Source organism: Micropterus salmoides, unplaced genomic scaffold, assembly GCF_014851395.1.
Source record: "Micropterus salmoides isolate LMB-PRFRI ecotype aquatic unplaced genomic scaffold, ASM1485139v1 Ms_hic_scaffold_3655, whole genome shotgun sequence".
NCBI classification, from domain to species: Eukaryota; Metazoa; Chordata; class Actinopteri; order Centrarchiformes; family Centrarchidae; genus Micropterus; species Micropterus salmoides.
The window spans coordinates 1-59,595 of record NW_024042990.1 but is presented as its reverse complement, the minus strand read 5'-3'; the positions used below and the strand labels follow the sequence as shown (position 1 = coordinate 59,595).

The window sequence follows — 59,595 nt, the reverse complement described above, 5'->3', positions numbered from 1 at the left end:
GCGTTGAGTGAGTTTCCAAACTTTTATATGTTTATGTGTGTTTTTTGTCTCTTTATATCGTTAGTTGAAAGTTTTGTCTGTTGTGGTTGTGTTTGTTGGTGGCGGGCAGCATGCCCGTTGTAGATGTGGAAGTGGATTTTGTGAAGCTGACACGCCGACATGCAGTGAAGTTGGTGCCGGCTGTCAGCTGCTCGGTGGAGGAGGCGAGTTTAGCGGTGGGAGAGGTGGTGGGTTATGGCAGCATTAAGTCTGCCTCCCGCATGAACGGAGCCATTGTGGTGTTTTTAGATCATACTGACAAAGAAACGATGTGGTAGAAAAAGGGGTAATTATTAAAGATACTTTTACCCCGGTTCTCCCTCTGGTTAACCCTGCCAGGAAAGTTACCATCTCCAACGCTCCCCCGTTCTTAAAAAATGAGTTATTGTTAAAAGAGCTATCCAGGTATGGACAGGTGGTGTCCCCCATCAAGATGGTGTCCCTGGGCTGTAAGTCTCCATTGTTAAAACACGTTGTTTGTCACAGAAGACAGGTTTTCATGGTGCTAAGAACAACTCGGCAGAAATTAATTTATCTTTTAATTTCAATGTGGACGGATTTAATTACATGGTTTTTGCAACTTCGGAAACCATGAAATGTTTTGGCTGTGGTGCAGAGGGCCATCTAATTCGCTCATGCCCGAAAAACTTTTTAAAAGAGCAGGGAATGTTGCGGCGGCGTCGGCCGCTGCCGCGGTGCCTGGCGGGGCTCCCACTACTGGCGGTGCGGCCTTTTCTCCCGATACCGGTGGCAAAGCCCCCGGTACCGATGGGACTGCGGCACCTGACGCGGTGCCTGGCGGGCTCAATACTGGCGGTGCGGCCTTTTCTCCCGATACCGGTGGCGAGGCCCCCGGTACCTGACCGGTGCCCGGCGTAGCTGCGGCTGATGCGGCCGTGTTGGAGGGTCCCGGTAGATGTTCCTTGGCCAAGGAAGTCGCTGAGAGATTGTCTGATAATAAAATCATGTCCAGTGTGTCTAATGCTGAACTGCAAGAAAGAGAAAGCGGACAGGGAGACACAGAAACAGAACTGAACATTGACCAGGGAGAAAATGAGAACAACAGTGAACAGGTGTATAACAGTCAGTTGAATGAATGTTCTCAGAGCAGCAATATTTCAGTGTGTTCTGACTTTATTGAGGATGAGGATATATCTGATGAGGATCTAATGAAAATCGCACAGAAGAGAAAGAGCACAGAAAGTGTTCAGAGCAGAGCTAAAGTTGCCAAAGGAAAGAAAGACAGAAAAACACGCTCATTAGAAAACAGTGATTTCACAAGAGGAGGGGAGCAGCAGCTACACTTTAGCTCAAATACAAAAGTTCCTTCAGGACACTAAGGGTCTCAGGCTGTTGAAGGTTGAGAACTTTTTCCCAGACCTGAAACTGTTTGTCAGTTCAGCTCAACCTCTTACCAGAGCTTCAGGAGGTTTTGGTGATGAAGGCCTCACAGAGCAGGAGATATATCGCCTCAGAAAGCTGATCATTAAGGTGAAAGCTCAAATTATTGGTGATGATGTTTAAACAGCCTCTTCTCTTCTTTTTCTTCCTGACATGTTTGTTTTGTGTTTCTTTATTATTTTTCTCTCTCTCCATGGGTCACTTTAAAATTGGCACTTTAAATCTAAATGGAGCGAGGGACGACACAAAGAGAGCTGCCCTTTTTAAACTCGTGGAGTTTAAGCAGCTAGACGTACTGATGGTTCAGGAAACACACAGTAACTCTGAAAATGAGAGTCAGTGGAAGAAAGAGTGGCCAGGGCAGGTTGTTCTGAGCCATCAGTCCAGCTGCAGTGGAGGGGTTGGGCTTTTTTTCTCCAGAGGTTTCCTGCCTGCATCTTGTGAGGTGGAGGAAGTCATTGAAGGCCGTCTACTGAAGGTTAAAGTTCAGTATGAGAATATAAGATGAATCTGATAAATGTCTATGTCCCATGTAATGCTGCGGAAAGGCTGCATGTGCTGAGTGTTTTAAGCAATACTGTCAGAAAATGCAGTAGTGATGAGTTTTTATTCTTGGGAGGTGATTTTAACTGTACAGAGAATCCACAGCTGGACAGGAATCACCAGGAGCCTCACAGAGCCTCCTCACAGAGCCTACAACAGCTCATAGAAACACACGAGCTGCTAGATTAGATCGGTTTTACTGTTTCAAGCATCACATCAATGTCTTTAAAGGTTGTTTTATTAACCCTGTGGGTTTTACTGATCACTGTCTTGTTTATTGTTCTGTTTTTATTAAAAACGTCAGATTGAGCAGTGCTTATTGGCATTTTAATATTGCACTGTTGCATGACAAAGCCTTTAAGTCTGCTTTTGAGTTTTTCTGGCTCACTCACAGAGAAACTAAGGCTGATTTCAAATGTATTCAGCAGTGGTGGGACTTTGGAAAAAGCCAGATTAAACAGCTGTGTCAGCAGTACACTGCAATGTCACCAGGGACATCATCAGATCTTTGAAGGATCTGGAGATTGAAGTGGTAGAACTACAGGGTCTAGTAGGGGCCACAGGAAATCAGGGACACTTAGATTCCCTAAAATCTAAAAAGTTGGCTTTGGCCAGCCTGCTGGGTGTGACAGCTCAGGGGGTTCTGGTGAGGTCTCGGTTCCTGGACGCCACACAGATGGACGCCCCGTCACACTTCTTTGGTTTGGAGAAGAAAAACGGGCAGAGAAAGATCTTTCACTCCATTAATTCGAGAGAAGGAGTTTGCGTCTCTGATTCCTCTGAGATCAGAAAGCACGCAGCCAGTTTCTATAAAGAACTGTACAGGAGCGAGCTGACAGACCATCCAGAGGTAGAAGAGCTCTTCTATGCTGATCTTCCTCAGGTCAGTGATGAGCACAATGTAGAGCTGGAAGCTCAGCTGTCTCTACCTGAACTGTATCGTGCTGCGATGAGTCTGCAGAGTGGTGAGCTCCGGGGATTGACGGCCTTCCTGTGGAGTTTTACAAGTCTTTCTGGTGTGTGCTGGGACAGGATCTGCTGGAAGTGCTTGGAGACAGTTTGGAGACGGGTCGTCTGCCTCTGAGCTGCAGGAGGGCAGTGATCACTCTGCTGCCAAAGAAGGGTGATTTGCAGGAGCTGAAAAACTGGAGGCCTGTGTCGCTACTCTGCTCGGACTACAAAATCCTGTCTAAAGTCCTGGCTTCCAGACTCAGACAGGTGATGGGGTCTGTCATTCACGTTGACCAGACCTACTGTGTACCCAGCAGGTTTATCAGTGACATATCACTCTGATTCGAGATGTTTTGGAAGTCTCTAGTTCATTGGCTGTAGATACTGGTCTGATTTCAATAGACCAGGAAAAGGCTTTTGATCGGGTTGAACACCAGTATCTGTGGCGGACTCTGACTGCCTTTGGTTTCAACCCACGTTTCATAGCCAAGATCCAGGTTTTGTACTGTGACATTGCGAGTGTTCTGAAGATAAATGGAGGCCTGAGCGCTCCCTTTAGTGTACAGAGGGGGGTGAGGCAGGGCTGCTCTCTGTCTGGCATGTTATATTCTCTGGCCATTGAACCTCTGCTTCACAGACTAAGGTCTGCTCTCTGGTGTCTGTTTTCCTAAATGTGACATTCTTTTCAAACTGTCTGCATATGCAGATGATATCATCGTTCTGGTGAATAAGCAGAGAGATATTGTGTGTTGGGAGAAACCTTGAATCTGTATGGCCTGATATCATCTGCTAAAGTGAACTGGGTGAAGAGTGAGGCTGTGATGGTGGGAGAGAGGCTGAGGAGTCAGCTCAGTCTGCCTGGAGGCCTTTTCTGGAAAACAGGAGGGCTGAAATATTTAGGGGTGTTTCTGGGAAACGAAGCATTTTTGAAAAAAACTGGGATGGAGTTTTGGAGAAGGTCAAAGGTCGCCTGAACAAGTGGAAATGGCTGCTGCCTAAAATGTCTTTTAAAGGTCGGGTTTTGGTTGCAAATAATGTGGTTTCTTGGCTCTGTGGCACCGTTTGGCCTGTGTTGACCCTCCACCCTCTCTCCTGCCAAACATACAAAGAATATTAGTGGATTTTTTCTGGGACAAGTTACACTGGATTCCTCAGAGCTGCTTTTCCTTACAAAAGAGGAAGGAGGGCAGGGCCTGGTCCACTTGGCCAGCAGGGGGGCTACTCTCCGCTTGCAGTTTGTCCAGAGACTCCTCACTGGGCCTGCAGACCAGGTGTGGAGGCCGCTGTCCTGCTGTATTCTGCAGCAGTTTGGTGGACTGGGACTGAGCTTGTCTCTGTTTTTAATGAACTTAAAAGGTGTGTGCATGTCCTCTCTGCCTGGGTTTTACCAAAGTGTTTTTAAAGTATGGATGTTGATGAACAAACAGAGACAGGGACACACTGACTCTTTGTTTTGGCTGCTTAAGGAGCCTGTTCTGTTTGGAGGACATTTGGACTGTCTTGGGGTGGTTTCACCCACTCTGTTTGACAAGCTCCGCACTGCCAGGATCTCCACGCTGGGGCAGGTGGAGGAGCTGACCGGACCTCGGTTGGACCGTCCTGCTGGTCTGGCGGTTCGTCTGGGGCTGAGGTCGAGCCGCTATGTCAGTCTGTTACTGAGACACTGGAGACATCAGCTGACGGGACACGAGGTCTCTCTCCTGATGGACTATAGAGACGGCTCTGCTGCCGGACGACACTGACCCAAATCCTTTTACCACTCTGTCTGACTTGACCGATTTTCGGGACCTTTACTGGTCAACTCTGCTGGGGTGTCTCTGAGTGATGCCACAGGAAAGACACTGTACAGACTGTTGGTAAAAACGCTCAATAAAAAGACACTTAATGGACGTAGCGACACCCCTGGAGGACTCATTTGGGTTTAAGCCCTGATTTTGACCTGCCTGGAGGTCTCTGTATAAACCCCCCCTGACAAAGAGACATGCAGACCTACAGTGGAGAATCCTTCATGGAATACTGGCTGTAAACTCTTTTGTGTCTGTGCTGAATGGGAATGTACAGGACCAGTGTCCTTTCTGTCTGCAGAGGGAGACCGTGTTTCACTGTTTTTTAGAGTGCACACGTCTCATGTCTCTGTTTGTTTTGCTGGAAAACATCTTTAGGGGTTTTAAAGAGTTTTTTACTAAACAGGTTTTTATTTGTGGTTTTAAATACACTCAACATCAGAAGAACAAATGTCAGCTGCTAAACTTTGTCCTGGGTCAGGCTAAGATGGCCGTTTATGTGAGCAGGAGAAAAAAGGTGGAGACAGATCAAGCCGTCAATGTGAAGATGTTGTTTGTGAAAATGATGAAGTCCAGGTTATTGTTAGATTTCAGTTTTTACAGAGCAAATTAAAACTTTTTTGTCAGTGTGGGCTCATGGCAGGGTGCTGTGTTCTGTCCAGGCTGATCGGCTGGTGTATGCTGATGTGTTGATGATATAAATGTATCGTGTGTGAGCGAGTACTGACTAATAAAAGTGTGTTTTGAAAAATCAAAATCTCTCTCTCTCTCTTTCTCCTCTTCTGGAGTCTAAAGTCTGAATGTCAGAGCGACACTCGGCTGTGGGTGGAGATATTCTCTTATTCAGTCAGTCTCACTCAGTTGTTGTTGCTCAATCCACAAGATCCACTGCTGCTCACAAATCAGACGACTACATTCACAGTTAGCAAAGACATGCGGGAAAACTGTGAGCTGATGAAAGTCTGTGATTCGTTGCTACTTTAGCTGCAGGATTTCAAACAGAACTGAACTGTGCAGTCAAAATGTTTCTAATGTTTTCAGAATCGTTCTGGAGGTTCATCATTGTGTCTGTGGGTTTAGCAGCACTCATAATAATTGTTGTGGCAGTCAACATCTGGACAAGAACTAAAGGTGAGAACATTCACAGATGAAACTCAGAAACAGGAAGTTTTGATAAAGCTGGATTTTCACTGTGGAAACTAAAGTCGACTCTTTCTCTTTTCTTTTCAGGGACAAAAACACAGATGGATGAAAACACAGTGAGTTTATAATGTTTTACAGTTGGTACTTTACACAGCAAACCAGTGTTTGTGACATCTGTTCTTCCTTCTGAAGTGTAGATATAGATAGAAGAAGACAAACAGAAACAGGAATCACTCTAGTGACTTTAAACAATGCAGATAGATTAGTTTTATTTCAAAGAACAAGTTACAAGTTAGTCCACGTTACTGTACTACTATAAAATCTAGTTCCAATGCAAACTGTCCAGCAGCCAGTCAGATAAAGATCAGATCTGACAGTAACTAATGGTGCGTTCAGGGTCTGCTGACTGTGAACTGTGTTCAGTTTCAAAACATCAGCAGTAAACTGGGAGGAACATTTTGGATTTGGGGTACCACATAAACACTCCCTCTCTGGTCAGTCAGCTGCAGGAACATGTAACAGTTTGGGGTAGCCTACTTTGGTTTAATATTTATTTATTAATAAGTTAATTTCCTTCTGCGTGTCCTTCGTTACCACAAAACCACTTCCTCTCTCAGTGGCAGAAACGCAACAGTAACTGATGGTGCGTTCAGGTGCTGTCAGATTATTTCTTATCTCCTTGTGTTAAAGCGGCTATATGTAAGTTTTTGATTTTAATAAATCAAATTTTCATTGCCTTATTGTCAGTGGGCTCAAAACTCACTCAGAAATGAAGCACACGCTTGTTTTGCTTGTTTTGCTTGCATCGGCCACTATTGTGCTTTTAATGTGAGGACTCCGGGTCGGATTCAGCCCTGTGCGCGCTCCCGAGCCTCTCTCGTACTACAGCGACAACACGGCAGCTAACGACATGCAGTCCACTAACACCAAAAGCAACCGGCGCACAGCAAAACACAGGCTCCACGTAAGGATACAAAACAACAATAAAGGTTTATGTGCTGAAGCCCATCAGACCAAACAGGTTCAGATGATGTCGAGTAAGAACAAAGTGAGCATTAGTAAAGCTGGAGAAACACAGAGAAAGTCACGTTAGCTCGCCGGTGTTGTAGCCCTACTGGTGTTCAAACTAACTGGTTGGCGTACGCGTGCTCGTGTTGTGTGCAGCAGCTGCAGACTGACTCCATCCCCAGATTCATCACACATTCACAAACATGTTCCTGGCGAGTTTCAAGTCCCATATTTAATCTACTGCGGCGATCATGATTGTATAAGTGAGCACTACATTACAGCGACATACGAAAAAAGAAATGAAATAAAAGAGACTTTTTACAAAATCTCGTCAAGCTGGATTCGAACTCACCTGAGCAAAAGGTAACATCTACTTCAAGCTCCCCACGTTACCTGTAAACTAACCGAGCAATCATAGATTACTGTCGTCCAGTCACGTCATCATCCAGGTAACACTTTGTTTGGGCTGATCTAAAACAACTGGTTACCTTGAGCGATCTTAAAAACACCAGAACATGTTTATCAAGGTTTTTTTCTCGATTGACACTTTGACTCCCTAGACACTATGACACGGGAATACTTTTAAACAGTGACGATCTAACTCCGACAATACTGTGAAAACATGAGTTTATTGTCGGCCGAGCCGCAGGAAGAGTAGAAGTGGAAATATTCTGCCCACAACACAGCAGGCCTAAGGCATGGACTTCATTCACATCCATCCTTCCTATATTGTAGGCTGTAGTAAAATACGAGGCACCCACTCTCCTCTGCTATCCTCTTTATCAGTAAATGCTCATCAGTTGTGCGTTTTAATACCGAGCTTTGGCTGCTCCAAATCAGAGAGACAGCTAGCTCAAATAGTGGCATCGGCAGCTACCAGTGGCATTTCCAGTGGCAGCTTGAGATGCCACAGATTTTTCCTGATATGCCACGGCACCTTTCGCTGTTTGTGTATTTCTGGTGAAACCGACATGCCACAGATTCACTCAGGCACCTGCCGTTGTTTGTGTGGGATTTCTGGTTGCAATGTAACGTTACCATGCTACGGCATCTGCCGCTGATTGTGTACGTTAGGTCGCCACTGATTTACTGTGAGATCTGCCGCTGATTCAAATCAATCAATCAATAAACCTGGACCGAGAGAAATATGTTAGCAACAGTAGTTTATTATGCAATATATAATATTGTGCATTTCTTCATGTAAACAGCAAGAGTCACGTTTAATGAACGCATTGTTTGGTGCAATACAGCTGGTAGTTTAACCTAGGTATTTATTGTGTGTGCAGAGTTGTTACTGTTAGCACTATATTTAATATTAAATTCATATTTAATGTGGTTTTCATAGTAATAGATATGTTTCGCCTTTCTACCAGCAGGTGGCAGTATTTAAATGAAAGTCCAGTTTGTGTCTCTGTTAACCGTTTTAAATCCAGGTTACCGATACAGATGCATTTATTGTTCTTCATTTCATTTGTTTTTTCATTATTAAGGATTAATTTGTAACCTAGTTACCATCTTCATTCACCCACAGCCCAGCGTTAAACCTGCATCCCCTTCTGTTCTAACCTGGTTCTGCTGTCAGCTTCTTAGCAGCTCAGGCAACAGACACATCAGAAATGTCCTAATATAGATCATCTGGCCAAAATAATGATTATATACAGTCTATGGTGGCGACCTAACGTACACAATCAGCGGCAGATGCCGCGGCATCTCAAGCTGCCACCTGAAATGCCACTGGTAGCTGCCGATGCCACTATTTGAGCGGGCCCCTGCTGCCAAATCCTGATCTCAGCGTGGTGCGCCATTGAAATAGGATAATAACTTATGATATATTATGATATATAATAATAATAAATGACCCAAACATTTCAATCCGTGAATCATTTGTTCATATACTGTTCGCCGAATTAACCGAAGACAGTTAATTTGTGCTATGTACCATTGGATGTACTGACCACTGTGAGTGAATTACTTTGATACAGAAAAAATCTTAAACATTCTCAGGCAAGTTCGGAGGCGTTCCCATTCCTGTCCCCACACACGCATTCAGTGAGTTACACTGTGTAGCCTACTGCAAGTCGAGCCTCGTTTTTTATTTCCCAAAACACTAACGTAAAACCCATTTAACTTGTTAGTTGTTGTTCAAGCTCATCTTCATAAGCCTACATTAGCCTAAATCAGGTACCGCCGTCGCCTACCCGTTGCTGCTTGTTTATCAAGTGTAAAACACAAAATAACTTCCTTACAAATTCCAGTTTTTCGTTTCCTATTTGTGACTTGAGCGTGCTTTCTGACGACTCAAACCTAGAGACCAACAGTTGCTATGAGTCGTGAACTGATCAGTTCTGTTTCCTGTGCAGCTGCCGTGTGACGAGTGAACCGAAGAGTCCGAGATCCTTCACGCATGCGTGAAAATGAACGAATCACTCACTGAGACATACACACGATTAGGTCTTATGAACGAAACGTTCTTTGAACGACACAACACTACTACCGCCGAGCAGTTGCTAATGTTATCCGGTGCAAAGTTATATAACGTTACTTTCCACATTACTTCACCAACTAACGCCACACATGTTAATTCTATCCTGTTGATTTAGCCTGCAAGAAAGGATGTAACGGCAAAAAGCTAATGTGGAGCGATTTGTTTACTAAAGGTAGCCTATAGTGATGCAGCCAGGAGCAGCCAGCTAACGCTACAGTAGCTCGGACTTGCCGCTGTTTGTTTCGTAACATTCAGTTTATGTTTATTTTGGTTTTACCAATACTCAGGTACACAGCTTCTCCACCTCTCAGTCGCTGTAACTAACGTGACCCACATAACATAAAACACTGCAACAAACCGGTCACAACAACCCAGAGGAAGGAAGAGCCGTCCACTAACACTAGTTACAGTAAAGTTACTGACTGCGGTCTGACTGTTATAAAGTGTGACACAGTCTCGTTATAACATTCAGTCCAGCTCACTAACCGTTTCATTATTATCCAGTACATGTAGCTGTGCTGACACTGCTGAGCCTCCGGTGACAGATTCACAGATAGTAAAGATAGTTACTGAAAGCAGCAGACGAGCTAACGATGTAGCACGTTGGCTAAATGCAGTAAATGTACCGTGATCATGTAACGAGCACGGATTAGTTCAACCTGCAGCTGATAAAACTGTGATGTGATGTGAAAGCTGTCAGTTAAAGTGTGTCAGAGTGAGGGTTTGTTTGTGTTTCACAGGTGAATAATGATGAAGATGAAGATGATGGTGTGGTGAACTATGAAAACGATGGAGACCCTTCTGCCTCTGTCAGACTCCACTGATCAACAACTTCCATATCAACATCAGCTCATCAGAGAAAAGACTCCACTGCAGTTAAATAACAGCACATTTACACGAGTAGTTGAAGCCTTTAGAGAACTGTTGAGAAGATTTCTTAAGGTGCTTTGTTTATGTAACAAGGAAAGGTCAGACAGGTCTAGCTTAGAGTAAAGCCTAGTTCACACCACACAGTTTTAAGCCCGATTTGCCGCTCGGCGACCGTCAGGCTGTGATCAGGGGTAAATCAGGGATCGATCGGCGGTCGCCAGTCGTCATGTGTGAACTACTCAAGGACGCTTCAAAACGGCTTCCCGACACATTTCTGACACATCGCAGACGCCAGCCAGATATCTAGTGTGAGAGGCAGGCTTTTGGCCTAGTAATGCCACATTCAGTTGCAACCTCTCAGTGAAGCTCCGCCCCCTGTCTCTCCAGAAGCAGTCTCACAGCTGCGTCGCTTTAAGAGTTGATTTATAGGGAACACTCAGGATCTCTCGGTAGGCGTCGTGTTCCAGTGTGGTTAGAAGTTATGCGTCAAGGCTGACAATGTTTTAACTTTTGTGAACAGGTTTTAATTTGTTTTCATCACAGGCATTTTAAGCCACCTGTCGTCCAGACCTCGTCGGCTGAATAGCCTGTTATGCTGAAGTTCACCGCAGAGAAGGCATCGGTGGTAAATGAGGTGGAGTCAGAGCTGGGTTGGCTATTTACTGCATTGTTTGAGGATTGTATAGCCACTGCTGTCTTGTCTGCCTGATCAACTCCTGCTGTCTGTGCTTCTATTTTTATGTGGAATCTTATATTATTAGATTGTTACAGATGGGCCCTGTGAATGTTTCTGTCAACTGCTAAGGTCTGCTACGGGTGTGGCCATTCCCCCTTTTTTTGGCTACGTGATTTCCCCCAGCTTATTAGCCATTTTTCCCCTCTTTTTAGTGTTCTGCCAGACGGGCAGGGTGGTGGATTTTCCGAACCCCTTCCCCCTTCACTGCATGTGGTGGTAACTTAGTTTCATCGTGTTGTTTATGTGTGTTTGATTTGCTGTGTTTAGGTGGCTGCGCACCGTTGAGAGTATAGTGGTGTCAAGGCACTCTGGTAGCCCACAGGTAACCGCCTGCATGTCTGGCATCGGTAGATGTGGAGGTGTCTGTCTGTGGCAACTGTTAATTAGATATTTGGGGGTTGGAGCCCCTCACTATTTGCCTTGGTTACACTAGCATCCAAATATCTGGAGGATTCGGCCGACTCGACATCCACATCCAGCCAATGACAGCAGGCAGCTACTTTTCACCTCAAAACACTTTTTACTCCCCTCCAGCTCTCTGTAGCTCAGACGCTGAAAGTCGTGTCGTCTGCGTGAGCCTTAATTTAGCTGACCCCATAAGTGTTTTCTGACCTTCTAGCTCGAGGTGTTTCTCACACGTCCTTGTCAGCGAGACAACAACAGACTGATTAGGTAGAGTCAGTAGCTCATGCGTCAGGCTAGCAGATATCGGTGTTCTCCGGTAATCATACAAGGTTGAGTCCTACAAGAATGTTTCCAAGAACCTACTGGCTCCACAGGTTAGAGCACAACTCATGGGTAGTGACAGATTCCAACATGATGAAGCACTGGAGTCTAAACATCAGATAGATGAGTTGTTCTGGGTTAAGGCCAGTTAAAGATGAGCTAATAGGGAAACCTACAGGCACTAGGGGGAAGACAGAAACATAAAAGGGACCAAAAGATGTCATCCTTCAGATTTGGTGTTGGCATTTGATGTGTTCACATGTTGTATGCTGGCACTGTGTCTCCTCGGCCGGGCTCAATAAACCATGCTATGTTAAGTCTTCATCAGTCTCTGAAACTTCTTCACACCTGAACCTGGCTCACAGTATTTCTTCAACAATAACAAAAATCTCATCAGATCATTTTTAGGTTTTTATTACTGATTGTTTTTGTTTTTATTTATCAGTGTGAGAAATGTTTGTCTGTTTTGTGCTCAGCTGTTTCTGTTTCAGTCTGACTTTGAACAACAATATTCAAGTCTTGATTTCATCTCATATCAGGAAGCCCACTGTGAGTTTTATAAAATGTCTTTTCCTGCATCAGTTGTGAAAATCTTTATTTTCTGCAGCCAGTTCAGAACACAGCAGCTGGATTTCAGCTTCATTTAACAGGAACGAGCATTTAACTCTAGTAACAGTCTCCTCTTTATTATATCTGATAACAATATAAACTGCAAGTAAAGAAATGTTCACCACTTTAGTCTACATTGTGTTTTGTGATTCCTTCATGTACTAACGGTGTCATAATGGAAAGTGAATATTCTTTACTGTTAGGAATGTGGTTTTTGTGCTCATGTCTTTCCTGTTTAAGTCTGTTTTTGGTTCTGTGTTTCTCTGTGTAGTCTTGTTTAGTTAGTTCTTAGTCCTGCACATTAGTTAATGTCTTTTGTGTTTACTCCTGGTCTTGTGTTCCCTGTTTAGTCTTGTGTGTTCCCTTGTTCATTTACTGGTTCTGTTTAGCTCTGCATCTCAGCCCTGTGTCGTACTTGTGTATTCTGGGTTAACTGTCTCTCTCTGCCGGCCTGGTTCTGTCATGATCCCGTCTGTGTGTCTTGTTTGGGAGTCTGGGTTTAGTTCCATGTCCTTAGTTCATGTTTTGGTGTTCATTCCTGGTCCTTGTTTGCATTATTGTGGTTTGGTCTCCTCTGTACTCGGTGTTCTAGTTCTGTGTTCTCGTTTAGGTTCTGGTTCTTTGTAACTTGTGTGTGTTTCTGTCTTCTTGGTTATTCACTCTGCCCCATGTCTGCTTGTCTAAGTGTTCTCTCTGTTTCCCCCTGCTGTCTCTCTGCCTGCCTGCTTGTCTCTCTGTCTCTGCCTCGTTAGTCCTGATCCCGCTCACCTGTGTTGCTCCCGCCCCGCTCGTTAGTCCCTGTGTATATTTATGCCTGCTTGTCTCTCCAGTCTTTGTCACGTCCTTGCGTCTAATGTTGAGTGTTCCTTTGTTTTCCTTGTTCTTGATTATTCCCTGTGTTTTTGGATCGCCTTGTGTTCTGGATTACCTTTGTTTGGACTTTGCCTCGAGCTCCTTGTAAGCCTGTTTCAGTTAGTCTTTTGAATTAATAAATGTTTTTGAACTGCAACCTCCTCGCCTTGCCATTGTCTGCATTTGGGTCCTCACCTCAGTCTGCACTGAGCTCCCCGACCCGTGACACTTTACTATGAATGTTCTGCCTCTACTAGTAGAACCACCTCCCTCCTCTTGTCCCCTTCTAGTAGTAAACCTTCCCTCTGGAGGACCTCTAACCTTCCAGTGTCATGTTACGTCAGGCAGGGAGCAGATAAAGCAAGGATTCAGACAGAGTGCGAATTATACAGTGACAATCGAGGGGTCAACTTTTTTTCCAGGTCGTAAAGGAAACAGCAGGCGCTTGCCTCAGTGAACTGAGCGCGAATAACCACAACTCACCATTACTACAGCTGTATGAAACCAAAGTAAACATTTTGCTGGGATTTAATTGCAATAAACGGATCAAACTGATTCAGAAATAACAACAATATGATGGAGATTTGTTAAACATATGAATTCATGCTTTGTCAGGTCTTTCAGCAAGTCAGCAGGACAACAACTTCTAAAAGGTTTGTTTTCTGAATGGAGTTTGGATCGATCAGGGCTATGCTACGCTAACTTGTTCACAGTAAAGTACAACGATAGCTGGAATAAAGTTACAGACACATATTTTCTGAACTCACCAGGTAGTTCAACTTCCTCGCTTTCTTTTCTCCAAGTAAAGTTCAGTTTTTTATATAAATATGAAGTATTAGTCCAACAGAGCTCTGGGTGCCAACCGACGCTAACAACATTTACATTTATTCATTTATTTTAGCTTTTATCCAAAGCGACATACAATTGCTGTATATGTCAGAGGTCGCACACCTCTGGAGCAACGAGAAGTGTCTTGCTCAGGGACACAATGGTGGATGGGTCACAGTGGGGGATTGAACCAAAGGCAAGTGTCTTAGCCACTGCGCCATCACCCCTTCTAACAACAACAGTGAAACCGGATGTGCATGGAAGCTAGCTGCTGAGAAGCTCCAGTGAAGATAAATCAACGTTGTCATCCGCAAAACTAAAGTGAAAAGCTAATTTAATAAAAGCAGTTTACTCCGAGCTCCTCCCACGGGTAAATAGCGTAGTTGTCAGAGTGTAATCCAAACCGACGCGGGTGTTTATTTGTCCAAAAGCTGCAGCGCTGCTCTCTGCTCTGTCCTCGACTTCTCCAAGTGTAGCAGCTCTCCGCCGGCCAGCGGCATTTCAATCCCCCGCTCTGCCCGGCCCTCTCCACACAACGCTCTGAAGCCATCGGTGATGTCAGGATGATCTCAACGCTGATAGGCTACAGCGACTTAGCGTCATCCGACTTTCTCGCTCGAGTTGAAAATGTTCAACTCACGCAAAGGCCTTCTCGTTACCGGCAGCACCCTCTTCACACCGCTCGTGGCGCTTTGTGTCTTTGCATTGACTTTGTATGTAAACGCAGCGCCCACAACGCTCACTTCGCTTTTGGTCTGTAAGCACCTTTACAAAGTTACAATCTCCTTGTTTCTTTAACGTAATGTCTGCAGTCTGTAGATGAGGATGAATCAAGTTCACCAGTTCATGGGTGCCACAAACAGGAGTCACCAAGTATTGTAGAAAGTCAGACCCACACAATGCTGAACCAGAACCAAAGACACTATCATAAAATACAGTCTGCATTATCATCTCTAATTCATAATTCTTATCATTTCAAGTTTTAACTTTCAACTTACTCTTTTCTTAGCAAACATCTCATTTCCTCTAGCTCATGTTAACTGTGAATGAAATGTAATCTGCGTTCAATAAAGTAGTAGTCATACATGTGAAACAACAAACCTGGATTTGAACATTTTTCAGTTACCTAGCCAGGTAAAACTCCCAAATTCCAGAGTGAAAACAAATGGCGTGCTTATTGTAAAACACAGGCGAGCCAACACTAGACAAAAAGGAATACACACACTTAAATACCCAAGAGAGGTGGAGGAAACGAGACACAGGTGGAAACAAAAATCAAGAAAAGAAAACAGGAAATCACCAAACTCACAACCAAAACCAGGACATCCAGGGGTTAAAGTAGTTTTCATCAGAATTTGATAAACGCCTGTTTGTCTCATGTCCACATTCTCACCAAAACACTTCCTATTCAGCTCAGTCAGGAGAGACTTAAATGAAAAAGAGGCTTAAAGAGGAATTAAAAGGAAAAGGAACAGGAGAGTTTAAGAAATGTGAGAGGGATGTATGGCCTACCTGGTGGAGGGGCTGTGACCACAGAGGCCAGAACCAGAATGGATGTGAAGGGCTCAGTGGGATCACTGAAGACTGCTTGATCCACCAGCTGCTGGAGCGAGAGAGGGAGGGAGGCCTGGAGCTGGAGTGATGCTGCAGTCTTTTATCTGGTCGGGGTCCTCCAGGAGAGAAAAGACAGTTTGAAAGTTGACAGCAACAATATGATTGGCTCACAGAGGTTGTGGCAAATTCTGATTGGTTTAACTGAAAGAATGAACGCCCTCAATCTAATGACGGAGTTGGAAGCAGAAAAAAGGAAGAGAGGGGGCGGGGGAGAAATAGAGTCAGCATGAACGATGTCTTCCTGATTCAACTTCTGCTGAGTTTCCTTAATCTTAAAAAAAATATCTGCAAAGATAAAATGAGGAACCAGCAGATCTCAGAGCAGTAAAATCATCTTATCTGTGTTCTTCAGCAGCTGCTACAGTATCACCATATTGCACCATGGACATCAGGAGTCAGATTCTGGTGGGAGAGGAGTTTGACTCTTCACCTGTCTGTTCATGTGTGCTGTCAAACATCACCATGGATCCTGTCTGTTTTCTAATAAACACTATCTGAAGAAAACAAGTTGCATCATTGCAAACATTTATCTTAACTAACAATCTTCACACCTTCAGCTTCCTCTTCTTCTTTTCGCTTGGTGAAACACGTCATTGTCACAAATAGACCTGAATGAACAAAGTGTGAACTCTGATGGCTGCATCTCATGTTGCTGATCAAGAATTTGGGGTCTCTGTCAGTCACTGTGGATGAGAGAAAACTACATTTCAAAATATAAAAGTGAAAATTGTACAGAGTTTTTGGCTGTTTGGACATCGACAAGAAATTCAGAGAGACTGAAATCTAAAACAGACTAAAAGTCACTATGAGGAAGTGACATCATCCTAACCACAGGAAGTAGCTGCAGCGTCTCTCTACTAAAGCACTAGTTTAGAAACTCAGACAGTTCTGAGCACGAGAACAAGAGACAGAAGAAGGAGAGACTCAGAGAATCATGATGGTTGAGTTCAAATGGATTTCTTTATTTCTTCCAGCGGTGCTTCAGTTTACAGGTAAGAATACATATATCACATATATAAATGGAAGGCACATTGTAAAAAATAACTTGATCAATATTATTAAAGATTCTTTATTAGCTACATTTGATTTAACTAAGAAAACCAAATCTGTTGTTTCTAATGTGGTGAGTTTAGTGAACTCTTGGAAACTAAGGATAAAGAAATAATCGTCACTAACTATGAACATAACAGACATTTTCTCATTTCACTTTATTTTCATCATTTTCTCAACAGCAGCAGCTGAAAAACTTCCCCTCTCCTTCACTGTCAGAGTTGGAGATGACGTCACTTTGCCTTGTGAAAATGTGAAAGACGGTCAGAAAAACTGTGAATATACTATATGGCTCTTCAGTGGTTCAGGAAACAAACCAGCAGTAACGCTGTTTGAACTTGGGCAGATTCACAATGAAGCCAAATCTAAATCAGAAGACTGAGTGTTACAGAGAACTGTTCTCTGGTTATAAAGAAGGTCACAGTCGAGGATGTTGGTCGTTACAGCTGTAGACAGTTCATATCAGGACAACAACAAGCTCCAGACTCTCATGTTTATCTGTCTGTTGTTACCAGTGAGTATTTCCATCATAATGTTTTCAGCTCAAACTGTCTTGTTAGAACAATATACTGAAACATTACAATAATTATGATCACAGTGATGAAGTTAACTTTACTCTTGTTGTCTTTCTCTCACAATATCTCCATCTTCACCAGTGACTGAACGTAAGGACGCTGATAAGGTGACGTTATACTGCTCTGTGTTGAAATATGAACAGTTCTGTAGTCACACAGTGAAGTGGCTGTATGAGGGTAAAGATGTGGACAAAGATAACAAAGAATTGAAGACATCACAGTCTGTCTGCTACGCCACTGTGTCTTTCCTGGATTCTCATTTTAGTTACAAATCAAAGTCTAACTTGAAGTGTGAAGTGACAGATGGTTACTCTGGAAAAGTGCAGCTGTTCACCTTCAGCCCTCAGTCCTCAGGTGAGAAAACAGGTGAGAATATGCTGAGCTGTTCAAGATGACTAAAACCACCAAAACATTTGTTTGTTGATGAATTTTTAAGATGACATCATTCTTTCTCATTTAGTGACAGCAGATGGTAAACATGAGGGATTTTCTAACTCAACAGTTTCTTGGGTTGTGATATTTCATTCATGCAGGTGACGCACAAACAACAACTACAACAACTGAAAACACAAAATCCGTTACAGCCACAACAACTAATGATACTTCAACAAAACTTCAAGATAGTAACTCATCTTTCTCTAGAGTCTCTCTGTCTTCCTGTCAGCCTCTTTCTCTCCCCATACTGAACTTCAATATTTTACTTTTTATTGATTTTTTTAATTTTACAGGGTTTTGTTTTTTGGTACTTTATAGCAAAACATAAAAGAAAATGCTTCTTTAATTAATTAATTAACTTTCTGGAAAGACAAAAGTGACCATTATAAAACAAAAAATAGGAAGTGATCAAGAATACAATTATTGATTTATTGATTATTGATTGTATCTCTCTCCCTCTGAGAGAAGTGAGCGACACTCGGTTATGGGAGATATTCTCTTATTCAGTCAGTCTCAGTCAAAAGTCTTCACACAACACAAAATTACAAAATAAGATGTTGTCCTCTTATTCTCTTGCCAGATCAGAGGTGGTTCATCAATGTGTTTCTGGGAGTTGCAGCTCTCTTAATAACTGTTGTTATTGTTGTTGCTCTCATCAGATGGAAGAAAACTAAAGGTGAGAGCAACCACAGATATTATAAACAAGAAGTTTTGATGAACCTGGATTTTTGTTGTTGAAGCTAAAGTCGACTCTCTTTTGTCTCTTCAGGAAAAAAAACCCAGATGGATGAAAACACTGTGAGTTTTACGGCTGAGTAATCAAATGTTTCTACAGTTATGACAGAGCTGAATCAGCTGCTCTCTGACAGAGTCATCCAAATCTAAACAGCCTTCACAGAGCCAGTGTTTGACCACATGGAAGTAGACTCTGTTTGTTTGTTGTTTTCAGGGACGGAGCTTAAACCCTGCAGTGAGTCCAGAAAGCAGTCAGGACACGGTGAGATCTCACACTACACCCAGGACAAAGTTACACTCACTGTTTTTAGATTTGTTGTTCAAAATGTAGCTCTATGAGACACACAGTGACTCTTGAATCTAAGTTCTTTCTGCAAGAGAAGAAGTGGGGAGTCTGATGATGCAGCTGGACGACACCAGAACAGACCAGAACACAATCAAGTCCACATGTTACTGAGCAGCCATTATGTTGTCTTCTCTGTGTAGGCTGATCCTGAAGATGGTGTTTCCTACGCCTCCATCAGCTACACCAGGAAGACCAACAGTAAAGGCCGGGTAAGCTGTCTGATTGGTTCTAGTGATGATGGCAGTGAATGAAAACACTTCTCTCATTTAATGTTGTGTAATTTCTGTGTTGTGCTGTTTGTCTCTTTTCCAGGTTCTGGGTAAAGATGGTGATGATGAAGATGATGCAGTGACCTACAGCAGCGTGAAAGCTTCCTCTTCTTCTGCTGGAGCCTCAGCTGATCCCAGCGACCTCTACGCCACCGTCAACAAACCAAACAGATAAGAGACCACAGTGTAGTTACAGCTCATATCATTACAGGTAATTTACACAGAGAACTGATAAATGTTTTATTATTTGAATTATTTTATGATAATATCTGGGACATTTAGCTTGATGAACTTGCTGTCAGGCACTTTAATGTGCTAGTGCTGTGTTGTAGTTAAACATGTATTAGTTTTTACTGTTATTTCTGTATCAGCTGTTATTGTTTGATATGCAGTCATTTTAACATCTATATCTCTGTAGAGGTTTAACACCTCCAGAGCTCTTCACACCTTCAACAACTTCGTCTTCCTTTCATGTGGTGAAACGGGTCATTGACACAAATAAAGTGTGAACTTTTTGTGACAATGCTAAATGGTAAGTAAAGGCTGTTAAATGCTTCCTTTCTTAGCTCCTTTAGCAAAGGCTACACTGGACAGTTCTTTATGAAAGGAAAGGAGATAATGCTTTCCCACAATTCCTTGCAACAGCAGCCTTTAGAGCGACTCACCATTAGTTTCACCACGATAGACACCCATAAATGTACAGGAGCATCTAAAAAAATTACAATATCTTAGAAAAGTTTATTTGAACTGAACCAGACTGAGAGATTAAAGGATCAGGAAACATTTGCAGGTGTTTTGAATTGATTCTCAGGGGAGAAACAACAGAGCATCTATTTAACAAATGTATAAAAATATCAAAAGCACCCATCCCAGGAAACTCTATATTTATGTTTGAGTATAATTCACTCAACTTTCTCTACTTGTATATTGATTTTGTTATTATATTGTGTCAGCATTTTAATCCTTTTTGTTTTTTCAGCAGTATCTATGTTGTTGTTACTTCCTATGAGCAGCCTAACTGATGGTTAAATGTACCAAATGAAACATCCTTTCTTAGGAGGTGTGATTCTGTGTTGGACAGGAAACCTTTTGAAGTGAGCAGCATTGAGTTTGTCACTGTACTCATCTTCCGCGTGTTATAAATAAAGTTGGTTAAAAAGAAGCTGGTGTAAGTGCAGCCTGGTTCTCTGAGCACCGCGGTTGTCTTTTATGAATTCTCCTTCACATCTTTCCTTGACCTCATGACGTTTTCCATCAAAGTCAAGGAAAAGTGTTTAGGAAAGGACAGAGGATGGATTTTTTTACCATTACAATGTTTGTATTTATTAATGTTTCATGGTTTTATGTTATGTTGTGAGGACAAACATGACCACAGTTTCCAGGTTCAGTTCGTCCACAGACACATTTTAAATCTCCAAACATGCTGAACAAAGAGCAGCCTGAAGATTATTGAAATAATTATTGATTACATGTAACAGAAATCAAAATTTTGTGTCTATAACTATAATTTTCAGGACCAATTAGAGTTTGAGACCTTGGGAGTGAGGACATTTTGTCTGGTCCTCACTTTGGGACAGACCTTTAAAAGAGTGTTTTAGGTTGAAAATTAAATAAGGTTTAAGTTCAATGAAGGTTTGGGTCATTTAGTTGTGAATGTTAAGAGTTAGGGACAAAGCTATACTGTGAGAGACAGAGAGAGCTCTCTGCTGGCTGTTGACTCCAGAGCGCCATCATGAGGTCAGTCTGTGTTTCTGTTTCTTTTGTTTTTAATTCAAAGAAATCTCAACATCTACTGAACAGACTGATATTTTTGCACATCAATTTAAATACTTCCAGTAGTGGAGGGTAACTAAGTACATTTACAAGTTCATACAAAGATGATCTAGTTAGTAATCCATTATGTTTCCTCATCTCTGTTGGGTCTGTGGTCACTTTTCCATCAGGGAGGCGGATACACAACATTTGTCTTTTCAAAACAACTGACTTCTCTAAATTAAAGAAGAAGGTGGATAGTGCATCTACAGGTGCATCTCAGAAATTTGAATATCAGGAAAAAGTTATTTTATTTACATAATTTAAGTCAAAGTGAAACTTTCTAGCTTCATTCCACAAAGTGAAATATTTCAGGCCTTTTGTTGTTTTAATCTTGATCATTATGGCTTACAGCTCATGGAAATTAAAAATCCAGCCTTCACTCTCAGACACCTTTATTGATTCAGCAGCACCTTCAGGACTCCTTCCATACAGCCGGTAAGTGGGGTTTTCAGCGCTGTGCTTTTGGTTGGATGTATTTTACAAGAACGACGTGAAGAGAGCATGCACAGTTGTTTATATTGCTGTGTGTAGCCTGTAGAAGTAATCTTACTTAAATTAAGTAAATTACTTCTACCCACAGAAATATAAACAATAGTGCTCTGTTCACTTCATTCTTACAGTTTGAGGTTTCACGGGCCTCAAGAGGTCTGCTCTTATTTTTTGTAATATGACTAAAAACTATTTAAAAACAAAGTTTAGGCCAGTTTGAAGAAGAGTCTGCTACTATTACTTTACACTATCATTGTTACAGTATTAAAAAAAACATAGTGTGCCTTTATAAAATCGTTAAAAAGGCTTGTACTGATACTTATTCCTTCGAATTATACTTATGAGCCCTTTTTTGAATTTTGTCATTCAATTCAGAGCAGTTAAATTAAAATTATGTTTTAAAAATGATAAAAGCACTTAATACAACAGTAACAGTTTACAACAGCAAAACCAAAGGCTTTGCCATCGACGTCTCCAGGTCATTTTCCATACACTTTAATCAAAAATATTATATCATTATTATGAAAACACATTCATAATAATTAATTATTTTAAATGCAAAACACATCCACCATCCTGATGAACAGCTGGAAAAATACTGTAGTAATTAGGAACACAAAAATTCAAATATATCCAACAAGATGAAAGAGCTCACTGTACAGGCAGCACATCCACCCGACATTCATCTGTGGAGACATCTTTTGGAGGTGGGCTCACTGGGCTTAGAAATTTAAGCAAAGCACCTTGAGAGGAAAGAAGAAAGGGTTGTATGGTAACCTAGCTTTTCATATTGATTTATTTAGATGATTAGAGAGAACAAATTAACAAAGTTCACAACCACCAATGCTTTCATGAAACAGCATTTACCTAAATGGCAACACCTAGTTTATATTTTCATTTTGTACACTGAAATGAGTTGTAGCCAACATGGCACATTCAAAAGCATTAAGCTTATCTGCCGTTCGTGTATGAATTAGGCAGAAGCTAACTTTATTTTTCTTATTTAGCAGTAGAGAGTTTTAGCAAAGTTTACAGCCACCAATGCTGCGAAACATAAAACATTCTTTTCCCCCAGCTGTTGGCAACATCCTGCCTTACGGTAACTTTTTTACAGTCAGCATGAACGATGTCTTCCTGATTGAACTTCTGCTGAGCTTCAATTCTCAGAAAAAAAGAGCCGCAAAGATCTCAGAGCAGTAAAATATCATCTTATCTGTGTTCTTCAGCAGCTGCTACAGTATCACCATATTGCACCATGGACATCAGGAGTCAGATTCTGGTGGGAGAGGAGTTTGACTCTTCACCTGTCTGTTCATGTGTGCTGTCAAACATCACCATGGATCCTGTCTGTTTTCTAATAAACACTATCTGAAGAAAACAAGTTGTATCATTGCAAACATTTATTTTAACTAACAATCTTCTCAACTTCAACTTCCTCTTCTTCTTCTTTTCGCTTAGTGAAACACGTCATTGTCACAAATAGACCTGAATGAACAAAGTGTGAACTCTGATGGCTGCATCTCATGTTGCTGATCAAGAATTTGGGGACTAAAAGTCACTATGAGGAAGTGACATCATCCTAACCACAGGAAGTAGCTGCTGCGTCTCTCTACTAAAGCACTAGTTTAGAAACTCAGACAGTTCTGAGCACGAGAACAAGAGACAGAAGAAGGAGAGACTCAGAGAATCATGATGGTTGAGTTCAAATGGATTTCTTTATTTCTTCCAGCGGTGCTTCAGTTTACAGGTAAGAATACATATATCACATATATAAATGGAAGGCACATTGTAAAAAATAACTTGATCAATATTATTAAAGATACTTTATTAGCTACATTTGATTTAACTAAGAAAACCAAATCTGTTGTTTTTAATGTGGTGAGTTTAGTGAACTCTTGGAAACTAAGGATAAAGAAATAATCGTCACTAACTATGAACATAACAGACATTTTCTCATTTCACTTTATTTTTCATCATTTTCTCAACAGCAGCAGCTGAAAAACTTCCCCTCTCCTTCACTGTCAGAGTTGGAGATGACGTCACTTTGCCTTGTGAAAATGTGATAGACGGTCAGCAAAACTGTGAATATACTACATGGATCTTTGATGGTTCAGGAAGCAGATCAACAGTAGCGCTGGTTGAACATGGGCAGATTCACAATGAAGCCAAAGCTAAATCAGACAGACTGAGTGTTACAGAGAACTGTTCTCTGGTAATAAAGAAGGTCACAGACGAGGATGTTGGTCGTTACACCTGCAGACAGTTCATATCAGGACAACATCAAGCTCCAGACTCTCTGGTTCTTCTGTCTGTTATTATCAGTGAGTATTTCCATCATAATGTTTTCAGCTCAAACTGTCTTGTTAGAACAATATACTGAAACATTACAATAATTATGATCACAGTGATGAAGTTAACTTTACTCTTGTTGTCTTTCTCTCACAATATCTCCATCTTCACCAGTGACTGAACGTAAGGACGCTGATAAGGTGACGTTAACCTGCTCTGTGTCGATACATGAACACTGTAGACACACAGTGAAGTGGCTGTATGAGGGTAAAGATGTGGACAAAGATAACAAAGACATGAAGACATCACAGTCTGGCTGCTACGCCGCTGTGTCTTTCCTGGATTCTCATTTTAGTAACAAATCAAAGTCTAACTTGAAGTGTGAAGTGACAGATGGTGACTCTGGAAAAGTGCAGCTGTTCACCTTCAGCCCTCAGTCCTCAGGTGAGAAAACAGGTGAGAATATGCTGAGCTGGTGTGCGTTTCCCGAACAACCACGTAAGGTAACGTTGAACTATGTTGGTACGATGCATCGTTACACAAACAAACATCTGAAATACGACCGTTTCCCTAAACTGTCATACTTTGAACTAATTAGTTTGAGCCAACGTAGGTCGAACTAACATGTTTCCAGGTGTGTTCGTCTGACTTTCACAGCACGAAACTCACAAAACGTCATATTCTGCCTAAATATGTCAGTTGTGACTGATATTAAGTGACATTATTTTGCTAACTTATTATTTAGGCTTTTTATATTATTGTCTTACCGGCAATAACAAGAAAATCAACAATAGTGTTAATGAAATCAACAATATAAATAATATATAACCTAATCAATTTATTTAGCCTAAATATAGGCTATAAATTTTACAGCGATTCCAAGACATTTAGTAAAACAGGTTTAGTATCTTTGTGTCAACACTGTAACACTATTATGAATCTCTTGGCATCTGACATCTAGGTTTTGAGAACAGCTCAGTGCGCTAAGTGTCTGAGCTTACGCATGTTCTCTATTGAGACAGATACGACTCCCGTGAGTTCTCTATTTATCTTTGTTATAAAGGCAACGAAAACTCTCAGGGATTTATTCATTACAGTACTTTCATGGATTTTATGCTGTCCCTTTTTATGTTTGTAATGAAGACTAGAGAACACCCATCTTCCCCAGAGGCCCAGAAACGTATACATGTAGGTAATATTAAAAGTCTTGTCTTTACATTCTCCGTTTTGTCCTTTAACCTTTGTACTGGGTGACTAATATTAAATTAAGTTATTGTGAGCAGACGGGTAATCTGTGAGAAAAACACCTGCTGTTTGTAGATGGTCTACACTGAGATACTTAGTAGCCTACTGAATCAATGCAACCCTACCCATGACCCCACAAATACATTTAAAAGTACTTTTACAAATACATTTATTTTAAATTGACCATAAACATGTTTGTACAGCAGGATTATCTAACATTTCCTGCTTAAAACACATCACATCCACCTCCTAACACTGCATTTTCTGCTCTCTGTGACGTAGTCACCGTGAACTAAGCTTCTAACCACAGGTCAGGAGCTGTAGTTCCAACTATGCAACTTAACAACAGTTGGTGCGAACGTTCGTCTGAACTATGGTTTCAGGGAACACCTGCGTCGCTTAACGATGGTTCGTACCGTGTAAGTTACCAACTTAGTTACCTCCGTAGTTCCAACTAGGGTTTTAGGAAACAGTTGCGTCGCAACTGCAAAGTTCCAACCAAGGAAGTTGCTACCGCAGTCAGCAACGATGCTTTTGGGAAACACACCCCTGTTCAAGATGATTAAAACCACCAAAACATTTGTTTATTTGATGACTTTTCACAGTGATGAACTTTACTCTTGTTTTCTTTCTCTCGCAATATCTCTGACATCTAAACCAGCAGCAACAACAACAACAACTAAACCAGCAACAACAACAATAACTAAACCAGCAACAACTAAACCAGCAACAACAACTGAAAACACAAAATCAACAACCAATGATGCTTCAACAAAACTACAAGGTAGTAACTCATCTTTCTCTGGAGTCTCTCTGTCTTCCTGTCAGCCTCTTTCTCTTCCTGTACTGAACTTCATTATTTTATTCATGTTTTTTTTGTTTGTTGTACAGGTTTAGTTTTTGGTGTTTTTTATGGCAAATGATAAAAGCTTCTTTAATTAGGTCACATTTTTAGAAAAGACAAAACTGGCCAATCATCATAGTAAAATACAGAAAATAGGAAGTGATCAAGAAATTATTATTCATTAATTTATTTAGGGCTGACCCCACATAGTCAAAGGTTTGATGCTTCGATGGGCGGAGTCTGATTCGACTGTCAAACTCACAGTTGAAACTTTGCATCAAAATGAGGATCATGGCATTTTGGCGATATGGGGGTGCTCAATGTCTGTTTTTACATAGAACTACCAGTTTTCTCCCAGTAAGTTAATATACAGTCTAGCTCTGCGGTAGTGGCAGAGAGATGGAGCCCCTGCGTCCCCGCTATTGTGCCAAGTTGTCCGCACCTCGCGGGACTTTCGGATCATTTCTCACTATTGATAAACCTCACAAAGAATATTATCCATCCATCATCAACCGCTTATCCTGCGTACAGGGTCGCGGGGAAAGAATATTATATTATTTTTAAATAATACTGGAAATAGACCAGCAAGGAACCGCAACGTGCATGCATTTGTAGGCCGCACGGCACGCATGAAAAACTCTGCATAAGACCGGTGAAAGGCCGGCGAGCAGAGCTGAGAGGAAATGATCAACAGCAAGCCTCAGTTTATCTGTAACGTTAAATGTACAATGTAAGTTACACTGACTAATGATGATAGAGGCTGCAATCCCCCACAATCGCCGTGCACAAACACACACTGATTCCACTATCAGTCGACTTTGGGCAAGACTTGACAATTCTGATTGGACCATGTCAATCGTTAGTTGGGGACAGCCCTAAATTCATTATTGATTCTCTCTCTCTCAATTTTCAAATTTCAATTTTCAGTTTCAAAGTGGCTTGATTGGCATGAAAGAATAATGTTCATATTACCAAAGCAACAGTAAAAGAAAACAAACAAAGAACCATAACAATAATAACATTGTCGCTATAGTAACGGTATGATGGTTTCATATTTGTGTTCCTCTGGTTGTCTTCAGGTTTTGACATGTACGTGTATATTTAGCTGTAATTATTCACATCTTTGTGTTTCACCTAGTAGGTATGGAAGTTTTCCTTTATAGGTTTCAGTAATTTGTAGTTTTCTCTTAGATCTTTGTGTTTTTCACATGTTGTGAGGAAGTGTTGTTCATTTTCTATTTCCTGTGATGTACAAAGTGAGCAGATCCTTTCCTCTCTAGGAAGCCAGGTTTGTCTCTGGCGGCCCGTCTCGATGGCCAGGTTCTGATCACTGAGTCTGTACGTGATTGTAGAATTTGGTAGCTCTTTATTGGATTTGGATCAGTGAGTATTGGCCTAGTTCTGCTCTGCAGACGTTGTTTGGGTTTTTTTTCTGTCTACATACAAAATGCTCTTACAGAATTCTGTATGAAAAGATTCAGTTGGGTGTTTCTCCCATTTTACAAACCTAGACCTGAGTGGACCCCATATTTACCTCCCATAAAGGGAAGTTGGTTCTAGGACCGATTTGAAAATCTTTAGCCAGATCTTTATTGGTATATCATGTTTTATATTTCTTCAGATGGCATAGAAAGCTCTCCTTGATTTGTCCCACAGATCTTTCACAGCCATCTTGAAGTTTCCTGTTGTGCTCATGAGCCCAGATATGTGTAATTTTATAGATGTTGTGTCTAAATATAATTTGTGCTTGTTTTCTTGATGTCTGCATCGTTTTTGGAAGACCATGATCTTTTTTTTAGGTTTACTGTCAGGGCCCAGGTGAGACAGAATTCATGCAGCTGCTGGAGTCTTAGGACTTACTGTAGTCATCTGCAAATAGAAGGCATTTAATCTGTGTGTCATGCAGTGTGAGGCCGGGTGCTGCAGATCTTTCTAGATTATTTCAGCCCGTTCTCATCTCAGGGTGTCCAATACCGACGCTTTCAGAAAAAGTGACAAAGCATAGTTATTTGGGAGAGACCGTAGGAACTGTGGTCAGCTGGGTAGCCTCGCAATACCTCCGACAGGAATGCCCCGTGCTTTGGAGTAAACTTTACAAGCGGGCAAACCAGCCATTCACGTTAGCGGAGGGCTAAAAAGGAAGTTAGCCTGCTCGGCCGGCAAAAGTCAACACAGTGGACGCTGAAGCGCTGCCACCTACAGCTGTGCACGTCGACCGCAATGTGCACAGCTGTAGGGTTAGCCGCCAACGTCAAATAATTAAGCTTTGTCACGTTGTCTCACAGCGTTGGTAATGACGCACTGAGATGAGAACGTGTTGGTGCTTTGGGTTTTATACATATATTGAAGACAGTTAGAATGCATTGGTTTTATGATGTCATATGTTTTCCCTCCAACAACACACTCAATAAGTTTAAAGAATAAGCCATCTGTCTCTCTCTCTCTCTCTCTCTCTCTCTCCTCTTCTGAGTCTAAAGTCTGAATGTCAGAGTGACACTCGGCTGTGGGTGGAGATATTCTCTTATTCAGTCAGACGTGTTCACACAGCACAAAATAACAAAATCACCAATAAGATGTCCTGTTTTATTGTCTTTCCAGGTTGGTGGTGGTTTGTTGCAGTTGCAGCTCTCTTAATAACTGTTGTTATTGTTGTTGCTCTCATCAGATGGAAGAAAACTAAAGGTGAGAGCAACCACAGATATTATAAACAAGAAGTTTTGATGAACCTGGATTTTTATTGTTGAAGCTAAAGTCGACTCTCTTTTGTCTCTTCAGGAAAAAAACCCCAGATGGATGAAAACACTGTGAGTTTTACGGCTGAGTAATCAAATGTTTCTACAGTTATGACAGAGCTGAATCAGCTGCTCTCTGACAGAGTCATCCAAATCTAAACAGCCTTCACAGAGCCAGTGTTTGACCACATGGAAGTAGACTCTGTTTGTTTGTTGTTTTCAGGGACGGAGCTTAAACCCTGCAGTGAGTCCAGAAAGCAGTCAGGACACGGTGAGATCTCACACTACACCCAGGACAAAGTTACACTCACTGTTTTTAGATTTGTTGTTCAAAATGTAGCTCTATGAGACACACAGTGACTCTTGAATCTAAGTTCTTTCTGCAAGAGAAGAAGTGGGGAGTCTGATGATGCAGCTGGACGACACCAGAACAGACCAGAACACAATCAAGTCCACATGTTACTGAGCAGCCATTATGTTGTCTTCTCTGTGTAGGCTGATCCTGAAGATGGTGTTTCCTACGCCTCCATCAGCTACACCAGGAAGACCAACAGTAAAGGCCGGGTAAGCTGTCTGATTGGTTCTAGTGATGATGGCAGTGAATGAAAACACTTCTCTCATTTAATGTTGTGTAATTTCTGTGTTGTGCTGTTTGTCTCTTTTCCAGGTTCTGGGTAAAGATGGTGATGATGAAGATGATGCAGTGACCTACAGCAGCGTGAAAGCTTCCTCTTCTTCTGCTGGAGCCTCAGCTGATCCCAGCGACCTCTACGCCACCGTCAACAAACCAAACAAATAAGAGACCACAGTGTAGTTACAGCTCATATCATTACAGGTAATTTACACTGAGAACTGATAAATGTTTTATTATTTGAATTATTTTATGATAATATATGGGACATTTAGCTTGATGAACTTGCTGTCAGGCACTTTAATGTGCTAGTGCTGTGTTGTAGTTAAACATGTATTAGTTTTTACTGTTATTTCTGTATCAGCTGTTATTGTTTGAATGCAGTCATTTTAACACCTATATTTCTGTAGAGGTTTAACACCTCCAGAGCTCTTCGCACCTTCTTCTTCTTCGTCTTCCTTTCATGTGGTGAAACAGGTCATTGTCACAAAAACAAAGTGTGAACTTGAGGCTCAGTGTGAATCTAAATATAGTTTATTCTAACTGTCATGTTTCAGAGGAAACTGGCAGTGGTGAAGCCGTTCCTACGAGTCAGAGACAGGAAATATAAAGACCAAGTTCAGTTTTACTTGATCCAGGCAGGCAGAGTCAGAACAGCAGGTAATAATGCTGCATTTGACACATGAAGTTGGATTTTCCCAGTTTCCAGTCGTAAATTCCAACTTGAACGCCCCCTTAAGGAGACAGAGTGTTACACACTTCTCTGCGCTTCCATTTCAGCTTTTACCAAAACTTCATAGTGACGGCGTCTGCCCCCCCGACCATTTAAATTAATTAAATCAAAGATAAACTGAAGAGGAGCTGTGCATAAAACTGTAATAAAAGTTAAAACCACTGCTGTAATAGTATAAAAGAAATTAAAGGTGTAAATGTATAAAATATAACAGAATATGATGCAGTATTTAGCTGCAATTTTTGGACTATGCACGTTTGTTTTTTCTATATTTAAATTGCAAATAAACGTTTCTCAAAGCATTTTTATTTGTTAGTTCACATTTCTTGGTGCAAGCTATTTTTCAGAACATTATTAACAAATGCTCTCAAAAAGTGATGTGGACAAAATCAGCATTTCAAAATGTGGTGGGCACACATGTCCCCAGTGTAAATGACATGTTGATTCCACATTCAGACTTAAAGCACATGAACACAGAAAAACTCAGAAGAATGACTTCACAACTCGGGAAATGGGACGATCTGAGTTTTAGTTACCCACTAGATGAAACTAAAACTTAAGTGTTTTTATCTGCTTTAAAACACGTCTGGTTGTTAGACCGGTTCAGAAGCAGCTCTGCATGACGACTGTTGGAGCCTTTTAGATCTTTTTCACAGCAGACGTGTTTAATTGTCAGGACTCTGAAACTGAAGCAGCTAAATGGAATCCAGCCATCATTAATTGTTCAATTTAAATCTGTTTTCCTGCTGTGCTGTGTCAAAATGTCTTGTATGAAAAAAACAGATGTGTGTGTTTTGGTCAGGTTAGTATTGAATCTGGATATTTTCCCCTTCAGGCCAGTAGGGGCTGATTAATGTTATTGTGCAGGTCCTGACTGGGACATAATATAATGCTCCTGAACACTGAGTTGTTTTAGATCGAGGGAAGTTTCATCAACTGCAACAAGTCAAACTTTAAGTTCTCTGCATCTCACACTGTGAAATCATCTGTGTTTGTTTACTGAAGCCATCAGTTAGCAGCAAGCCAGTAGGACTGTCAACAAATCCCACGAAAAGTACTATTAAAACCAGTCAGTGACCTTCACTGCTGCACTGGGTGACACGTTCTGAAGAAAACAACATTTATCTTAACCAACAATCTTCACACGTCAACTTCCTCTTCTTCTTCTTTTAAGGAGATGAAACTCGTCATTGTCACAAACACACCGACAAGAATTTGGGGTCTCCGTCAGTCACTGTGGGTGAGAGATGTTACGACCCCTCCCCCTTCCTGCTTCCTTCTCCTGCAGGAGGCTGCAGGCAGGGAGGCTGATTGGGCAATCACCTGTGCAGCTCTCTTCAGAGCTTATTTAGCCAGGACTGATCAGTCTTTTGTTCTCTCTCCTCCTAAGTCAGCGTCTGACTGGGTTTGTTTTGTGTCTTTTTGGTTTATCCTGACCACACACACACACACACACACACACACACACACACACACACACACACACACACACACACACACACACACACACACACACACACACTCATCCATTCACTGCTGACACAACTGATATTCATACTTTTCCACACAACATATTTTTGGTGATCATTTGACCCTTCTTTTACTTTTATTATAAATCCTACCATTTGCGTGCAAACCTGTTGTGTCTCACCTCCTTTTTGTCACGGGCTAAGAGCTGGCTTGTGACAAGTGGGGGCTCGTCTGGAACTTGTTGTTATTTGGTGTTGATCGGCTTGTTTTGTGTAGCATCCAGCTATTTTGGTATTTGTTTACCAGTCTGTGAGGTAAATGTCAGGTTTGGTTAGGTCAGTTAAAGCTCCGTAGGAGAGAGGTTCATGGTCCTTTTGTCAGTGGTTTAGCTCTGCTGGCTGAATTTGTTTTGTTGGACCTTAGCTGGGTTTTCTAGTGTGAGCAGGAGAACTTTCCCCTGTTAGGCTTAACAGCGATTTCCCTTCGTGGTGTGGTGGTTTAGGTGGCGGTGAACGTGGGTAGAGCTTTGCTCGGGAGCACCTCCGCGGCTGTGACGGGGTCACTGGCTTTCTGGTTGCCCTTTTTCACCCCACTGGTTTCGAGTGCATAAGTACCCTCCACAATTAGCTGCACGAAGACTAGGGGGGAGTTGGCTAGATAGTCATTGTTGAAGTTAGCATGGGTATAGGGGGAGTCTTCTGCTCAGGTAGCCCAGGGTTTTATCTGTAATGGAGGGCGTAGTGCATCATTTAAAACTGACACCTGCCGATATTGTCGTGCCAACGGTCATTGGAAGAATGATGCCCCGTGTTGAAAGTAGACCGGCTGTTTCTTCAACCATACAATTTAGACATACGCCATTTTAATGCCATGTGTTTCTTTTCCTATTCCTCTACTCTCTTTGTTTGTTTCCCTGTTCTTCCTCTTAAAGTGCTCGTTTCATTTATTTAATTTATATTTATTATATTATTATTATATATTTATATTTTATATTATTTTTTTAACACACACACACACACACACACACACACACACACACACACACACACACACAAGCTTACCGTTTTATTTATTTATTTAATTAAAATTTTTAATATATTTTTTTAAACACACACACATATACGCTTTGATTGCTTTACGCTTTAATTACTTGTTTAATGAAATGTATGGGGTTGATTGTTCTTGTGTTGTATGTATGATGCTTTGGCAATATTGTTGTTACACATTCATGCCAATAAAGCTAATTTGAATTGAATTTGAATTGAATGCAGCTTGATTAGTAAAGTATGGCACATGGGTAATGTGTTGATAAATTATGGATCAGCTTGATTATATTGTAACATGAATGGTTATGAGTGTATATTGTACTGCTAACTGCTCTATGCCAAATTCAAGGTTCTTAGAAGAACCTTGTTCTTAAGGGGGGGATGTTACGACCCCTTCCTTCTCCTGCAGGAGGCTGCAGGCAGGGAGGCTGATTGGGCTGCACCTGTGCAGCTCTCTTCAGAGCTTATTTAGCCAGGACTGATCAGTGTTTTGTCTTCCAACCAACGATACTTCAACAAAACTACAAGGTAGTAACTCATCTTTCTCTGGAGTCTCTCTGTCTTCCTGTCAGCCTCTTTCTCTCCCATAATAAACACATGAATCTAACTTTTAAGTGTTTCATTTAGTTCTTGTTGATTTTTTTCTGTTCTACAGCTCGTGCAGATTGTTCTGCTCTGGACTACATAATGTTGGTTATGCGTGTGGCTGAACTCCTCCTAATTACTGTGATTACTGTTCTTCTCATCAGAGCTCGAGGTGAGAACATTCAGACCAACATTTGTTCACACTGATTAACATAACCTGTAAGTTTAGAGCTGAAATATTTCTCTGTGATTTATTTACCTGGGAACCAGAGACTACCTGACAACAACACAGTGACCTACAGCAGCGTGAAAGCTTCCTCTTCTTCTGCTGGAGCCTCAGCTGATCCCAGCGACCTCTACGCCACCGTCAACAAACCAAACAAATAAGAGACCACAGTGTAGTTACAGCTCATATCATTACAGGTAATTTACACTGAGAACTGATAAATGTTTTATTATTTGAATTATTTTATGATAATATATGGGACATTTAGCTTGATGAACTTGCTGTCAGGCACTTTAATGTGCTAGTGCTGTGTTGTAGTTAAACATGTATTAGTTTTTACTGTTATTTCTGTATCAGCTGTTATTGTTTGATATGCAGTCATTTTAACACCTATATTTCTGTAGAGGTTTAACACCTCCAGAGCTCTTCACACCTTCACCTTCTTCCTTTCATGTGGTGAAACGGGTCATTGACACAAATAAAAAGTGTGAACTTGAGGCTCAGTGTGAATCTAAATATAGTTTATTCTAACTGTCATGTTTCAGAGGAAACTGGCAGTGGTGAAGCCGTTCCTACGAGTCAGAACAGGAAATATAAAGACCAAGTTCAGTTTTACTTGATCCAGGCAGGCAGAGTCAGAACAGCAGGTAATAATGCTGCATTTGACACATGAAGTTGGATTTTCCCAGTTTCCAGTCGTAAATTCCAACTTGAACGCCCCCTTAAGGAGACAGAGTGTTACACACTTCTCTGCGCTTCCATTTCAGCTTTTACCAAAACTTCATAGTGACGGCGTCTGCCCCCCCGACCATTTAAATTAATTAAAACTGTAATAAAAATTAAAACCACTGCTGTAATAGTACAAAAGAAATTAAGGGTGTAAATGTATAAAAATATAACAGAATATGATGCAGTATTCAGCTGCAATTTTTGGACAATGCACATTTGTTTTTTCTATATTTAAATTGCAAATAAACGTTTCTCAAAGCATTTTTATTTGTTAGTTCACATTTCTTGGTGCAAGCTATTTTTCAGAACAACATCAGCCATTTCAAAATGTGGTGGGGACACATGTCTCCAGTGTAAATGAGATTTGTTGATTCCACATTCAGACTTAAGAGCACATGAACACACACTGAAGTCAGAAGAATGACCATCTGAGTTTTAGTTACCCACTAGATGTAACTAAAACTTAAACACTGAACTGTATCACTTTCTATGAAGGTCATCGCTATAATGACTTATGCATATATTTATAACACGATATAATGCATCCATAAGACATTATAATAGTTTTTATAATCACTTACAAACATGCATTAGGCGCTATAGCAAAGTTCATAACGTATTATGACCTTCTGATTTAATGTTTTATAACTAATAGTAACAGCAGTTTAACAATCTCCGACCATGTTCCATAACACATTATAACCACCGACTCTGCCTCCTTATGAATACACTTTAGTCACCATTTAGACTTAGTGATATAAAATGGAATAATAACTTATAGTAATATTTAATGTTATATAGTGTGTCTTTGTTTGCTTTAAGTGTTAAAATATCTATCCCTGTATAATATATTACAGGTGGACATGATACCATATGAACTAATTATAAGAACTTATAACACGTAATTGTTTGCTTTAAGTAAAGTGACACATTTAGCTCAGGAAAACAACTTTATACAGTGAAGAATGACACCTGACTGATTAAAGGAACAATCTGATGATTAGCAATATTTTTATTATTTTCAACAAATCCCACGAAAAGTACTATTAAAACCAGTCAGTGACCTTCACTGCTGCACTGGGTGACACGTTCTGAAGAAAACAACATTTATCTTAACCAACAATCTTCACACGTCAACTTCCTCTTCTTCTTCTTTTAAGGAGATGAAACTCGTCATTGTCACAAACACACCGGACTGAACAAACTGTGAACTTGAGCCTTAATATAGTTTGTTTGTTTCAGTGTTAGTTTGGCTCAGTGCAGAAACATATTCCTTTGTCTCGTGATCAGTGACTTTGTCGTATGTGTTTGTAGATGGTGGATCTTTGTCAGGCTGCTGTGACCTCTGACCTCTGACATCTTTACTGTTGGCTGCATCTCATACTGCTGATCAAGAATTTGGGGAAGAATTTGATTCATAGGAAGAAAGAGAACTAATGAAAGCAGTTGATGATACTCAGTTAAATTTGGCTATGAGTTTAAGGACTAAAGATAATGGATCAGCAGACTATTGGACATCACTGATCACAGAATGCCTTGGTTTGCCTTACTGTGTGTCGCTGGCCTGTCTTGGCCTGTTGCACGGGTCCCCACGCTAGCTGCCCGATTCCTGGCTCTCTGCTAGGGAATTTTCCGGAGGTTCTCCGTGTCTGAATGAAGAAAAACAGTCCAGTGTTGACCGTCCTCGGCCTGGCAGTTAGGCTGTTCTGGTTTGGATGTCCTTTGGGTTACTGCTGGCAAGGCGGGCCCACGTGGCTGGGTCCGGGCTTCGGTGGGAGCAGTGTAAGGTAGCTCGACGGAATAACTTAAAAGAACTTGGTTGTTCTTGAATTAAAGTAACTTAACAGTCTGATAACTTTTAACAAACAAAAGAAATAAAAAAAGCTAGTAAAGTTCCAAATTTATTTGATATAAAATGAACAAATCCACACTGGTTTGTTCACGACAGTCCTTTTGTCAGTGGTTTAGCTCTGCTGGCTGAATTTGTTTTGTTGGACCTTAGCTGGGTTTTCTAGTGTGAGCAGTAGAGCTTTGCTCGGGAGCACCTCCGCGGCTGTGATGGGGTCACTGGCTTTCTGGTTGCCCTTTTTCACCCCACTGGTTTCGAGTGCATAAGTACCCTCCACAATTAGCTGCACGAAGACTAGGGGGGGAGTTGGCTAGATAGTCATTGTTGAAGTTAGCATGGGTATAGGGGGGAGTCTTCTGCTCAGGTAGCCCAGGGTTTTTATCTGTAATGGAGGGCGTAGTGCATCATTTAAAACTGACACCTGCCGATATTGTCGTGCCAACAGTCATTGGAAGAATGATGCCCCGTGTTGAAAGTAGACCGGCTGTTTCTTCAACCATACAATTTAGACATACGCCATTTTAATGCCATGTGTTTCTTTTCCTATTCCTCTTCTTTCATTGTTTGTTTCCCTGTTCTTCCTCTTAAAGTGCTTGTCTGGTACTGAGGTTGCAGAACTGGTGTGATGGGAGAATGAAAAACACACAGACGTTACTGTTTCATTTATTTATTTTATTTTTATTTTTTTATTTTTTTAACACACACACACACACACACACGCTTACCGTTTTATTTATTTATTTTATTTTAATTAAATTTTTTAATATATTTTGTTAACACACACACATGCTTACCGTTTTATTTATTATTTTATTTTTAATATATTTTTATTTTTTAACACACCACACACGCTTACCATTTTCTTCTTTATTTTATTTTAATTTTTAATAGACATATTTTTTTTAAACACACCACACGCTTACTGTTTTTGTATTTATTTTATTTTTAATATATTTTGTTTTTTTAAACACGCACACACACACACACACACACACACACACACACACTTACTGTTTTATTTTATTTTTAATATATGTATTTTTTAACACACACACATGCTTACCGTTTTATTTATTTATTTTATTTTTATATATTTTTAGTTTTTTAAACACACACACACACACTTACTGTTTTATTTATTTTATTTTTAATATATATTTTTTTAACACACACATGCTTACCGTTTTATTTATTTATTTTATTTTTAATATATTTTTAGTTTTTTAAACACACACACACACATACACACATACACACACTTACCGTTTTATTATTTATTTATTTTTAATATATTTTTAGTTTTTTAAACACACACACACACACACACACACACACTTACCGTTTTATTTATTTATTTTATTTTTAATATATTTTAGTTTTTTAACACACACACACACACACACACACACACACACACACATACACACACTTACCGTTTTATTTATTTTATTTTATATATTTTTAGTTTTTTAAACACACACACACACACACACCATACACACACTTACTGTTTTATTTTATTTTATTTTTAATATATATTTTTTTAACACACAGACGCTTAGTGTTTTATTTATTTATTTTATTTTTAATATATTTTTTTTTAACACACACACGCTTACTATTTATTTTTAATATATTTTTATTTTTTAACACACACACACATGCTTACCGTTTTATTTATTTATTTAATTTAAATTTTAATATCTATATGTATTTTTGTTTAAACACCACACACGCTTACTGTTTTATTTATTTATTTTATTTTAATATATTTTTAGTTTTTTAATCACACACCGCTCACATACACGCTTACTATTTTATTTATTTATTTTATTTTAATATATTAATTTTTAACACACACACACACACCTTACTTTTATTTTATTTTATTTTTTAATATATTTTTTTTAACATACACACACGCTTACTGTTTTATTTATTTATTTTATTTTTAATATTTTTATTTTTTAACACACACACACATGCTTACCGTATTATTTATTTATTTTTTAAATTTTTAATATCTATATATTTTTTGTTTAAACACATACACATGCTTACTATTTTATTTATTTATTTTATTTTTAATATTTTTTTTAACATACACACACGCTTACTGTTTTATTATTTAATTTATTTTTAATATATTTTATTTTTTTAACACACACCTGAAATATTTCTCTGTGATTTATTTACCTGGTAACCAGAGACTACCTGACAACAACACAGTGACCTACAGCAGCGTGAAAGCTTCCTCTTCTTCTGCTGGAGCCTCAGCTGATCCCAGCGACCTCTACGCCACCGTCAACTAACCAAACAAATAAGAGACCACAGTGTAGTTACAGCTCATATCATTACAGGTAATTTACACTGAGAACTGATAAATGTTTTATTATTTGAATTATTTTATGATAATATATGGGACATTTAGCTTGATGAACTTGCTGTCAGGCACTTTAATGTGCTAGTGCTGTGTTGTAGTTAAACATGTATTAGTTTTTACTGTTATTTCTGTATCAGCTGTTATTGTTTGATATGCAGTCATTTTAACACCTATATTTCTGTAGAGGTTTAACACCTCCAGAGCTCTTCACACCTTCAACAACTTCTTCTTCCTTTCATGTGGTGAAACGGGTCATTGACACAAATAAAGTGTGAACTTTTTGTGACAATGCTAAATGGTAAGTAAAGGCTGTTAAATGCTTCCTTTCTTAGCTCCTTTAGCAAAGGCTACACTGGACAGTTCTTTATGAAAGGAAAGGAGATAATGCTTTCCCACAATTCCTTGCAACAGCAGCCTTTAGAGCGACTCACCATTAGTTTCACCACGATAGACACCCATAAATGTACAGGAGCATCTAAAAAAATTACAATATCTTAGAAAGTTTATTTGAACTGAACCAGACTGAGAGATTAAAGGATCAGGAAACATTTGCAGGTGTTTTGAATTGATTCTCAGGTCAATTTTTATATATATTTATAACTTTAATTATAATTATGAATTTAAAAAACTGAGATGCACCTGTAGAAACAACAGAGCATCTATTTAACAAATGTATAAAAATATCAAAAGCACCCATCCCAGGAAACTCTATATTTATGTTTGAGTATAATTCACTCAACTTTCTCTACTTGTATATTTTGTTATTATATTGTGTCAGCATTTTAATCCTTTTTGTTTTTTCAGCAGTATCTATGTTGTTGTTACTTCCTATGAGCAGCCTAACTGATGGTTAAATGTACCAAATGAAACATCCTTTCTTAGGAGGTGTGATTCTGTGTTGGACAGGAAACCTTTTGAAGTGAGCAGCATTGAGTTTGTCACTGTACTCATCTTCCGCGTGTTATAAATAAAGTTGGTTAAAAAGAAGCTGGTGTAAGTGCAGCCTGGTTCTCTGAGCACCGCGGTTGTCTTTTATGAATTCTCCTTCACATCTTTCCTTGACCTCATGACGTTTTCCATCAAAGTCAAGGAAAAGTGTTTAGGAAAGGACAGAGGATGGATTTTTTTTACCATTACAATGTTTGTATTTAATGTTTCATGGTTTTATGTTATGTTGTGAGGACAAACATGACCACAGTTTCCAGGTTCAGTTCGTCCACAGACACATTTTAAATCTCCAAACATGCTGAACAAAGAACAGCCTGAAGATTATTGAAATAATTATTGACTTTCTCCCGTTCTGTGTGTCTGTAATTATAATTGTCAGGACCAATTAGAGTTTGAGACCTTGGGAGTGAGGACATTTTGTCTGGTCCTCACTTTGGGACAGACCTTTAAAAGAGTGTTTTAGGGTGAAGATTAAATAAGTTTAAGTTCAATGAAGGTTTGGGTCATTTAGTTGTGATGGTTAAGAGTTAGGGACAAAGCTATACTGTGAGAGACAGAGAGAGCTCTCTGCTGGCTGTTGACTCCAGAGCGCCATCGTGAGGTCAGTCTGTGTTTCTGTTTCTTTTGTTTTTAATTCAAAGAAATCTCAACATCTACTGAACAGACTGATATTTTTGCACATGAATTTAAATACTTCCAGTAGTGGAGTGTAATTAAGTACATTTACAAGTTCATACAAAGATGATCTAGTTAGTAATCCATTATGCTTCCTCATCTCTGTTGGGTCTGTGGTCACTTTTCCATCAGGGAGGTGGAGACACACCATTTGTTTTTTCAAAACTGATTTCCCTAAATTAAAGAAGGTGGATAGTGCATCTTTGAATATCAAATTTGAATATCACAGACAAGTTATTTTTATTTTCATAATTTAAGTCAAAGTGAAACTTTCTAGCTTCATTCCACAAAGTGAAATATTTCAGGCCTTTTGTTGTTTTAATCTTGATCATTATGGCTTACAGCTCATGGAAATTAAAAATCCAGCCTTCACTCTCAGACACCTTTATTGATTCAGCAGCACCTTCAGGACTCCTTCCATACAGCCGGTAAGTGGGGTTTTGCAGCGCTGTGCTTTTGGTTGGATGTATTTTACAAGAACGTCGTGAAGAGAGCATGCACAGTTGTTTATATTGCTGTGTGTAGCCTGTAGAAGTAATCTTACTTAAATTAAGTAAATTACTTCTGTCCACAGAAATATAAACAATAGTGCTCTGTTCACTTCATTCTTACAGTTTGAGGTTTCACGGGCCTCAAGAGGTCTGCTCTTATTTTTGTAATTTGACTAAAAACTATTTAAAAACCAAGTTTAGGCCAGTTTGAAGAAGAGTCTGCTACTATTACTTTAAACTATCATTGTTACAGTATTAAAAAAAACATAGTGTGCCTTTATAAAATCGTTAAAAAGGCTTGTACTGATACTTATTATTATTACTTATGAGCCCTTTTTTGAATTTTGTCATTCAATTCAGAGCAGTTAAATTAAAATTATATTTTAAAAATGATAAAAGTACTTAATACAACAGTAACAGTTGTGTTTACAACAGCAAAACCAAAGGCTTTGCCATCGACGTCTCCAGGTCATTTTCCCGCGGCTTTAGCCCCGAATGTAACTCAACAACAGCAACAAAAATATTTTCATGTTAATATGCAATAATCTTCATGATGCAGCCTGTCTCGCAGGTCTTCAAAGAGCGAGGCTACTCGAAATAATGAGTTTTAGAAGAGCAAGAGAGAGAGAGAGACAGAGAGAGCATTGCTCACAGCTTCAGGGCTTATCCGCGACTTGTGAATTGTCCCTGGCAAAATTGTAATCAATACATTTAATTATAAATGTTGTCGGTCAGTGTATTTGTTACACAAAGAGTAAAGTAGTGAGAGAACATCATGACACCTGTCCTCTGTGTCCTGCTGTCTCTCCCACTCGCTCAGAGACACTTTGCTCTGTTTGACTGTCTCTCTGCTCCAGGATGCTTCATTCCCTCTAAAGCGGATGTGATCTGCACTTTATCAGAAGTGCTGAAGTGAACATTAGTGTGGAATTGTGGTGATATTTCTGTCTGATCACAAGTGTTTTCAGTTTCGGTTTTCTTCCTCTGATGAACAGCAGTGAGCTCCTCTCATCCAGTAGGCTACAAGTCAAATTATTTATTTATATTGGCCGAACTGTTTTTTTAACGATCAAGCATCGGCCTATACTGACATTGGGCTGGTCCAATCACATCTCTTACCTCCAGTAAAAGCACAGCCAGAGATGTACAGGCAGCATCAGATACAAGCAGCTCAGACCCTAATGGAGGACTGAGTTAATGCTTAGCAAGGGAAGCTGGTGAGGAACATACTGACACATTTCATACACTTTAATCAAAAATATTATATCATTATTATGAAAACACATTCATAATAATTAATTATTTTAAATGCAAAACACATCCACCATCCTGATGAACAGCTGGAAAAATACTGTAGTAATTAGGAACACAAAATTCAAAATATCCAACAAGATGAAAGAGCTCACTGTACAGGCAGCACATCCACCCGACATTCATCTGTGGAGACATCTTTTGGAGGTGGGCTCACTGGGCTTAGAAATTTAAGCAAAGCACCTTGAGAGGAAAGAAGAAAGGGTTGTATGGTAACCTAGCTTTTCATATTGATTTATTTAGATGATTAGAGAGAACAAATTAACAAAGTTCACAACCACAAATGCTTTCATGAAACAGCATTTACCTAAATGGCAACACCTAGTTTATATTTTCATTTTGTACACTGAAATGAGTTGTAGCCAACATGGCACATTCAAAGCATTAAGCATATCTGCCGTTCGTGTATGAATTAGGCAGAAGCTAACTTTATTTTTCTTATTTAGCAGTAGAGAGTTTTAGCACAGTTTACAACCACCAATGCTGCGAAACATAAAACATTCTTTTCCCCCAGCTGCTGGCAACATCCTGCCTTACGGTAACTTTTTTAGAGTCAGCATGAACGATGCTGAGCTTCAATTCTCAGAAAAAAAGAGCCGCAAAGATAAAATGAGGAACCAGCAGATCTCAGAGCAGTAAAATATCATCTTATCTGTGTTCTTCAGCAGCTGCTACAGTATCACCATATTGCACCATGGACATCAGGAGTCAGATTCTGGTGGGAGAGGAGTTTGACTCTTCACCTGTCTGTTCATGTGTGCTGTCAAACATCACCATGGATCCTGTCTGTTTTCTAATAAACACTATCTGAAGAAAACAAGTTGCATCATTGCAAACATTTATTTAACTAACAATCTTCACGCCTTCAGCTTCCTCTTCTTCTTCTTTTCGCTTGGTGAAACACGTCATTGTCACAAATAGACCTGAATGAACAAAGTGTGAACTCTGATGGCTGCATCTCATGTTGCTGATCAAGAATTTGGGGTCTCTGTCAGTCACTGTGGATGAGAGAAAACTACATTTCAAAATATAAAAGTGAAAACTGTCACAGAGTTTTTGGCTGTTTGGACATCGACAAGAAATTCAGAGAGACTGAAATCTAAAACAGACTAAAAGTCACTATGAGGAAGTGACATCATCCTAACCACAGGAAGTAGCTGCTGCGTCTCTCTACTAAAGCACTAGTTTAGAAACTCAGACAGTTCTGAGCACGAGAACAAGAGACAGAAGAAGGAGAGACTCAGAGAATCATGATGGTTGAGTTCAAATGGATTTCTTTATTTCTTCCAGCGGTGCTTCAGTTTACAGGTAAGAATACATATATCACATATATAAATGGAAGGCACATTGTAAAAAATAACTTGATCAATATTATTAAAGATTCTTTATTAGCTACATTTGATTTAACTAAGAAAACCAAATCTGTTGTTTCTAATGTGGTGAGTTTAGTGAACTCTTGGAAACTAAGGATAAAGAAATAATCGTCACTAACTATGAACATAACAGACATTTTCTCATTTCACTTTATTTTTCATCATTTTCTCAACAGCAGCAGCTGGAAAACTTCCCCTCTCCTTCACTGTCAGAGTTGGAGATGACGTCACTTTGCCTTGTGAAAATGTGAAAGACGGTCAGAAAAACTGTGAATATACTACATGGGTCTTAAGTGGTTCAGGAAACAAACCAGCAGTACTGCTGTTTGAACTTGGGCAGATTTACAAAGATGCCAAATCTAAATCAGACAGATTGAGTGTTACAGAGAACTGTTCTCTGGTTATAAAGAAGGTCACAGTCGAGGATGTTGGTCGTTATCACTGTCAACAGTTCATATCATGGCAACAACAAGTTCCAGACTCTCTGGTTCTTCTGTCTGTTATTATCAGTGAGTATTTCCATCATAATGTTTTCAGCTCAAACTGTCTTGTTAGAACAATATACTGAAACATTACAATAATTATGATCACAGTGATGAAGTTAACTTTACTCTTGCGTTTCCCAAACAACCACGGAAGGTAGCATTGACTATCTAAACTAACAAACATCTGAAGTACGACCGTTTCCCTAAACTGTCATACCTTGAACTAACTTAGTTTGAGCAAACGTAGTTCGAACTAACATGTTTCCAGGTGTGTTCGTCTTACTTTCACAGCACGAAACTCAGAAAATGTTGTCATATTCTGCTAAAATATGTCAGTTGTGACCGATATTAAGTGACATTATTTTGCTAACTTATTATTTAGGCTTTTTATATTATTGTCGTACCGGCAATAACAAGAAAATCAACAATAGTGTTAATGAAATCAACAATATAAATAATATATAACCTAATCATTTTATTTAGCCTAAATATCGGCTATAACTGAGAAGAAAAAATTAAGAACTATTAGCGATTACAAGACATTTAGTGAAATAGGTTTAGTATCTTTGTGTCAACACTGTAACACTATTATGAATCTCTTGGCATCTGACATCTAGGTTTTGAGAACAGCTCAGTGCGCTAAGTGTCTGAGCTTACGCATGTTCTCTATTGAGACAGATACGACTCCCGTGAGTTCTCTATTTATCTTTGTTATAAAGGCAACGAAAACTCTCAGGGATTTATTCATTACAGTACTTTCATGGATTTTATGCTGTCCCTTTTTATGTTTGTAATGAAGACTAGAGAACACCCATCTTCCCCAGAGGCCCAGAAACGTATACATGTAGGTAATATTAAAAGTCTTGTCTTTACATTCTCCGTTTTGTCCTTTAACCTTTGTACTGGGTGACTAATATTAAATTAAGTTATTGTGAGCAGACGGGTAATCTATGAGAAAAACACCTGCTGTTTGTAGATGGTCTACACTGAGATACTTAGTAGCCTACTGAATCAATGCAACCCTACCCATGACCCCACAAATACATTTAAAAGTACTTTTACAACTACATTTATTTTAAATTGACCTTAAATATGTTTGTACAGCAGGATTATCTAACATTCCCTGCTTAAAACACATCACATCCACCTCCTAACACTGCATTTTCTGCTCTCTGTGACGTAGTCACCGTGAACTAAGCTTCTAACCACAGGTCAGGAGCTGTAGTTCCAACTATGCAACTTAACAACAGTTGGTGCGAACGTTCGTCTGAACTATGGTTTCAGGGAACACCTGCGTCGCTTAACGATGGTTCGTACCGTGTAAGTTACCAACTTAGTTACCTCCGTAGTTCCAACTAGGGTTTTAGGAAACAGTTGCGTCGCAGCTGCAAAGTTCCAACCAAGGAAGTTGCTACCGCAGTCAGCAACGATGCTTTTGGGAAACACACCCCTGTTCAAGATGATTAAAAACACCAAAACATTTGTTTATTTGATGACTTTTCACAGTGATGAATTTTCCTCTTGTTTTCTTTCTCTCGCAATATCTCTGACATCTAAACCAGCAACAACATCAACAACTAAACCAGCAACAACTAAACCAGCAACAACAACAACTGAAAACACAAAATCAACAACCAATGATGCTTCAACAAAACTACAAGGTAGTAACTCATCTTTCTCTAGAGTCTCTCTGTCTTCCTGTCAGCCTCTTTCTCTCCCCGTACTGAACTAAAACAAACTTTTTTTTATTGATTTTATATGTTGATTTAAAGTCATCAAAGTATAAATCAGAAAATGGAAAGTGATTACATTCTCTCTCTTTCTCCTCTTCTGGAGTCTAAAGTCTGAATGTCAGAGCGACGCTCGGCTGTGGGTGGAGATATTCTCTTATTCAGTCAGTCTCACTCAGTTGTTGTTGCTCAATCCACAAGATCCACTGCTGCTCACAAATCAGACGACTACATTCACAGTTAGCAAAGACATGCGGGAAAACTGTGAGCTGATGAAAGTCTGTGATTCGTTGCTACTTTAGCTGCAGGATTTCAAACAGAACTGAACTGTGCAGTCAAAATGTTTCTAATGTTTTCAGAATCGTTCTGGAGGTTCATCATTGTGTCTGTGGGTTTAGCAGCACTCATAATAATTGTTGTGGCAGTCAACATCTGGACAAGAACTAAAGGTGAGAACATTCACAGATGAAACTCAGAAACAGGAAGTTTTGATAAAGCTGGATTTTCACTGTGGAAACTAAAGTCGACTCTTTCTCTTTTCTTTTCAGGGACAAAAACACAGATGGATGAAAACACAGTGAGTTTATAATGTTTTTACAGTTGGTACTTTACACAGCAAACCAGTGTTTGTGACATCTGTTCTTCATTCTGAAGTGTAGATATAGATAGAAGAAGACAAACAGAAACAGGACTCACTGAGTTGTACTGAAGTGGCCGTAGCAGCAAAGTTCACAGGATTCATTGCATATAAAATTTAAACAAAAGAATGTTACAATAAAAATTAAATGGATGCAAATATTAGATAAACATGACAGTTTAATTACAACACCAACACAAACTACAGCCTCCAAAGACGCCATAGATCTGAATCAACACGTCTTTGACACAGTGTCAATACAAACTGAACATTATTCCAGATTAAAGGGTCAGTTCACCTAAATACATCACATCATGCAGTATTTTCTCACTTAACCTCTAGCAGCTTTAAACAACACAGATAGTTTAGTTTTATTTCCAAAAGCAACGTCCACGTTACTGTACTACTATAAAATTTATTTCCAATACAAACTGTCCAGCAGCCAGTCAGATAAAGATCATTTATAAAACTGTGTGTAGAAACCTCACTAAAAAGTGTACGTGCGCCCAAAAGCCAAAAATGGCGTACGCCAAAAAATATTCAGACGTATAAAACCGTACGCACAGTTGTAAGCTAGTTCCCTTTACAAATCACAACCAACTTGAAATGTGGCGCATAGGGAGCTCCATGTCCGACCCTTCAAACGCCCATAGTTGCCTGTGAATGGTCAGTGAAACGCCCCTCGTTAATATTAATACGTCCTGACTGCAGGAAGAAAAGGAGGCAAATTCTGACAGTGAAGCTACAAAAGGAGATTTAACTCAGTGTGACACTGATGTTCCTTTGGTGAAGCTGAAGCTTGTTGTTTGGTGGGTAAAAAAACACACTTTCACGCACCGGAGGAAAGGGGGCGCCGGAGCTCCACCCCTTTATAACCAATCTGCAGGAAGGGGCCTCCCTCTTGAGTAGTGACATCACTGGCTGGGGATGACCCAGGTACCCAAGATCCCCCGTTTGAAAAGAGAGTAAACCAAATGCATTCCACCTGTGTTTAAACATTTATTTAGGCGACACAAACAGTCCACTCCCTTAACGAGGCTGGCGATGAGTTAAAAGAAATAGCCGGTGACTTGTTGTAAATGACAATAAAATAGTGTTATTTTTCCATAATGTGTTTTTACAAGCAGCGCATCACATCCACACGCTGGCGCTCAGCGTTTGGCTCGATAAGGAAACGAACATGTGATTACAACACATGAAACTCTGCTCTCCTATTTGCTCGACTGACGCACTGAAGACGGCATCAATTTAAATATAATTTGTCCTCCTGTTCACCTTATTTATGAGAATAAATTCAATGCATGCAAGTAGGCGTATTAATTAATATGATTCCTGATTAAATGTCCAACATATTTGAGGTGTTCTCTTGCAGAAACAGAATCTCTGTTTGTGTTTATTATCCTCAGTCATGGTTCTTTTTGTGCTCCGCAAATTATCTTAAATTATGTTTTTTTATTGCGCACTTCAGGGGAAATCAATCAAACGAGTGTGTGATTATTTAGAAAGGCTTTAAGCCTATACTACTCAGAGGTAATATTTCTATATATGCTACACAGTAGTAGGCCTTCATTTCAAACAGTTTCATCCTTCTGCCATGTTTCTCATTTCTCCTCTTTATGTGCGTACGCATGGTTCAGAGTTTACTTACGGGACGCACATTTTCCCATCAAGTTTGTTTTTTATAGATCACAACCTTTGCTTGGGAAGTGGCGTGCGCACGTTTCCAGCCCTGTTTATTACGTGCCCACCGTTATAGTAACTAATGGTGCGTTCAGGGTCTGATTGAACTGTGTTCAGTTTCAAAACATCAGCAGTAAACTGGGAGGAACATTTTGGATTTGGGGTACCACATAAACACTCCCTCTCTGGTCAGTCAGCTGCAGGAACATGTGACAGTTTGGGGTAGCCTACTTTATATTTACTCATATTTATTTATTTTACTTTAATCAGTTACTTAATTTCCTTCTGCGTGTCCTTCGTTACCACACAAAAACTTCCTCTCTCAGTGGCAGAAACATGTAACAGTAGCTGACGGTGCGTTCAGGTGCTGTCAGGTTATTTCTTATCTCCTTGTGTTAAATGTGGGTCAGTGATGTGAAAGTTGTCAGTTAAAGTGTGTCACAGTGAGGGTTTGTTTGTGTTTCACAGGTGAATAATGATGAAGATGAAGATGATGGTGTGGTGAACTATGAAAACGATGGAGACCCTTCTGCCTCTGTCAGACTCCACTGATCAACAACTTCCATATCAACATCAGCTCATCAGAGAAAAGACTCCACTGCAGTTAAATAACAGCACATTTACACGAGTAGCTGAAGCCTTTAGAGAACTGTTGAGAAGATTTCTTAAGGTGCTTTGTTTATGTAACAAGGAAAGGTCAGACAGGTCTAGCTTAGAGTAAAGCCTAGTTCACACCACACAGTTTTAAGCCCGATTTGCCGCTCGGCGACCGTCAGGCTGTGATCAGGGGTAAATCAGAGATCGATCGGCGGTCGCCAGTCGTTATGTGTGAACTACTCAAGGACGCTTCAAAACGGCTTCCCGACACATTTCTGACACATCGCAGACGCCAGCCAGATATCTAGCATCCAAATATCTGGAACATTCGGCCGACTCGACATCCACATCCAGCCAATGAGAGCAGGCAGCTACTTTTCACCGCAAAACACTTTTTACTCCCCTCCAGCTCTCTGTAGCTCAGACGCTGAAAGTCGTGTCGTCTGCGTGAGCCTTAATTTAGCTGACCCCGTAAGTGTTTTCTGACCTTCTAGCTCGAGGTGTTTCTCACACGTCCTTGTCAGCGAGACAACAACAGACTGATTAGGTAGAGTCAGTAGCTCATGCGTCAGGCTAGCAGATATCGGTGTTCTCCGGTAATCATACAAGGTTGAGTCCTACAAGAATGTTTCCAAGAACCTACTGGCTCCACAGGTTAGAGCACAACTCATGGGTAGTGACAGATTCCAACATGATGAAGCACTGGAGTCTAAACATCAGATAGATGAGTTGTTCTGGGTTAAGGCCAGTTAAAGATGAGCTAATAGGGAAACCTACAGGCACTAGGGGAAGACAGAAACATAAAAGGGACCAAAAGATGTCATCCTTCAGATTTGGTGTTGGCATTTGATGTGTTCACATGTTGTATGCTGGCACTGTGTCTCCTCGGCCGGGCTCAATAAACCATGCTATGTTAAGTCTTCATCAGTCTCTGAAACTTCTACACACCTGAACCTGGCTCACAGTATTTCTTCAACAATAACAAAATCTCATCAGATCATTTTTAGGTTTTTATTACTGATTTTGTTTTTATTTATCATGTGTGAGAAATGTTTGTGTGTTTTGTGCTCAGCTGTTTCTGTTTCAGTCTGACTTTGAACAACAATATTCAAGTCTTGATTTCATCTCATATCAGGAAGCCCACTGTGAGTTTTATAAAATGTCTTTTCCTGCATCAGTTGTGAAAATCTTTATTTTCTGCAGCCAGTTCAGAACACAGCAGCTGGATTTCAGCTTCATTTAACAGGAACGAGCATTTAACTCTAGTAACAGTCTCCTCTTTATTATATCTGATAACAATATAAACTGCAAGTAAAGAAATGTTCACCACTTTAGTCTACATTGTGTTTTGTGATTCCTTCATGTACTAACGGTGTCATAATGGAAAGTGAATATTCTTTACTGTTAGGAATGTGGTTTTTGTGTTCATGTCTTTCCTGTTTAAGTCTGTTTTTGGTTCTGTGTTTCTCTGTGTAGTCTTGTTTAGTTAGTTCTTAGTCCTGCACATTAGTTAATGTCTTTTGTGTTTACTCCTGGTCTTGTGTTCCCTGTTTAGTCTTGTGTGTTCCCTTGTTCATTTACTGGTTCTGTTTAGCTCTGCATCTCAGCCCTGTGTCGTACTTGTGTATTCTGGGTTAACTGTCTCTCTCTGCCGGCCTGGTTCTGTCATGATCCCGTCTGTGTGTCTTGTTTGGGAGTCTGGGTTTAGTTCCATGTCCTTAGTTCATGTTTTGGTGTTCATTCCTGGTCCTTGTTTGCATTATTGTGGTTTGGTCTCCTCTGTACTCGGTGTTCTAGTTCTGTGTTCTCGTTTAGGTTCTGGTTCTTTGTAACTTGTGTGTGTTTCTGTCTTCTTGGTTATTCACTCTGCCCCATGTCTGCTTGTCTAAGTGTTCTCTCTGTTTCCCCCTGCTGTCTCTCTGCCTGCCTGCTTGTCTCTCTGTCTCTGCCTCGTTAGTCCTGATCCCGCTCACCTGTGTTGCTCCCGCCCCGCTCGTTAGTCCCTGTGTATATTTATGCCTGCTTGTCTCTCCAGTCTTTGTCACGTCCTTGCGTCTAATGTTGAGTGTTCCTTTGTTTTCCTTGTTCTTGATTATTCCCTGTGTTTTTGGATCGCCTTGTGTTCTGGATTACCTTTGTTTGGACTTTGCCTCGAGCTCCTTGTAAGCCTGTTTCAGTTAGTCTTTTGAATTAATAAACGTTTTTGAACTGCAACCTCCTCGCCTTGCCATTGTCTGCATTTGGGTCCTCACTCAGTCTGCACTCAGCTCCCCGACCCGTGACACTTTACTATGAATGTTCTGCCTCTACTAGTAGAACCACCTCCCTCCTCTTGTCCCCTTCTAGTAGTAAACCTTCCCTCTGGAGGACCTCTAACCTTCCAGTGTCATGTTACGTCAGGCAGGGAGCAGATAAAGCAAGGATTCAGACAGAGTGAGAATTATACAGTGACAACTGGGGGGTCAACTTTTTTTCAGGTCGTAAAGGAAACAGCAGGTGTTTGCCTCAGTGAACTGAGCTCTTATCCTGCATTCAGACCAAACGCAAATTTAATCTTTGCAACGCTTTCCTCGAGGGTGTTTTATCGCTGGACAACTACTAAGTAAACACCATTACTACAGCTCTATGAAACCAAAGTAAACATTTTGCTGGGATTTAATTGCAGTAAACGGATCAAACTGATGCTGAAATAACAACAATATGATGCAGATTTATTAAACATATGAATTCATGCTTTGTCAGGTCTGTCAGCAAGTCAGCAGGACAACAACTTCTAAAAGGTTTGTTTTCTGAATGGAGTTTGGATCGATCAGGGCTATGCTACGCTAACTTGTTCACAGTAAAGTACAACGATAGCTGGAATAAAGTTACAGACACATATTTTCTGAATTCACCAGGTAGTTCAACTTCCTCACTTTCTTTTCTCCAAGTAAAGTTCAGTTTTTTATATAATATGAAGTATTAGTCCAACAGAGCTCTGGGTGCCAACCTACGCTAACAACATTTACATTTATTGATTTAGCTGTTGTTTTATCCAAAGCGACTTACAATTGCTATATATGTCAGAGGTCGCACGCCATTGGAGCAACGAGGGGTTAAGTGTCACGCGTGAAAATGAACGAATCACTCACTGAGACAACCCGTTCCTCCCGAGTCATACACACGATTAGGTCTTATGAACGAAACGTTCTTTGAACGTCACAACACTAGCCGGCAGCGGCCGACAGGAAATCGTGGCGCTTTGTGTCTTTGCATTGACTTTGTATGTAAACGCAGCGCCCACAACGCTCACTTCGCTTTTGGTCTGTAAGCACCTTTACAAAGCTACAATCTCCTTGTTTGTTTAACGTAATGTCTGCAGTCTGTAGATGAGGATGAATCAAGTTCACCAGTTCATGGGTGCCACAAACAGGAGTCACCAAGTATTGTAGAAAGTCAGACCCACACAATGCTGAACCAGAACCAAAGACACTATCATAAAATACAGTCTGCATTATCATCTCTAATTCATAATTCTTATCATTTCAAGTTTCAACTTACTCTTTTCTTAGCAAACATCTCATTTCCTCTAGCTCATGTTAACTGTGAATGAAATGTAATCTGCGTTCAATAAAGTAGTAGTCATACATGTGAAACAACAAACCTGGATTTGAACATTTTCAGTTACCTAGCCAGGTAAAACTCCCAAATTCCAGAGTGAAAACAAATGGCGTGCTTATTGTAAAACACAGGCGAGCCAACACTAGACAAAAAGGAATACACACACTTAAATACCCAAGAGAGGTGGAGGAAACGAGACACAGGTGGAAACAAAAATCAACTCAAGGACAGGAAGTGAACTGACAAAGACCCACGAGGAAGGATTTAACAAAAGAAAACAGGAAATCACCAAACTCACAACCAAAACCAGGACATCCAGGGGTTAAAGTAGTTTTCATCAGAATTTGATAAACGCCTGTTTGTCTCATGTCCACATTCTCACCAAAACACTTCCTATTCAGCTCAGTCAGGAGAGACTTAAATGAAAAAGAGGCTTAAAGAGGAATTAAAAGGAAAAGGAACAGGAGAGTTTAAGAAATGTGAGAGGGATGTATGGCCTACCTGGTGGAGGGGCTGTGACCACAGAGGCCAGAACCAGAATGGATGTGAAGGGCTCAGTGGGATCACTGAAGACTGCTTGATCCACCAGCTGCTGGAGCGAGAGAGGGAGGGAGGCCTGGAGCTGGAGTGATGCTGCAGTCTTTTATCTGGTCGGGGTCCTCCAGGAGAGAAAAGACAGTTTGAAAGTCTGACAGCAACAATATGATTGGCTCACAGAGGTTGTGGCAAATTCTGATTGGTTTAACTGAAAGAATGAACGCCCTCAATCTAATGACGGAGTTGGAAGCAGAAAAAAGGAAGAGAGGGGGAGAAATAGAGTCAGCATGAACGATGTCTTCCTGATTCAACTTCTGCTGAGTTTCCTTAATCTTAAAAAAAAAGACCTGAAAAGATAAAATGAGGAACCAGCAGATCTCAGAGCAGTAAAATATCATCTTATCTGTGTTCTTCAGCAGCTGCTACAGTATCACCATATTGCACCATGGACATCAGGAGTCAGATTCTGGTGGGAGAGGAGTTTGACTCTTCACCTGTCTGTTCATGTGTGCTGTCAAACATCACCATGGATCCTGTCTGTTTTCTAATAAACACTATCTGAAGAAAACAAGTTGCATCATTGCAAACATTTATCTTAACTAACAATCTTCTCACTTCAACTTCCTCTTCTTCTTCTTTTCGCTTGGTGAAACACGTCATTGTCACAAATAGACCTGAATGAACAAAGTGTGAACTCTGATGGCTGCATCTCATGTTGCTGATCAAGAATTTGGGGACTCTGTCAGTCACTGTGGATGAGAGAAAACTACATTTCAAAATGTAAAAGTGAAAACTGTCACAGAGTTTTTGGCTGTTTGGACATCGACAGAAATTCAGAGAGACTGAAATCTAAAACAGACTAAAAGTCACTATGAGGAAGTGACATCATCCTAACCACAGGAAGTAGCTGCAGCGTCTCTCTACTAAAGCACTAGTTTAGAAACTCAGACAGTTCTGAGCACGAGAACAAGAGACAGAAGAAGGAGAGACTCAGAGAATCATGATGGTTGAGTTCAAATGGATTTCTTTATTTCTTCCAGCGGTGCTTCAGTTTACAGGTAAGAATACATATATCACATATATAAATGGAAGGCACATTGTAAAAAATAACTTGATCAATATTATTAAAGATTCTTTATTAGCTACATTTGATTTAACTAAGAAAACCAAATCTGTTGTTTCTAATGTGGTGAGTTTAGTGAACTCTTGGAAACTAAGGATAAAGAAATAATCGTCACTAACTATGAACATAACAGACATTTTCTCAATTCACTTTATTTTTCATCATTTTCTCAACAGCAGCAGCTGGAAAACGTCCCCTCTCCTTCACTGTCAGAGTTGGAGATGACGTCACTTTGCCTTGTGAAAATGTGATAGACGGTCAGAAAAACTGTGAATATACTACATGGATCTTCAGTGGTTCAGGAAACACAGCAGCAGTAACGCTGTTTGAACTTGGACAGATTCACAATGAAGCCAAATCTAAATCAGACAGACTGAGTGTTACAGAGAACTGTTCTCTGGTTATAAAGAAGGTCACAGTCGAGGATGTTGGTTGTTATTACTGTCAGCAGTTCATAACAAAGGGAGGACCACAACATGGTGAAAACTCTCATGTTCTTCTGTCTGTTATTAACAGTGAGTATTTCCATCATAATGTTTTCAGCTCAAACTGTCTTGTTAGAACAATATACTGAATAATAATTATGATCACAGTAATGAGTTATATTTACTGTCATACTTTGAACTAATTAGTTTGAGCCAAAGTAGGTCGAAATAACATGTTTCCAGGTGTGTTTGTCTGACTTTCGCAGGACGAAACTCAGAAAATGTTGTCATATTCTGCCTAAATATGTCAGTTGTGACTGATATTAAGTGACATTATTATTTAGGCTATTCATATCATAGTCATACTGCCAATAAGAAGAAAATCAACAATAGCATTAATGAAATCAACAATATAAATAATATATAACCTAATCATTTTATTTAGCCTAAATATCGGCTATAACTTAGAAGAAAAAATGAAGAACTATTAGCGATTCCAAGACATTTAGTGAAATAGGTTTAGTATCTTTGTGTCAACACTGTAACACTATTATGAATCCCTTGGCATCTGACATCTAGGTTTTGAGAACAGCTCAGTGCGCTAAGTGTCTGAGCTTACGCATGTTCTCTATTGAGACAGATACGACTCCCGTGAGTTCTCTATTTATCTTTGTTATAAAGGCAACGAAAACTCTCAGGGATTTATTCATTACAGTACTTTCATGGATTTTATGCTGTCCCTTTTTATGTTTGTAATGAAGACTAGAGAACACCCATCTTCCCCAGAGGCCCAGAAACGTATACATGTAGGTAATATTAAAAGTCTTGTCTTTACATTCTCCGTTTTGTCCTTTAACCTTTGTACTGGGTGACTAATATTAAATTAAGTTATTGTGAGCAGACGGGTAATCTGTGAGAAAAACACCTGCTGTTTGTAGATGGTCTACACTGAGATACTTAGTAGCCTACTGAATCAATGCAACCCTACCCATGACCCCACAAATACATTTAAAAGTACAACAACATTTTTTTAAATTGACCTGAAATATGTTTGTACAGCAGGATTATCTAACATTCCCTGCTTAAAACACATCACATCCACCTCCTAACACTGCATTTTCTGCTCTCTGTGACGTAGTCACCGTGAACTAAGCTTCTAACCACAGGTCAGGAGCTGTAGTTCCAACTATGCAACTTAACAACAGTTGGTGCGAACGTTCGTCTGAACTATGGTTTCAGGGAACACCTGCGTCGCTTAACGATGGTTCGTACCGTGTAAGTTACCAACTTAGTTACCTCCGTAGTTCCAACTAGGGTTTTAGGAAACAGTTGCGTCGCAGCTGCAAAGTTCCAACCAAGGAAGTTGCTACCGCAGTCAGCAACGATGCTTTTGGGCTTTTCGTCTTTAATTAAGTGACTGCAAAGACTAAACAAACCCTTCATCATAGTAAATACAGAATACAGGAAGCAGAGCCGGCCCTCGGCCTTCGGGGGCCCTATTGAAAATTTAGTTGGAGGCCCCTCTGACTGTCGGGCGTTGTCACTATATATGACACAGAAACATCTCTTGTTAGGGCCCGAGCACGACCGTGCGAGGTCCCTATTGAATTTGCTCGGATTATTTTTTTATTTTTAGGGCCCGAGCACGACCGTGCGAGGTCCCTATTGAATTTGCTCGGATTATTTATTTATTTATTAGGGCCCGAGCACGACCGTGTGAGGTCCCTATTGAATTTGCTCGGATTATTTTTTTTTTTTTTTTTTTTTTATTTTTTTTTTCTTTTTCTGCAAAGTAGGCTCAACTGACATGGCCTAAACATTCTCGAAAACTCACCAAAATTTGCAAACATGTCAGAACCGGTGAAAAATTTCGTATTCTACAAGTTTCGCACATGGGCGTTGCAAAATGACTCGCTAGCGCCACCTAGAAAATTGGAAAAAATTAGCCCCTCGTTCACGTTCAACCTACATGTACGAAATTTTCTGGGGACATGTATCATATCAAGACGCACAAAAAAGCCTCAAGAACCCATAGCCTAAAGTCAACAGGAAGTCGGCCATTTTGAATTTTACGGCCATTTTTGGATGATTTACACACTTCGTACTTTAACGAACTCCTCCTAGGGATTTAGTCCGACCGACCTCAAATTTCTGCTGTGCCTTCTAAAGGCATTGATGATGAAAAGTTGTGCTATTTGCAAGTTTTCGTCAATGGGCGTGTCCGTGGCGTCGATGATTCGCCATGAAACAGGAAGTTGTTGTAACTTCAGTGTACATGCTCACATCTGGACCAAACTGTACATGTAGGATGAGAGTCCCGCCCTGAACACATGTACATGCCGACATTCACCCACAGTCATAGCGCCACCTGCTGGCAACAGAAAGTGACCTTTAACGAAGCAGCCCCCGCCGCACGTTTCACCTACGTGCACGAATTTTCTGTGGTACGTGTATCTTGTCCAGACGCACAAAAAAGCCTCTTGGAGCCATAGCCTAAACCCAACAGGAAGTCGGCCATTTTGAATTTTACGTCAAATTTTGGATGATTTACACACTTCGTACTTTAACGAACTCCTCCTAGGGATTTAGTCCGACCGACCTCAAATTTTGCTGTGCCTTCTAAAGGCATTGAAGATGAAAAGTTGTGCTATTTGCAAGTTTTCGTCAATGGGCGTGTCCGTGGCGTGGCGTCAAAGATCAGCTCTTCGCCATGACACGGAAGTTGTCGTAACTTCAGTGTACATGCTCACATCTGGACCAAACTGTACATGTAGGATGAGAGTCCCGCCCTGAACACATGTACATGCTGACATTCACAGACTGTCATAGCGCCACCTGCTGGCAACAGAAGTGACTTTTAACGAAGCAGCCCCCGCCGCACGTTTTACCTACGTGCACGAATTTTCTGTGGTACGTGTATCTTGTCCAGACGCACAAAAAAGCCTCTTGGAGCGATGCCCTAAATCAACAGGAAGTCGGCCATTTTGAATTTTACGTCAAATTTTGGATGATTTACACACTTCGTACTTTAACGAACTCCTCCTAGGGATTTAGTCCGACCGACCTCAAATTTTTGCTGTGCCTTCTAAAGGCATTGAAGATGAAAAGTTGTGCTATTTGCAAGTTTTCGTCAATGGGCGTGTCCGTGGCGTGGCGTCAAAGATCAGCTCTTCGCCATGACACGGAAGTTGTCGTAACTTCAGTGTACATGCTCACATCTGGACCAAACTGTACATGTAGGATGAGAGTCCCGCCCTGAACACATGTACATGCTGACATTCACAGACAGTCATAGCGCCACCTGCTGGCAACAGGAAGTGACTTTTAACGAAGCAGCCCCCGCCGCACGTTTACCTACGTGCACAATTTTCTGTGGTACATGTATCTTGTCCAGACGCACAAAAAAGCCTCTTGGAGCGATGCCCTAAAATCAACAGGAAGTCGGCCATTTTGAATTTTACGTCAAATTTTGGATGATTTACACACTTCGTACTTTAACGAACTCCTCCTAGGGATTTAGTCCGACCGACCTCAAATTTTACTGTGCCTTCTAAAGGCATTGAAGATGAAAAGTTGTGCTATTTGCAAGTTTTCGTCAATGGGCGTGTCCGTGGCGTGGCGTCAAAGATCAGCTCTTCGCCATGACACGGAAGTTGTCGTAACTTCAGTGTACATGCTCACATCTGGACCAAACTGTACATGTAGGATGAGAGTCCCGCCCTGAACACATGTACATGCTGACATTCACAGACAGTCATAGCGCCACCTGCTGGCAAAGGAAGTGACTTTTAACGAAGCAGCCCCCGCCGCACGTTTTACCTACGTGCAAATTTTCTGTGGTACGTGTATCTTGTCCAGACGCAAAAAAGCCTCTTGGAGCGATGCCCTAAAATCAACAGGAAGTCGGCCATTTTGAATTTTACGTCAAATTTTGGATGATTTACACACTTCGTACTTTAACGAACTCCTCCTAGGGATTTAGTCCGACTGACTTCAAATTTGTGCTGTGCCTTCTAAAGGCATTGAAGATGAAAAGTTGTGCTATTTGCGAGTTTTCGTCAATGGGTGTGTCCGTGGCGTGGCGTCAGAGATCAAGTCTTCGCCATGACACAGGAAGTTGTTGTAACTTCAGTGTACATGCTCACATCTGAACCAAACTTTACGTGCTTGATAACTCTCCCACCCCGCTATGGAGGACCGATCCTGACACAGTCAGAAATAAATACAGAAATAAATAAATGCTCAATAAATAAATAAGCATCCAATTAAATACACAAAAAAATAAAGTAAATAAATAAATGTAGGTAGTAATTAAATTATACAAGGAGACATAAATGTATATTTTAATTAGTGCCTTTACTTATTCACCTTTGTTATAATTACCTTATTTGTTTATTCAACTTTATTTATTACTAATTTTTTAATGTATTTATTTATGTGTGTGTTTTAATATTTTTGTCTGTTTTATTCTTCCTTTGTATTTATTTACCTTATTTATTTTCACCCATGGTATTTATTTCTGCCTGTCTTTTTAATTTTTGTATGCATTTCTGCCTCATTATGCAAATGAGGAGGGGCTGTGTCTCAAGGGGTCATCTTCTCTGCTATTGGTGGACCAGTCAGACAGGAGAGCTCCTACTCTGCCTGCAGACATCAACGATCTTGCCCCTCACACAGTCAGATGGCTTCCTTCAGTGCGCTGAGGTGTTTAACAACTCTGAAGACAATACTACCAGCAATGTCTTCCTTCTCTTTTCACGTAGACGCTCCGACAGACAGTGCTTTCAGTTTGCTGCATGCATGGACACAGAACTGCGGTATAGGGAGAAGCACACGGTCAGCTGGCTGCAGCTAAATCTGGAGTGCACTCGTATTCAATTCTGTATGGTAAATTCAGTTTTAACGGAGCAGAGCGAGCTGACAGGCAGAGTTAGAGACTTTTTCTGTCTTTCTCTCTTTACAAAGACGCATGTTGCAGTCAGAGTCTTCTCTGAAGAGGGCAATGAAGTCTCAGTAGTACCCGATGCGAGCACCACATACAACACAATTTATCAAATTACACAACGGATATACAGTATGAAAATAAGATTGATTGGATTATACTCACAGGAAGTATAAAACCTGTTACATGCGTAACACAGTAATGTCAGGGAAATTACTTTACTTAGATTTAAGTACTGCAGTTGTACATTTGAAATACCTTCCTACCTTTCTGATAGGAAGCCTTCTTGAGGTGGTATAAAACATTTCTTCTTATATTCTGATTTGAGTTGTGGACAACTATGACCACATGAATTAAAAAAATTAAATTTCACTGCCCAAGTCAGCTATACACAAGTCTTGTTCATTAGACTACATGCTGTACAGTATTTTGGACAGATTTGTCCAGGATTTATTATGCATTTCTTCTTCTTCGTTGCATGGTTTAGAATATAAAGGTGAGAAATGGGTCTATTCTGAGTTCATCCTGCACTGCAGCAGCTAAAAAGTCCATTTAATCCCAAAAACGCTTTTCTTTTAGGCAGGCTGGAGCAGAAACACAGTAACGATGAAATGTGTGCTGTTCTCACATTCTTCCTGTATGTACACATAAACAACAAGGCAGGGAATATAAAGGAATTATTTTATTGTTTGGGTACATTAGTCAGTGTACAGGCCACATCTGAAACAAACTTTACGTGCTGATAACTCTCCCAACCCGCAGACATCTACACGCCAATACCGATTTATATTCATAGCGGCAAGTGCTATGTAGCCACATAGGGGACACAGGAAGTGACATATAGCACTTCATGCGCGTCAGGAACCGCGTGCAAATCACAGCCGCACCGGCAGAGCTCCAGAATATGCAACTCGGACGGCTCACATGCGGACGCGCTTACAAGTGCGAGGGCCGCCCAACGCTGCTTGCAGCTTTA

General features: G+C 40.3%; 5 long non-coding RNA genes across 5 annotated transcripts; 4 read left to right on the top strand and 1 right to left on the bottom strand.

The window, feature by feature from the left end:
- The first annotated feature begins 17,526 nt into the window (after positions 1-17,526).
- On the top strand, positions 17,527-18,326 carry LOC119884764. Its single transcript, XR_005441071.1, has 2 exons — positions 17,527-17,580; positions 18,230-18,326. It is a non-coding gene; the product is annotated as an uncharacterized LOC119884764 (long non-coding RNA).
- A 7,249-nt stretch (positions 18,327-25,575) lies between these two features.
- On the top strand, positions 25,576-28,486 carry LOC119884763. Its single transcript, XR_005441070.1, has 3 exons — positions 25,576-25,621; positions 28,280-28,363; positions 28,457-28,486. It is a non-coding gene; the product is annotated as an uncharacterized LOC119884763 (long non-coding RNA).
- Positions 28,487-29,216: 730 nt separating this feature from the next.
- On the top strand, positions 29,217-30,081 carry LOC119884765. The gene is made up of 2 exons (XR_005441072.1): positions 29,217-29,248; positions 29,602-30,081. It is a non-coding gene; the product is annotated as an uncharacterized LOC119884765 (long non-coding RNA).
- A 2,407-nt stretch (positions 30,082-32,488) lies between these two features.
- Positions 32,489-33,208, top strand: LOC119884761. The gene is made up of 3 exons (XR_005441068.1): positions 32,489-32,821; positions 32,949-33,050; positions 33,149-33,208. It is a non-coding gene; the product is annotated as an uncharacterized LOC119884761 (long non-coding RNA).
- Positions 33,061-52,391, bottom strand: LOC119884762. Its single transcript, XR_005441069.1, has 3 exons — positions 52,094-52,391; positions 37,851-37,990; positions 33,061-33,109 (listed from the first exon to the last, which is right to left on the bottom strand). It is a non-coding gene; the product is annotated as an uncharacterized LOC119884762 (long non-coding RNA).
- Positions 52,392-59,595: the final 7,204 nt, after the last annotated feature.